This window comes from Gastrolobium bilobum, unplaced genomic scaffold (assembly GCF_033153095.1).
Source record: "Gastrolobium bilobum isolate Gb01-03AN ecotype WA unplaced genomic scaffold, APGP_CSIRO_Gbil_v1 utg4848, whole genome shotgun sequence".
Lineage (NCBI taxonomy): Eukaryota > Viridiplantae > Streptophyta > Magnoliopsida > Fabales > Fabaceae > Gastrolobium > Gastrolobium bilobum.
In genome coordinates, this window is record NW_026899359.1 from 98,696 (window position 1) to 170,784 (window position 72,089).

A 72,089-nucleotide genomic window follows, 5' to 3' on the forward strand; every position below is an offset into this window, starting at 1 on the left:
CCAAGTGTCTTATTTATCCAAATTTGATATAAAGTTTTACAATTGTTTTGAGGACAAAATTACCCTTGACAGATGGAAAGGTTACCTGCGAAATCCTATGGATCTTTGTTCTTCTCCGAACCAATGGACACACACTGTACTATTCTAACTCCAGAAACCACCTATAATCTCTCTGTTTTATGGGTTTCTTGGGTCTTTCGCGGAAGACCCACATAAGAAAGATTCATGTTTTTTCCTTTTGTTTTTTTGTTCTCTCCTCTGTTTCTTGGTTTTTTTGCTTTGGTATGTGCTTTGAGTTCCTGAAGAAAAATACTATCTTAGGCTTTGTCTTGAGTTGCGTGATTATTTTCTTTGTCACTCTCATTTTTTATGCTTTGCATGACATCTCTGCTGGAACCAAGATTGGCGTTTTTTTTTTTTTTTGTTAATCATGGAGGATTGTTCTAGAAATGGGGTTTCATGATTTCAACATGGCTTTAAGTAAAGTTGAAGAAGAGATTGTTGTCAATCGTTTGAGATTGTTAAAATTTGAATTTTTTTTTGGTCAATCGTTTTGAGATTGTTGTCAGTTGTCACTGTGGAGCAAGCTTAATGACGGTTGTTGAAATTTTTAATTTTTTTCGAATGATCAGATCGAAGAAAGAAGTGGGGGTCATTTTTCTAAAATCATCCAACATTTTCATTAATATTTTACCATCAATCAAACATAGTATCAGAAAAATTAATTTAATATTCTCGGAAATATTTTTTTTTACCAAACAATTTTTTTATAACATTATTGAGAAACTCATTTTTTTACCATATTCTCGAAATCATAATTTTTGGATAATTTTTTCTCTTTTACCAAGTATGCTCACGACAAGCATTCTGTTCCTTAACACTATTTCTGAAAAGAAACAATGTTTTTTTATATCTATACCTTGGAATAGTTTTTAAGAAAAAAAATGTGTTTAATAAACTGTTTTATTTTTAGTCCGAGAATGAGATTTGTATTTGATAACACAACAAATAATAGGAAAAAAAAATCATTGCTATTACACATAAATTTTTTTTTGAATTATCACTTTCCTTTTTATATAGTGTGGTGGTGGTGGTGGTGACGGCGGTGGTGACGACAGTGGTGGTGGTGGTGACAGCAATGACTGCAGCGATGGTGGTGATAAATGGTAATGTCATGATGGTGACAGCGGTGGCTGCGACGATGATAGTGGTTGCGGTGGCGTGGTGGTGGTCTGACGACAGCCGTGGTGGTATGACGACAGAGGCGATGGTGGCAGTGGTCGTTTCAGAATAGTGGTGGAAAGTGATTGAGAGAGACAAGTGTTTCTCATTTTGTGTCCGAAAACAAAATGTAGAATTTCTTTATTCTTTTTCTGTTCCCTAGCACAGAAATTGAACCTGTTCATTCTCAGGAACAAAAAAACAAACTGATTTTGTCAAACGCTATTTTTATCCACTTCTGTTCTCGCGAATAAAAATTTGAAAAAAAAATCTAATTCTGGAAAGGTTGTCATGTACACACTAAACACCCAGGTCAACTAAAAAAATATGCTTGGTATGGGTTTGTTTATAAGGGATATGATATTATTACTACCAAATAATATTACTATCAATATTTATTATGCTAAACTAAAATAAAAAGTTATTTTAAAATTAAAACTAAAATAAAAACAGAGAGAAAAAGATAAAAAAGGAAATCAAAAGTTTATTATGCTATTTTATTTAAATTTTTTAAAAAGCCGGGTCATACCCATCTTATATACAACATGGTTTGTGAAAAATATTTCTTGTGCACTTTTTTTTGGGGAGAAGGGGGGCGTAAACTTTCATGTGCAATTTTAATTCCCATTATTTTCAAATTTTCACAATAACTAATTATAAAATAATAGTTGTAAGAATCAGATTAGCTTTAGTTGGCCTAAAACATTTGTGTAATATCATCTTTGTTTTTGCATAATTAACCTTTATTCAATCAAGAAAAATAATAATAAAAAAAAAAACAAATATGACAATTTATCATTTTTATAGCAGGTATCTTAATATATATAATCTTAAACCCTTGGAAACTTTGTTGACGTGTCGCTCTATCCTTCATTCTCAGCTTTGTGTTCACACTTGAGAAGAGTTTGAAAAGTTACCTCTTTTGAAAATCTTTTACTTTTTGCAAAAAAAAAAAATGTAAAAAGGGTGGGATAATATTTGAAATTCAAATTTCGTTGGTGGCAGACAGCTGTATAACTTTTTCACTATTTCCTGCATCGGTAATGGTGAAGTGTATTATGCAAGCACTCAAAATTTTTAAAATAAATTACTAATTTGCCTATAAATAGGATATATTACGAAGTGTATAACTTTACCTTTTCTTCTCCGTGAAAAACCCTAGCCCCTTCTCTTCTATTCTCACCCTTCAATCAAATCACAAAAATGGTAACCTTTTCGTTATCCTCTCTTCCTTCTGAACGATTCATTGAATCTGACTTGAATGTTTTCTTGAAGTTTTCTTTCATTCAATCAAATCAACGACTCCCCCAACAAAAATGGTTACCTTTGGCCGATGCTCAACTCCCAATGACAATATTGTGTTTTTATCACTTAATTTGCTGCCAACTAAGAGCAGCTCAACTCAAAAAGGGTGCTGATGAAGGTATTATTATCACTACTTTCTTTCGCCTCTGCTTTCATTTCATTTCATTGGTTCTACCATTTTAAGTGTGTTATTGCGTTTTTTCTTTTCTTTTTTTGTTTTTGTTTCAGCGACCAAATCGATTTGCGTTTCGAATTATAACCTTCGGAACACCAAAAGATCCCTTTCTTCTTCGACCAAGTTTTACATATTGAGGTATCCCTTGATTGTGGTTCAAGGAGTTGTAAATCAACTTATATGGGTCAAAAACAATCAAACATACGTCAAAATATCTCTTGAATTTCAAAAACTTCTACTTTAGTTATATGGGTGAATCAACTTCTTCAAAACACTCCAAGAAGTCTAATCAGAGAAAGAGGATGCGCAAAGATATTGGGGGAAATAATACCCTCCAAAGTATGTCGAATGATATTTTAATTGAGATTTTTGCACGAGTTAGTTCTCAAACTGTCAGTGACATCTGCAATGTCCAACTAACCTGTAAGGAATTTCGTGATATCGCAACTGATTCTTATGTGTTTAAACGTTCGATTGAAATGATGCTTGGTGACGCAATGTACTAATCAATTGTTCGATTTTATTTAGTTGGTGTACGCTGTTTTCTCAGTTTCGCAATCCTTCTTTTGTATTATTCCTTCCGTGTTTTTCAAAGGATGCAAGGAATAGGATCAAATTTCTACTGTTGTCTCGAAGCAAGATAGAATAGTTCTTCAGCATTCCCTTGCTTAATATGTCAGATTAACTTTCGTGTACATTTTATATATTTAACCATCATTTATATATGAATATGTATTCTGAGATGATAAACTCATCCTTCGAAATAATTGTCTAAAAATTGTCACTAACATAATACACGAGAGCCTATGTTTTATATATTTAACCATCGTTTAACTAATCCTTATAAAAATTACAGAAGGATGTAAGTATTTCACAGTGCGCAGAGAAAACGATTCATCATTCATTATTATTGCACCTATACTGGATTAATGCGATTCTGATGCAATGGTTGAACTAAATCATCATTATTCAAAGATGGCTTTCTGCATTCCACCTCCCTGCACATTATTAATTATAGTCATGTTACTTCATCATTATCACGTTGAATTCGATGCAATTCAAAGGAAAATTGATGGAAGCAAAAATGAAGCGATGCATATATACGTTGGAATGGAACTGTCTATTAAAGAATCCTTTTCTGGATTACGATATTTGAGGGAAATAATAAGAAACATCGATTTACATTTCAAATTATAATATTTGGGACACCAAAAGTTTTTCATCTTCCAATGTTAATGTGTATTAATTACACTTATTGAACAGCATTGGGATGCTTCATCAAAATTATCAACAAGTAACGGAATATGAAATGACAAACCGAAGGATCACGTTGTTTGATGTTTGAAATCATAACTTAACAATCATAACATAACAACTGGTGCATCCCATTGATCAATCATCTTCTCTTCAACAATAAATACTAACATGGTTTCTTTGTGTTTTTCATTGTTTTTCTTTTTTGTTGTTTAACCATTGATCAATGGCAGACTCTCCCTCTACCAATTGTGCAATGCCTAAAAAACAACAAAATCCTTCCCTAGAATCTCTACCCACAGATTTACTATTGGATATATTTGCAAAGGTGGCTTTTTATTCCATTGAAGATATTTCCTACATCAAACTGACCTGCAAGGAGTTTCTTCGTGTCGCAGAACATGATTATGTGTATCATAATTCATCATTGGAAAAATTTGCATTGCAACCTTTGGAATGGATCAATTCAGAAAAACCATTTCGTCATTATGTACAGGTTCTTTCTCCTAATGAAGAAGGATCTTTGAATGTGATAAAGGTATTCGAGTGGAAATTAACACCGGAACAAAGGTTCAACAAAGAACGACAGGCATATTTCTTAAGGCGTTGCAAGGAAAGTAACAACCCTAAAATTATGTACCGTGAAGGAATGCTTGAATATTTCAGAGAAACATCAAGTTCAAGTTCCATCGCCTTGGCTTTTGAAAACTTGAAGACTGCTGCTCTGAATGGTCAGGATGATGCCATGTACGTGTATAACATGCTCTTGATGTGAGCAGAAAATGCAGATCAAAGAACCCTTGGATTTGATCAATTTCTTTCACTCAATGCTTCTGGAAAATTAAAAACGTGCAGAAACCATGTCAAATCTATGATACGATCTATGTGGGTGCGTAGAAAAGTTGTTGCAAAACATAACCTATCCTTCTACCATTCCAGCAGATGCAAACTGCTCAAAAGTTTTAATTCAACGGTCGCCGTGGATATTGGACGAAGATATCGATGATTATGGAATTGACTGTGAAAATTGCAAAGCAGATGTTGAACTAAAAGCTTTCTGTAGGATGATAATGGTTTAAGTTTTTCGTAGAGAGTTATAAGCTATTCGTCTATGTCATCGTTTACTACCGCATTTCTTTTTGATTTTATATTGTTATATTTGTTTCTGATTTATGTTTTCTGTGAAATCTATGTATTACAAGTTTAGTATTAAGATGTATTACATGGTCCTATCTCAAGATTTCCTCATATAACCTCAAAAATACGTTTCTTTCGATTTCAAAAACAAGTTTTATATATAGGTGAAACAATTTCAATATACAAAACAAAAGAAATTGTAAAATTGTGTGTAATTACAAAAGAAATCTGGCAGATCAAATCCGTGACATATGCAGCATTGAACAAAGCTGTAAGGATTTTCTCTGTATTGGAAGGGACAATTTTTTGCTGGTGCGCGCAACAGATATTCTCCTTGGTATAGAGTGGTATGATAGAAACTTCTACGGTGGAGAAAAAACAAAATGCACATTGAGTGATGAAGTTGAATAATGAATTTGTCTTTTTGCTGTTGTTGAAGTATGCTTTGCACCAACAAAAATTTAATATTCCTTTGACTTGAGAAAATATGGAAGTAAAAGTATTTAAAATTGTCTATTATGTACTTATTATTTAATCAAAATTTGTGTAGTTTTGATTTAACAAATTTTGTGTGAATGTTATAGGTTTTTAATAATTCACGTGACAAGTGTGTTTTTTGTTTTTTGTTCCTTCATGTTTATACCACCATCACAGTGTCGTTTAGAATTTGATGGCAAAAGGTATGCACTAATTCACCAATGCAACGATTAACCACGACAGCGACAAAGATTTTGTTCTTTTCCCTCGGGTATCGTACAGGTAATTCACCGGTAACATGATAAACTTGCACGTGCGTCAACTGTTGCAAACTGGACACGTGTAAGGAGTTGACGAGGGAGGGGTCGTTGCTGTTGAAACACAACGTCACCTTTAAATTGCAACCTCTCCCCTTCCTTTCCTTCTCGAGTTTTCTCGCTTCGGTGTTCGCTGCTCTGCGTTTTCGAAAACCCTAATCAATCCTTTTTCTCATTCTCAGGTGATACTCTGAGTCAACACACTTCATCTTCCATTCCCCCTTTTTTGTTCTTCTTTCTCTCTCTCTTTTTTTTGTTTTTTCATTTTCTAAAATTCCAATATTGAAATTAGAATTATATGTTTTCCTCTTGTTTTCATGGATCCCTGCGATTAAATGCTTATATATTTTGATTTTTCTGCCAAATTCTTATGCAGATTGGGATTTTGTTAAGGATACTGATTTTTCGGCGGCGGAATTCTTTTTGGTAAAACTCGAATACTCAAAAGAAGGTTTTGTTGTTTAAAGTAAAGTTTGGAGGTTTGGGTCTGATGAGAATTGTTAGGGGAATGCAGAGATCGTTTTGCGAGGAGCTGAAGGCGCTGTGCTGGAAGGACTCGTTCAGCAAAGGGATTGGCATCACTGCCCCAAAGGCTAGAACCCGCAACAAACCTATGAATTCTACAAGGGTTTACGCTCTCTAAAACTCTTAACTCGAGCTAGTTTTCACTGCGAAAGTGCCAAAGTTTTTGGCCTTACGATGACTCGTATCTTGGTTCAAAGGGGTTCATCTGGCGGTTCTTCTTCGAACCCTAACTCGGGCCGTTCTTCTGGGCCTTCTTCATCTGCGCGGGCTGAGCCGCAGGTTTTGGCTCCACCGGCTTTGAGAGATGAGGAGAGTGCAGAGGAGGTGCTGGGAGTGGTTGTTGGGGATGAACTTTTGGAGAGTGGTGAGTGTAATAAGGTAAAGAGTGAGGACCTTTTGATGGTTGGTGGTCGTCATTTTGAGCAGCAGAACGATGGTTCGTGTGATGATGAGGTAGCTGTTGTGGAGAATGATATTAAGGAGGAGTTTGGGTGTCCGCGGGAGTTAGTGAAAGGATTGAGTGGAGTGAGAGTTTCTGAAAGATTTGTTTCAGAAAATGAGGGCTCAAGTGGGTTTCCTTCTTCTCTCCCTGGTAGTGGTGGTAGTTCATGTCCGCCTCCTCCTCCTGTTCCGCCTCCAAAGCCTTCTGCTGCTAACCTGAATTTGAGGAGGAATGTGTCAGGGACTTCGTATTCTGGATCTGTAGGATCATCTGGGAGAGCATCTGCATGGCCTGCTGTTTCGACTAGGACCTCGCCTGCTGGGTCTCGGCCTTCTTCTCCCAGGTCTCATAATGAAAGTGAGGGGTACAATAGTGCTGATGAACAGAAGCCATGCTATGTTTCCTCATACGATGAATTTGTAAGTTGATGATTGCACAAGTGTTAATAAGTAGATAAATATTGTCTGTTCTTTTGGATTTCAATATTGCTACTAATCTTCCTACATGGTTCTTTTAGGCCGTGATGTTTGAGTTGATAATAAGAAGAGGTTGGTTAGGAATATGGTAGATAATTTGGTTCATTCCTCTATGTTATAATAGAATAGCCACGGTAATGAAGCAATTATTTAATTATCCCTCTAGAATTTCTTCCGAGTTATGGACACAAAATAATTGACATATCATGTTGATATAATTGTCAACTAGGTTTTCATATTTTTAGAGCATAGACATACTATTAATCTATTATCTTGTAGTTAGTTTATTAAGTTGCATAGAATTTGTATAAAACACTTGTCATTATTGATCATTCATACTTAGGTTTCTTAGAGATATTATCTTGATGCCTTGCTTACAGATGTTAGAATGTATTCTTGTATAATCTTGCATGTTATGTTTCTCTATTTGAAGTTGAAGGTCAACCTTTGTAATGCAATTCTGTTGCTTGACAACCTTTACTGAGATCTTTATCATATCATATATTTTAAAAATTTGAAGTGATATTGACATCTGTTCCAGGAAAGAGAGCGGCAGTTTGAAACTGATATCAGAAGGGCAAAAGGTTATGAAGTAAAAAGAATGATGGGGGATGGAAATTGTCTTTTCCGTGCTGTTGCAGATCAGGTGTATGGGGATTCTGAATTGTATGATTTGGTCAGACAAATGTGCATAGATTATATGGTATGATAACTTTGTATTTATTTTATTCTTATTTCTGGGATATATCCATACTGTATCTGCTTCAATTTACCATGCTGAAAATAATGTCTCATTTTTTTTTTTGGGTACATAAGAGGCTAAACCCCAAAAATAATGTCTCATTAGCTTCTCTGATTATTCATTTTATCAGAAGCTGATTTGATGTCTTTGGGTTTTAATGACCTTAACAAAGAAATACTGTTGATTCTGAAAGGTTTTAATTCTCTTTAGCATTTGTAGTTCGCAATGAATTATTAATATTTTACATATTTAGGTAAGCTTCAACCATATGTTTTTAAGGCTTTCAAAGTTGTAGTTTTAGAATATCATATTTCAGAATACTTGTTTTAGGGTGTATGAATTAATTGAGGGTTATAGAAGGTTCTGAAGGTGTCTATACTTTATTATGTGCATGCTGGAATCTCTAGGCAGTATTAAATGATAGAATTAGGCTTTTAAGGAGGAAAACAAAGAAAATAAAGAAAAATTTAAGGTTTTGGAAATAGGTTCAACAGGATTGGCTTTTATTGTTATTATTATTATTATTATTTTGGATCTAACAATGCAAGAGAGGACTGCCTTATGATTGTGAAAAGTAACATGGGAAATGGTAAAATGAACACTAGTGGAGAAAATGAGGAGATGAAAGCCTAAGCTAACAATTCTATTGAACATTTTACTGTAGAAGAAGCATATTGATCCTAATCCAGTAAACTGATTCAGGAAAGTCCTTTTTTTCCATTAATTTTTGTTTGCCAGTAACTAATACGTGAAGATTTGCTCATACTTGTAGTACTTCCTTAAATTATTGTACCACTTCCTGATTTCTTGCTTTTAATTTGGTTGGACAGTTTTTTTTCTCTCTCGTTTTGCTTTTGATTACAATATGCTGATTTATTCTCTCTGATTCTATTAAAATATTGTCAGCAATTTGAATTAACTTCTTAATATAACTCTTTTGGTGGGTCGTCAGTATTTTGTGACTCTGTCCAGTGTTGAGTATGTATTATAGCGGCATGATGACACTTCCTGGATGTTTCTCTTGCTCCCAAATTTTGCAGTTTTATCGAACTTTGGCGGATTAATTATTACTGGTTTTATATCTTCAGGAGCAAGAAAGAGATCACTTTTCTCAATTTATAACTGAAGGCTTCACATCATACTGTAAGAGAAAAAGAAGAGATAAGGTATGTGACGGTATAGTTTGGGCAGCTATTGTTTCTTGGTTTATTAAAAACCAGCAGTTGTTGGTATTTTAGGTTTTTGCATTTGGATATGATTGCTTTATTTTTCTCCCTTTTAATTTGCTATTGATTGTTGAACTCTGCTCAGGAAATAAATCAATCTATCTTGTCTATAAATTTATTGCAAATTACTTCTATAACAGTTTAGAATGGTAAATTGTCAAAGCTGCAGGTGAGGGGTGTGATTAATGTAATGGGGAGTTGAAATGCTTATAGGCTTTTAACAAACCTATTAATCCAAATGTGGGTCATCAATCATGGTTGTTCACTTGTATAAACCCTTCTAATTTTTTTGTACCACATTAGTTTTGGAAGAGTTATCTATATTGTAAAGTGGTTATGGGGGCAACCTAATTCTTCGAGAGCATATTCTCAAAGGAATATACCCAAGAAGCTGCTAGGTTAGTTACAGATATATTTAGGAGGCCAGAACAGTTAGCAATTGCTATATGAGACAATTATGCCGTGAGTGATCTAGGAAGGAAGCACAGATATTGTATATATGGGAGATAACCCCTATTGATAGTTACTTTTGGAGATATGGTTGTAAATCTCACTATGAAGGGAGAATTCCTTTGTCAAGAGCTCTGCCCTTGTATTCTTGTATTCTTTCATCAATAAACTTCATTATTTCCTACAAAGTTGTTGAGTTGCTCGTTAATTGTTCGACTGCTTTTTTGTATCGTGAATCATGTTGAATCATAAGATTCAGAAGAGAAAGAAAGAATTAAGAAGAATAAAAAAATGAATGCTCCTTGGTTAAGAGGAGAAAGGAAAATTGGAATCTTTTTAATTGGAATTTGGTTGGGAATTGATATTTTGGGAAATCCCTAATTGTAAACAACTATCCAGATTCTCGATTATTTGAATCTCCCGCTTCGTGGTCGTTTCTCTTTCCAAAATCTTATTGGATTTTGAATCGCAAATCTTGATACTATGTGCGATACAAAATTGAATTGTAGGATTCCGCGATTCAAAGAGTTGTTCATGGTTTGTTCCTGTTCACACGTTCGATCTGTATTGTTTTTGTTTTGTATTGAATCATATCAAGCAATACGCATCGCCATTCTGTGATGCTAGGTTGTCAGTAGCGGCCCGTAGCGTCGCTACATTAGCGGGTAGCTGCCGCTGGTTGTTACAATCGCGACGCGACGCTGGCCGGGAGCGGAAGGAAGCAACATGTATATTTGTGCAACGCGATGCTACCCGCTATTTGACATTGATTATGGAATTATGTGTTTGATTTGTGGAATTCATTGTTCATTTATGTTTAATTTTAGATCCTTCCTTTATCTTCCTTGTATTTGACATTGATTGTGGAATTACGTTTTTGATTTTTGTGACTTCTTATGTTTGAGCATTTATATTTGTGTAGTATTAGACTGTTAGTATAATATATGTGGAATTAATACTTCAACGTAGCGGCAATACCGCTATCCGTTACACCGCTATACCATTTTCGGGGTCATAAAAGACCATAAAAGATCTTTGATGGTTTTTCTGGTTTTTCTGTTTTTAAGACAAATATGGTATCAGTGTCTATGATCAAATGGTTTAATGTTCAATCCTTGCCATTCCAATTTTCTAATAACAAAAAGTTAAATTTTAGCTCAAGGTAAATTGATAAATGAGCCTATGCATTATCCACACTTTAAAGTCCAAAATTGGGTTCACGGCTTCACTCATGAGGAATCGTGCTGAGAGATATATCAAAACCATTGCCGTTACCCAACAACTTAATCTTTTAGGGCAGTTAGTTCTTGACATTTGTCATGGGTGTTTGTGATTCAAATCCTAAACAGGACACTGAGATGGAACCAAAGCATGATGTGGTGGTAGAGATGATTGAGGCCGTAAAGCTAGTGGAGAAGATCGTAGTGGAAGCAGAAGATGGAGAAGCAACTGTGTCGTTTGAACCTTTATCGCTGAAAGTGGATGTATGTTTGAGCGGTAGCATCATGGGGAAGCAAAGAAAGAAGTTCGAGACAACATCCCGTGGGAATGCGAGTGATGCACAATCCACTAAGGGCCCTACCTCCACCAAAGTTGTCAAAATTGAGCCCTTAAATGGTTGACGGCAGGTTGCTCCCAACTGAGCTATCATGGGTGTTCACCATACATCGTAAGGGAAATGAGTGGGTTCCAGAGAAGAAGAAAGGAAGGGCACAATTGGAATTTTGCAAAATGGGTATGCATTTTGACCTAATGGGCCATGTCCTAGCTTATTTTAGGAACGGGCAAAGGAATAAGGACGAGTATATGACAAATCTATTGTGCTTGGGTATCACAATTGTTATCATATCATCGTCCCTAAAAGAACACTTGTACAACATTCTTATCGTCAGACAGACTAAAGGACTTTGTGTTGCCCGCTTTGGATGCTTTATTGACTCATGAAATTGATGGTGGCTTGGTTGTTGAGTACTCGCATTGTGTCATAGGAGATCATGTGAATGAGGTTCCCAAGTGCCAATTGGATGAACTTAGGGTGTTAGGTTTGGTTTCGCCAACTCTGAGCATTTCCTATCTCTCTGCCAGCACGAAGAAAGTCATCGTAGAGGCAAGCTTGCGAAAGTGTCAAACATTCAACAATACAGGCGCAACAAGACTGTGTTGAAGCGATCAAAGAAATACATAGAGAAACCACCGTACTTCAAGCTCTTCAAAAGATGGTGGTTCCCAATTCATCACGTCAACTACTTCATCTAGAGTGAAAGAGGAATATGAACAAGACCCTCTCAAGAAGTTTTGCTTCCACAAGCTCTATCACCCTGTTCTCAAGCTATCAAAATTCATGGCTAAGAGGAACAAGAACAGAACCATCATTGTTCTTGCTATACATCTTGTTCTGCTTGCGAAGGCTCTAGGTATTGATGCTACCGGAAATTATTTTGTTTATATCCCTAAATTTGCAAAATTTCATCTATGTCGTGGGGCCCTTCTCATTTGTTGCTGCAAGGAATTGATGACTGAAAAAGCAAGTCTCATAAAAAAGATAAAATACCTTAGCCTTCCATTAAGTTTCATGTCTTCTAACAGCCTCATGGTTCTATATACAAAAATAGGACAACCAGAAAAGACTCCTTCCATCATACAAGAAACGAAGTCTACCAATATCGTGCTAGATTCTTACACATGATTGCTTGATGAGAGCCCTTGCTGCTGTTAATGATATTTCTTATGCTGAAAGGGTTATTAACAAGATAAGGAGGGATGGTCTGAGTCACGGGAGATTGAACAACATATAGCAACTCAGCATCCCTTCTCGTTGATGCTGGCTTGTTTGAGAAGACCGAAGTGGCACTTAAGGAATTAGAGTAGAAAAATGCTTGCAAAGATCTTTCTACTTTCCAAAGACTTGAGACTGTGGAGAAAGGGAATTTTGTTCTTAAACTTGAGCCACAATTTTGGCTTGCAGAACTAGAGTTCAGGATGGTGGAGAGGAATTTGAGTACCCAAATTGTGGCTTGCAGAACTAGAGTTCACGATGGTGGAGAGGAATTTGAGTACCTAAGCTGCTGAAACAGCAAACAAGCAACATTTGGAGTTTAGGATGGTGGAGAGGAATTTGAGTACCTAAGCTGCTGAAACAGCAAACAAGCAACATTTGGAGTGTGTCAAGAAGACGAGTGATGTCCTTGCAATAGAGCTATTACAAAAGGACGCACAACTTGCTGTTATTGGGGAGCTGGGAAGAGTTTGTCCTGGTGGACTTTGCGGGTGGCTCCATTATGTGAAACTGTGACAAACCAAAGAGGAGCTTGTTCAGTTATATGAAAGCTTTTATCCATGGACCAGTACCGTGAACACATCATTTAGAATTATAATGGGCATCAAGAGCTCATGGTTGGATATTCTGATTCTAGCAAAGAGGCTGGCTACTTTACTGCTTCAAGCTCAAGTGGATGTTGTAGCTGCTTGCAATGAGTGTGGGTTAAAGGTTCCATGGCTATAGAGGCAGTATTGCTCATGAACTAAGAAGTGGACCGGGTTATAGCTGACCTGACAAGTTTGTCCTGGTGATTAGCGGACATTAGAAACTTCAGCAGAATAATAGGAGTTTGAGGAGGCTGATTGAGAATAGGCTTCTCTTTCTCACTCTCGTGAACATGGCTTGCTTTACCGGTGGTATAGAGTAAATCTTCCATTAGAGGAAATCTAGAAATCTGATAGAACCGTAATCTGTTTTCGTTTGCCTCCCTTGACATCGATATGATTACAAAGTCTCTTATTTTGTTATGCCTCTCTTCTAAATGTTTCCAATTAAGACACGATTTTTTCTGTCCGAAAGTTAGATTGTCTCAGAACTTCATTGCTTTATTTCGAAAGATGTTCATGTGAACCCCGAACCCCAATTCAACTTTAGGCTTTCTAATTCTTCTTTTTTTCTTTTCTTTTTTTTGGAGTTAACTCAACCCTAAATATCTCTTTGAGGCGAGTTGGCTCCCCCCAATATCCCTACATTCTTCGACTCTTTGAAACTGGTTATGGGACTAATGCGAAGTGCACGGCGAGTTAGGAATGAAGATATTTGAACCCCTCCCAAAGGTGGCATGTGGGGATCGAACAAAGGCCCTTTCTTTTCCATTTACTCAGCTCCCTTGCTACCAAGCAAGCTACAACCATTTGGTGGCTTTCTAATTATTTCAGCAATGTCAGTAATGTGTATGTCTTCTGTAAAGAACCAATTTAACCCAAAAGCTTAAGCTGGTGAGTAAGGCTACATTAATGGTTTTTATATATCTGTAACACGCTCCCTCACAAGAAAGCCGATTGGGGTTGAAAGGTGGATAATGCATCAAGCCCAGCCTACCAATGCTAAGAAATTCCATAAGAGAAAGTGGGGGGTGGTGAAGATCGAATCCGGGACACAAGTCCCTAATATGTAAAGAACCAATTCAGCCCAATAACTTAAGCTAGTGGATGAAGGCTTTTTAATGGTTTATACTATTTTCTAACACATTCCCTCACGCGAGAGTCCACTTGGCTACTAAGCGCGCCTTGAGATGGTCAATATGGTCATCAGGCCCAACCTTGACAACCAATAATAGACTTCTCCAGAGGAGCAGGAACAAGATCCCAAGTGTCATTGGAATGAAGTGAAGTCATCTAATCAAGCATCGCTTGGCATCACCCTGGATGCGATAGTGTTTCACCTGTGGTCTTAAGAATAGAAATTGAAGAAAGACTAGAAACAAAGGTGAAATGAGGAGTAGAAAGATAATCATAGCTCAAAAAAGTTTAAAGAGGATAAGGGTTACGAGTAGTACGTATACCTTTCTTTTCTTTGGGCAATGGGAAGAGCCTCTGGTGAAGGAGCCGAAGCGGAAGAATCAACAAGAGAGGGCGGTGAGTCAGCCAGAGTCAAGTCCACAGGAGGCATAGTCTTACGACACTAATAGGTGAGAAAAGGACGGTCCTTAGGTATAGAAGCAATAGGTCGCTCCTCTGGGATAGAACATGATCAACCTGTGACAACTGAGTAGGGATAGAATGAAAGAGTTGTTGATCAAGAAAAGTGACATAAGCGGAAACAAGATAACGCTTAAGATCAGGAGAATAACGATAACCCTTTTGAAGACGAGAGTAACCAAGAAAAATATACTTAAGGCTTTGGATGTTAACTTGTCCTTACCAGGAGTGAGATCATGAACAAAACAAGTACAACTAAAAACGTATAGGGATAGAGGATAGAGAGGAGCATCTGGAAGCAACAAGTTATAGGGAATGTCACTGTTAAGTAGAGATGAAGGGATGCAGTTGATGAAAAAACATGATGCAAGTATTGCATCGGCCCAGAAGTGAAGAGGAACATCCATGTGAATAAGAGAAGTCCGTGTAGTTTCAATGAGATGTCTATTTTTACATTTGGCCACTCCATTTTGTTGCGGAGTGTGAGGACATGTAGTCTGGTGTAAAGTACCCTCTGTGGCTAAGATATTAGAAAAATCAATAGAAACATATTCTTTAGCATTATCACTACATAAAATACGAATAGAAACACCAAATTGAGTATGAATCTCGGCAATTTTTTTTTATCAATAGTGAATATCTCTGAACGATTCTTCATTAAATAAATCCAGGTACAACGGGAATAATCATTAATAAAAGTAACAAAATACCGAAACCCTAATACAGACAAACTACGACATGGACCCCAAATATCTGAATGAATAATTGAAAAAGAAGTTTCAGCTTGTTTATTGATTCGACTGGCAAAGAAGGAGCGTATGTACTTCCCTTGCTGACATGACAGACAATCTAAACATTGAAGACTGGATAAAGGAGGAACCATCTTCTGCATTTTTGAAAGACTGGGATGAGTTATGGAGATTCTGTGAAAGAACAAGCCATTGAAGGACGAGGCACAACCGGGTAGAACAGACACTGTGACTTATGGCATGGCCCTCTCCAATCGTCTTTCCCGTACCTGGATCCTGCAAAGAAACAGAATGGTTTGAGAAGGTAACAATGCAAGTAAGAGAGTTGATTAATTTACTAACAGAAATTAAGTTATAAGGGATATCAAGAATGTAATAGACAGATGTCAAGGTCAAAGAAGAGGTTGGACAAACTTGTCCAATCCCATGAATAGGGGCTTTAGTGCCATCAACAAGAGTGAAAGAAGATAAATGATCAGAATAAATAAGAGATGTAAAGAGTTCCTTTATAGAGGTGATCAGTAGCACTTGAGTCAAATATTCAAGGACTAAGTGATGTAGCATGAGAACCACAAGCAACAGGATTACCAGTATCTGGAGCAAAAGGCTGAGACTGAGAAGCCTTCCTGAGAAGAGTCTGGAGCGCTGCATAAACTGCAGAAGAGAGAGACTGTTCTAGATGAAGCAGTATCTGACTGAGCTATATTCGCAGCATGAGAGGGTCGCATGTGAGAATACTTTGAGTAACACGCTCCTTATAATGACCAAGTTGCTGACAATAATGATGAGGTTGCTGACCACGTCTGCCCTGGCCCTTACCATGACCACCTCCACTGTTCCCGCGAAAGTCAGTACGGGAAACAAGAGTAGTGAAATCTACAACAGAAGATGATGCAGGATCAAATTTCTTGTTGAGGTTCAGAAGGCGCTGATAAGTCAGTGATAAATCAGGATCCCCACTAGTCAAAATAGTATCACAGACATTATCATACTCCTTGGAAAGACCAAAAAGTGTGGCAACCATAAAAAGACGTTCCATCTGTTTCCTATATGCAGAAGCATCAGTAGGGTAGGGCAACATATCTAAGTATGCCTGCATCAAAGATCGACTGTTGCCAACATACATCTCCATCTGAGTGTCAGATGATTTGTGCAAATCCTTAAGTTAAGACATGACTCGAGAGGGCGACTTGTGCTGAACATCATTAGTGTAGAGGTGTTATGCTTCCTCCCACACTGCATTGCATGTCTGAAAAGAATAGAAAATATCCAAAATGATTGGACCAGTAGACTGCCAAAGAATACTCAGAAGCTGGCTTCAATCATTTCCCAATCAGATTTTTCTTCCTTAAGAATAGCAGTAGATTTAACTGTGAGATGTCGCTCATACCCCTGTCCAAAAAAACCAGACTCGAACAGAGGTGGCCCAATTCTTGTAATTAACAGAACCTTTCAGTTTGGAGGAGGTAATGGGTCCAACATTAGTGGAGATGATACCCGTGGAGCTTTTGACAGGAAGAGGAGGAAAATTAACCTCTTAGTGAACAGGAGAAGTTTCTGCCATTAAAATAAATTAAAAAAGTACATAACCAAGAGAATAGAAACAAACCAATGGCCAATCAAGAAGAGAGACACGCCGAAAGTGAGACCCACGAAGAACCATGGGCAGATCTGGATAGGAGAGAAGAAATCAAGTTGTTCTGTCCTGGAATGGCCGAAAAAGGACACCGGAACAGTGCACACGCGTCGGTGAAAGGTGGCGCGTGATGCTCACGCGCAAAGAGAAGAAGCCATGTGTGGGGGCGCGTGGAGGCTCTAACGGTGATGGGTCTTCCACATAACAAGTAGCCGGAGAGAGGAGGTTCTGATCGCAGGTGTTCTGGTTGAAACGTTGCCAGAAAAGTTCTCCGGTGACCATTAACAGTGACGAACGGCGATTCTGGTGGCTAATGCAGGTGCTGACAGGTATACGAAGCGATTTGAAGGGGCACATGACTTAGATGACTTGCCGGAAGGACAAACGGCAAGGAAAAGAGAACACCTAAGCAGTGAGCTTACTGTTTTTTTTTTTAGCGGAAGCGAGGGTCCCCCATAACAAAAGAGCTTTGGTACCAACTTGAGAATATGGAAAATATGAAATAATAAAATGTTGTGTATTAAACTGATACAAAGAGATACATAATATATAGAGACCCTAATGCGCTTAAGTGAGAAGCCCAGATCTAACCCAAATTCTAAATAAGGGAAAGAATATTTATAGATAAGAACGTAATCGATACAAATCTATAAATATTATATTTCCTATTCTAACATCTTATAAAAGAAATTGGACATTAGAAATTACATCTGGCCCTTTTCGGAAAATACATTTGTAGTTGTTAATAGCTATTTAAACTTTCCATTTTAGTTTAAACATGCGTTCATCCTTCTTGGCAGGTCTATGGAAACAATGTTGAGATCCAAGCCATGTGTGAAATGTATAATCGCCCCATTCATATGTACTCCTACACTACAGGTGCAGCTGCTGTCTCAAATTTTGATGGCTTTAATTGTGAGCGAGTTATGTACTATTCAATAACATCAACTATTGATGCAGAACCTATCAATATCTTTCACGGAAGCTACAACACTGACACACCACCAATTCGACTGAGTTATCATGATGGGAATCATTACAACTCCCTTGTGGACCCACGGCGCTTGACAATTGGTGCTGGACTTGGGTTCAGCACTCTTCGTGGAGTGAGTACTGTGCCCCGATCATTCCTCTTGCTATGTTTTTTATATTCTGTATTCTAGTGAGACGTTAAGAGTTCCAGTTTATCTGTTAATTGAATTATATTGTATTCTGTATTAAATTTTTATAGAAAACCTCATAAGGATTTTGGGAGGCTCAAGGAAGGGACCATATAACTTGGGAGTTGTCACATTGATCAGTTGGTTGGCTAATGGTTGATGGTCCATTTGTGTTTATGATGCAGACAAATGTTGACAAAGATCAAGTCAAGGCTGCTATTAAAGCTCAACAAGACCAGCTGATCAATAATGCAAGTATTTTAAATTGTAATAGTGTGAGCAACAGGTTTTTAAATTTGATGATGACAACATTAATTTTTCATCTACTTTCTTTCAACAGGCACTTTTAGCTGAGGGACGATTTTACTCTGATCTTGAGCTTACAGAGAAGGAAATTGAACGCATGGTGATGGAAGTTTCTCGAGCTGAGTATGTTGCAGATGGTACATTTAAGCAGCAGCTTGGCCATAGAGAGTCCTCTACCTCAAATGCTGAACCATCATCTTCTGGAGCAAGTGAGTGTCTCGCTCTCATACTCGGGCTATTTGCTTAAAAAAATTGTATATTACATCAGTGTCAAGACCTGAAAGTATGAAATTGAGTAAAACTTGATCATTCTGATATTTGTCTAGCCTGTTTTATTCCAAGTTTTTCCCAAGGTGGCGTTTGGCACAAGGAAAAATTTTGGATTACCAGAAAACTAAGATTGGTAATCTTATTTATCCACGTTTAGTACAAGGATTGTGAATTTTTTTTCGAGAATCTGATTTTCCATTATTTTAATTTCTGAACAATTTTTAAGCCAGAATGCTATCCAAGAATATCACGCTTGGATTCCCACTATTTTTGACCTCCGCGCTAGTGGCGCGGCGATGTCGCCACTAGCGCCAAGTCCATATTCCTGCCTTCTTCCCACGCTAGTGGCGTGGTGGTGGGGAGGCTAGCGCCAAGTCCATTTTGTTGTTTTTTTGTTCCCTTCTTCCCGCGCTAGTGGCATGCCAGCAATGCAGTTGGGGTAATTCACTTTTCCAGCATTCCTGGTAATATTTTGCTCTATTAAACAGTTTTTTTTTTCACATTCTCATGAAATTCACTTTCCCAACATATTTTTGGTAATCGTGATTTTCAGGCATAAAAGAATTTCTCCTTTACGTAATGCCCCGTGAGAGAAAAAAAATCATCCGTGACTATATTTGTGTATTCTGCAATATATAGCTAACTATGTATTAATAAGAGCAGCAGGATCATCTGGCACAGCTGGCAAGAAGGAGCATGGGAAAGAGCATGGTTCTGATCTTAGCAGCAGTATGCAGATGCTACTATCAATGGGATTTAGTTACATCCAAGCGATTGAGGCATACAGCATATTTGGGGATGATGATGTTGATTCTATGGTTTGTTACTTGTTGGAAACTGGCAGTAGCAGCAGACGTAAAGGCAAGGCCACTGAATGACAAGCGATCAAGTCTAATAAATATCTTACAACTTTAGTTTTTAAATGTTAGCCAAATCGGTTAAATAAATATCTTGTCTAATCTTTTACTCTAGTTGATTCTCGTGTCTAGCATATCGATGATGCCCATAGGAAAAAAAACTGAAAAACAATGAATTTATTTGGCTATTGAAAGCAGTACCCAGAGCGGGATTCATATTTCTTTTTTTCTTTTTTTTTCCCCTACTTTCACTCCATATTCTTTGTGGTTGGTCACTTATGGATATATAGAAAATTTTATATAATTAGATCATCTTTAAAATAGGATTAAGTGACCGCGTTATTCGTCTTTAAAACTTGAATTAATGTATGCCTTCTTTCTCTAAAAATTGGCAATGTTCATACCCAACTGTCAGTTACTGAAACATTCCTTTTACTTGCCGAGCATTTTTTAATTAAATAAATAACACCGATTATAGAGAGAAAAAAGGCTAGCATTTATATGGAAAACATACTCTTTCGCACTTTTTATTTTAGTAAAAAAAATTATTCTGAATTAACAAATAGTAGATTCAGATTACTTAAAAAAGATTTATGTGAAATTTTACCTAATTATATAAAGAATCTTTAAAAGCATTAAAGTGTTACTAAAGTTTTCTTTAAATAATTGTAACTAAGAATTTGTACCACTTAATAAAAGAGATTGTTCCATTGAACGCGTTAGTAAATAAAAAATTGTTACATTAACTTTTTTTATAGAAACTGTTTTTCTTTTTTACAACTTTCAAATCTATTTTCACATTTATTATAACTAAAAATAAAAGATTTATGTTCATATAAATGAAAAATCTGGATAGGAAAAAAGAAATTTATACGAGTGTAAAAATGATTATATTCATTATTAACTGTTAATTGTGTTTATATTTAACATTTCTTATTTATTAAAGATGAGAATCCTATTTTTATATTGGTAAGTTAATTTCATTCTCTCCGATTATAAGATTTAACACAAATATCTATTCATCACATTTTTAATTGTATATACTCATATTTGTGTTAAAACATGACCAATCAACATAAAATATCACCATTAAGTGTAAAATAAAAAAATTTACAGTTAAACTTATCCACTTGTATGTAATGATTCATAAGATGCAAAAAATCAACACTTATACTATAGTATAACACTTACTATTTGTGTGTGTGTGGGTTTTTTTAAAATCACAATATAATCCAAATTAAAATGAATATAAAATTAAACTCATTTTAACTATCAAAAAAAAAAAAAAAAATTCATTTTTAAGAAACTTTTTCCTGCCCCAAACTGTATATATATGCGTCCTGCGCGGACGAAGAAACAAACTTACTTGTAAATAAGCTCTACTCAGTTGCAATATTGTGCAAAGTCAATATAAATAACTAAGCAGCAAATTTATATTTGATAAATTTACCAAATCAATCTTTTCTTGGTTCAAATGCAAGTAACGTGGATAACCACTAGCTATAACTTGCGGTGAGCCGTGGGTTCACAGCACATCCATTAATAACCATTCTTTCCTCTGCAAAAATGCACCAAATAAGAAGGACGAAGAATAAAAATATCAAAATTTTGGCGTCCTCAACATAGCACAGCGAAAAATAAACATCTTGCAGTTTTTAACCACTAAACCAACCAACTTTAACAAATGACGAACGAAAATCTCTACGGGGCTTTTCATTAGAAACTATAATCCTAAAATACTATTTAATTAAAACTTCAGAACTATGTAGGCAAAACCTCGGAGCAAAATTCTGCCTGGTCACTATGCAGTTTTCACTTTTCGAGAGGGAGGCCGCCGAAATAAACTGATTAAATCATCAAGACCCTGTCAAACGCATCACTAAGATTGAGTGCACACAAAATAGTTATCTAAAGGTTTGCAAGGGATGTTAGATAATAAAAACATACCCTAGTTGTGATGACCAAGAAACTGAAGAGCACAATCAAATATGATCCCAATACTAGAAGCAACAGCAAGTCAAATGTGACACTGGCAACCTGTAAAGACACAAGACAATTAAATTTCGAGGCAAATGGATTACATTTAATTAGAAACCTAAAAGTAAAATGCTTATTTGGAAAATAAAAACATTTTGATTGTTGTAAAAAAACCCTCTTGATCATGGAAAACAGGTCAGTCAAATGACCAAAAAAATTGTTTCACCCAGGAGAAATTGAAGAACACGTAAACTTCAAACAGGGTCAGGACTGAAGATCGTCAATGCAAAACTCTATCAAATAAAAATCCATTTAAGGTTGTACACATAATAACTTCAAATACCTGATATATGTTCAACTTTGCTCTAGTTGAATCATAGAAAGTGAAAATCCCATCTAGCACTTCTCGTTGCAGATTGACCTCATCAGTATGATCTTCTAATTCCTACAAACATGTAGAACACTTGGGTAAGTAAACAAGAGTGATGACAATGGATAAGCTTCAAGTTCACCTCCGGGTATCAAGAAAATTGAGTGAGCACCCTCAAGTACTCAACCCTAATCCTACTTGTTTTGTTATAATTTACAACTACTAAAATAGTATATGCAGTAAATTTGTGGCATTTTATGTTACGAACACAATAAATAAAATCGAAAATTTGACTTTATTGAGGAAGCCTGACCTCTTGCACAATGTTTTTTTTCAAATAATTCTTCTAATGATCTTTATTCAAATATTTCAAGTTTTAAATAGATAATACAAGCCAACAAAGTAACTACCCAGTAACACTAGATAGGCTCCACTAATAGTTAAAGCCTAAAGTTAAAATTCAAATAACAAAACAAAATAACTACCCACAACCCACTATTTAAACAAATCAACAATTCATAAAATAATAAAAAAAAACTGTAACATTCCCTCGCCCTAAAAATTACTCGTCCTCAAGAGTAAAATCAAGATCAAGTAATTGAATCATCTTCAATATCCATGTCTGCCTCTCCTTTGCTGTTGATTGGAAAACATCCTCTCGTCACAACTCTTTCTTCTTCTCAAAGAATTTTAGAATTGAATTTCTCATTAGATATCCCATGTCTAAATGAAAGTGCGGTCTTGGTTGAGGGGCATTATTTGATTGAGATACTTTGACCGTATTTAAATTTTTAATGGTAATGTTGAGGGGAGTTGCTCATTTGGTGATTGGTGCTAGAGCATCTAGCCGATTGGAGAGTTTGGTAAGCATCTCCTTGAATTGTTCCACCAAAGATAGAATCGCGTCTTCCAGTCTTTCCAATCGTTTCTCCATGCGTGGTGTTTGTGCCTGGCTCTGATACCAATTGTTACGAACACAATAAATAAAATTGGGAATTTGGCTTTATTGAGGAAGCCTGACCTCAAATGGCTTTACCGAGAAAGCATGACCTCTTGCACAGAGTATTTTTTTTCAAATAATTCTTCTGATGATCTTTATTCAAATATTTCAAGGTTTAAATAGATAATACAAGCCAACAAAGTAACTACCCACTAACACTAGATAGGTTCCACTAATAATTAATGCCTAAAGTTGATATTCAAATAACAAAACAAACAAAATAACTACCCACAACCCACTATTTAAACAAACCAACAATTCATAAAATAGTAATAAAATCATAAAAATAAAAAACTGTAACAGTTTACTCCAGAAACATTACACAATATCATCATGTAGAACATAGCCCAAAGCACACATAATCCCTTATCAACCAAAAATCAAACTCTGGAAATTCGAATTTGATACAAAATACAACCAAAAAAATTGTTCCAGCAAGCAACAATATTAATACCTTTTTCAGTGCCATGACAAAAGGATCATCTTTTGAGAAAAATGGTGCCACTCGAGGTGTTTGGGACAAAACATCTAACCATGATCGAACATAAGAAGGATTTACAGCCAAGTTACTGTTGTCCGCAAAGATCTGGATGTTTTTCCCTTGATGTCCATAAATATGCCTCTACAGAAAGTAGATAAGACTGTTAAAACCAAGGAACTTGGCTTCGCACAAAAAATATAAGAAGATTGTTGATGCCAAGTCAGGTCAAAAGATACTGGACATCCAATATATATCTCTTAAATACTTTTTCTTTCTGGGAAATTCTTTAAAAACAGATGACACTCAATAAGTAAGAGTGTAACAGGTCATGAACATCTATTCAACTATATTAGTAATCCCTTCCCAAATAAGCCAGTTTGAAATAGCCGACAAAGAATAGGAACACATGAAATCAAGGATTATCTTCATTAAGGCATACCCAGAATGTCAATGACACGAGCACTTCAAATATAAAATAAAAAATTTATAATACTAAATACCATTAGCCATATCTACAACTACATATGTTGCAGCAATTCACATAATTAAATCAAATCAGATATCAATATTAAGAATTTCAAACACCATGCTTTTACTTAAAAGATGTATAATGGAAGATAAGGTGGAACACAAGAATCCAAGATGCAAAGAGAAGGAAGCAAATTCTGTTATGACTGGTATTCAGAATGGAGGTCAGCCTTCAATGTGGAGAGCATATTTGAGAAGGAATATATATCCAACAACTTCAACAGGGAGTTAGTTACAATTGGGTTAGGAAGTTGGCTGTGATAAAGGAGTGGAGACGTATCAATAGGAGGGGACAAGTTGTGAAAGGGGAGTCTTTGTTATTTCTTTTTGAGACTGAGGTGAGGCTCAGCCACGGGGATTCATCCCTGGGAGAGGAGATTGTCCTCTTGAATACACCTATTTTCCAATATCAACAAAAGAACATTTGTTCCTTGCCAATTGTTTTCTCTCTGATCGTTCTGAAAACTCCAAGTCTGGATAATTAGAATTCAGAGCCTAACAAATTCCGTGCAAAGAGTAACCTGTTTTGTGTATGTTTGTACGAATCAAAATACACAGTTGAAATAAACAGCATGTCATAAATGAATCAGTAGTGTTACACACGCAGTAACAATTAGCCAAAATTTAGCTTGATTCAAGGGTGTTTGTTGGATAATACAAAGTGGTAGGGACCACTCATCCATCCAAGAGTAAATAAGCAAGCTAACTCACTGGATTTTATTTTTTATCTGAAATTTTGAATCTGATAAAGGGTAAAATCGAATAAAGAAGACAAGAAAATGTAAAATAGAAAGAAAGATCACAAATAGCGCCATTGCAACACCCATCAAAGGAGTAGTCCCCCACCCCGGAGCGACTTTACCGTATTCTGAATTCAAAGGTTTTAATAAATCTCCTACAACAGTTCATTCAGGCTCCCTTTCTATCAAACAAATTCCAGCCGAGTAGCATTTTCCTTAATCATAATGGAGCAATCTAAAGCCACCATGGTGTCTGCAGTTAAATGCCCGCCCCTAGTAGAAACATCAGAAAGATGCATACCACCTACTACATATATCAAAAAGCATCTACTTTACATTGAATATGATAAACATGAAAGCACTAGTTTTGTCATTACTAGAGAAATATATATACTCACACAACCTTTTAACAAAATATTGTGAAAAATAATAAATTTTAAAAGCAAAATTAAGAATCAGTGTCCAGGACAAACATCAAAACATTCCTTCATAACCTCTTCATAGTTCATATGTCAAGTCATAGAAAAAAAATTACAAGGACAGCATGTTAGATTCTCAATCTTTCTTTCCTTTAACCCCAACCCCCCTTTTTGTGCAAACTTACTACCTTATTTTGAGGTAAAATTATTCTTACCGCAAGACTCTCAGCAATTAATTTCACACTTTTTACAATCGCCGCTTCATCAACAAAATGCCTGCAGAATGAAACTCTCAGCAAAAAAGTATATAGAAAAGAATAAAATTTTGGCTTTTAGGTCAAAAGATGAACCTGCTGTCAACCAGACCACCAGTGCTTTCTAGCAATTCAGGTGCAGTAGAGAGTTCAGAGAGGGTGGCAGCAGTAACTCTCAGCCTTGAAAACTGTTCATGCTCCCAAGCTACCTACAACAGATGACTAGTTTTAATACCCAACTTTAGAAGTCGCGTTTAGACAGAAAATGTGGAAAGTACATGCTTGCTATCAGAAAATATAAAGACACAAAGCACAAGCCAGTAGACGAGGAAGTGGTAACCAACAGGCATCTGTAGATTCAATAGTAAGTCATTAAAATATTTCTTTCAACAACCAAGTCTGAAGGATCTCATGAATGAAGCAACATGGAAAAGAAATAAAAGAAAATGATTTGACAACAGATTAAAATGAATATTAGAACAACAAAACCATCATAGCTCCAAACTATTTCGATAATCATATGTAAACCATATATGATGAAGTGTTCATAGTTCATAGTAATAAAATGAGTGGGAGGGGGTTGGCAATTGTCTGAAAATACAACCACATAGCATGAAAACGAAATATAAACTGCTAAAGAGCTATCCAAGAGAAACAGAACAGTAAGAATTTATCACTTACTCGAGGATTGGAAATGTTTATTTTCTTATGTTTCAGATTCACTTTAAAGCCTAGCTCTTCTGCAACACTTGAAAAATCCTACACCAATATTCACCATTAAAAGTCATTAAGACAAAATTCAAGTCTATGCATTTTAGTAAATTCCACGCCAGTGTAAAAGCTCACTTCCATAATTTGCTTAATATATGCATTTTCTGGAGGCTTAGAAACATGAATCCACAATTCATTTTCCCAGGAGCCAATACTATCTAAGCAAATAGCATAGTCAATGCTCTCACGCAGACGTTGATCAAAGCTCCGAAGCCACTGGAAAATACAGATATACATGTTACAGAAATCATAACAAATAGGGAAGGAAAAAATGTTATAGACCTATCAGCAGATAAATGATTCCAAACAGAAAATATCACCTTACGGGTTCCATTGTAGTTGTAAGGCCCACCAGACGTTAGCCCAAACAGAAGATTGTATTGTCCTCTTGTCTTTGGATTAGAATATAAAAGAGAAAATAACCTAGCTACTTCAAGAAGAGCCACAATGCCGCTTCCATTACTATCGCTTCCCACTGATAATGCCTACAATTACAGATATTTAACACATCATACATTTCATACAGTTTGGTTTTATTGGTGGAATTAATAAATAACATACAGGAGCAGCCCCAAAGGTGTCATATGATGCCACTATCGCAATGGTGGGTAATTGACGAGAATCATCATCTGTCTTCAGTCCTGCCAACCATCCCTGCAACCATATAAAAGATACATCCAATATCCACACAAGTTCTATCCAAAAAATCATTTTAAAAATGCAAATCATGAAATTGAAGCCAGATTGTACACTTTTTCTGTGTAATACAGTAGTATATGCAGAAGGAGTGAAATCATGAAATGAAATTGAAGCCAGATTGTACATGTTTTCTGTGTAATACAGTAGTATATGCAGAATGACTGAAATCATTTGTACATAAATATTACAAGTTGTGATTACCATGATATTTGTGACACGTCTTCAACTGTTTTATTTTATCAAGCAGAAGCTGTATGTTTTCCTAACTTATAATATAAATCATTACGTTCAAATTTCAACATCTATTATTAATATGCAACTTGCACAAACTTTAGAAGATGATGATATGAAAGAAGACAGATATAAAGAACCAATTCAACCCAAAATCTTAAGGCGTTGGGTGAAGGCATTTTTAATGGTTTATATTATTCTCTAACACACCTCCTCATGTAAGAGCCCTTTGGGCTTGAAATGTGGATATTGCATAGGCCCAAATTTTTTTTGTTTTACCTTATGCTTATTTAATTCCATAAGTGGGGGGCGGTGAGAATCGAACTCGTGACCTTGAGATCACTGAAGCTCTGATACCATATAAATAACCAATTCAACCCAAAACCTTAAGGCGTTGGGTGAAAGCCTTTTTAATGGTTTATATTATTCTCTAACAACAGAGAAGCATTTAAGCAATTACAAAAAGTAGGCCTATTATGAAGAAATTTAAGTGTTCCAAGAAAAAAAAAAAAAGATGAAGAGGAAGAAATTATGAAGTGAAAAATTCGGACAATAAGGGAAACTAACACAGCAGTAAGGAACAGAGGAATTCATAATCCTATAGTTGAAAATTTAAACAGGTTATTGCACCTCTACAACATTATACTTTGGGAAGTGGTAAGTAAAATACCAGAAAAAATTATAATCACTATCCTGGGAAAAGAAGATGGACAAGAAGCTGTTTTCAATACTAATACATGAATTCCTCTTCTACCGTCTCCTACTATTTAAGCTAATTCCTGACACCTGACACCTATCAACTTTAACCGCACAACCACTTCACTTCTATAACTATTCTAACTAATAACTACTCTTCGGGCTGTATCATACTTTGATGAGATAGAGATGATAGGGATATGACAAGGTGGCAAGAAGGACTCAGGGCAAGTAGGGAATGTAACAGTATGGGTGGTTACCAAGGAACAGTGCTTCAACACTGTAGCATCCAGTCTACTTGAGGTGCAGGGGACTGTGTAGCAAGTGAGATGGTATCCTATCTGTTAGAAATAATATTAATTTATTATTATTAGAATAGTCTAGAATAGTCTAGATTGTGGACTTGGCCCATTAGGTCATCCCATTAGGTCTTTTAGTCTCTATAAATAGAGAGCTTTCTTGTACAGACTTACACACTTGAATATACAATAATATTTCAGATTCAATTTGGTATCAGAGCTCTCGATCTGAGGGCTCTGCTTCCGCATATATATCTTTTCCTTTCTTTTTACTGCCGTGCATCATACCGGCAACCATCCTTTCACACCTAACCCTTATTTAGTCACAAATTTCTTGTCCTCAACCTCGTATCATCAGGAAAAAGATCGTCAGCCTCCGTTCATCGCCGGAAACCGCCACAAAACCACCGTCCGCCACTGTTCACCGCCGTCAGACTGCTTTTCCGGCGACTTTTTCGACCAACCACCACGCGATCAGGAGCGGCTCAGGGAGGCGACCCTGTCTGTCCAAGCCGCGTGTTGATCAGAGCATCCACGCGCCGCCACGCGCCGGTGGAAGTCTCCGGCGGCCGAACCACTGTTCCGGCGTGTGAGCCACCGTCCGGCCACCGTTCCAGGCCGGACCACCACCATCTTGCTCGCCTCCTCACCCTCTTTCCAGATCTGGTCTCCGTTCGTTGTGGATCCCATCCGTTTGAAAGATATCAGTTAAAAACTCGCTGTTTGGACACTTTTGTGCAACGTTTTTGCGCGATTTCTTGCTTTCTTGTAGTTCTTTGCTATTTTCTGGTCATCTTCTTTTATTTTGTGATGGAGGGCTCAAATAATGCGTCCAAAAACACGACTGGCATCATCTCCGGTACTACCCCATCTCCATTCTTTTCTCGGGCCAGTGATTCCAATTGGAACAGTGGACGCGGTCGCAGACGTGGCCGCAGACAGAGGCCTCGTTGCAATTATTGCCAGAATCTTGGGCATTTTGAAGAACGCTGCTATAGGAAGTACCCTCATTTGAAGCCACCGTCTGCCAAATTTGCTCAAACTGATGTTACGCCACCTTCAACTGGATTAGTAACTCTTTCAAGTGCCGACTATGAGGCACTTCTCAAGAAGGTTTCTTCTCAGCATCCTACTCAAGACACTGGTAATCATGTTGCTTGTTTTTATCAATCATCTCTTGGACCCTGGATAATAGACTCAGGTGCTACTCATCATCTTTGTGGTAATAAAGATCTCTTCACTTCACTTTCTTATTCTAATAACCTACCCCCCGTCACTCTTGCTGATGGCACTAAGGCTCCTGCTCGTGGAATTGGGGAAGCCAACCCAACTCCCCTTTTAACTTTGAGTTCTGTTTATTATATACCTGGCATTCCTTTTAATTTAATCTCTGTTAGCCAGTTGATTCATTCTCTTTCATGTACTATTCTCTAAACAATCCTTTTCTATGCAGAATTCGGGTACGGGGAAGACGATTGGAGCAGGCGTTGAGTCACGAGGTCTCTACTATCTGATTGCACCACCTTCTCCAGTAGCCTGTTCTCTCACAGAGTCTCCTGAGCTAATTCACAGCTGTTTGGGTCATCCAAACCTCTCCAAGCTTCAGCATATGGTTCCCTTTTTATCCAATCTTAAGTCTTTAAACTGTCATTCTTGTCAGCAAGGAAAACACACTCGCTCCTCCTTTGCTAATAGAGTCAATAAAAGAGCTGATGCTCCTTTTTCTATTGTTCATTCTGATATTTGGGGTCCGAGTCGAACAACGTCTGTTTTGGGTTTTCAGTATTTTGTCACCTTTATTGATGATTTCTCCCGTTGCACTTGGGTTTATTTAATGAAAAATCGTTCTGAGTTATTTTCAATTTATCAAAAGTTTTATGCAGAAATAAAAACTCAATTTGGTGCTACTATTCAAATCTTGTGCTACTATTCAAATCTTGCGCAGTGATAATGCAAAAGAGTATGTGTCTCTTGAATTTTCTAAATTTCTGGATACACAAGGGACGATACACCAGACTACCTGTCCCCACACTCCACAACAAAATGGAGTCGCTGAATGTAAAAATAGACATCTAGTTGAAACTGCACGTACCCTTCTCATTCATATGAACGTCCCACTCCGTTTTTGGGCAGATGCTATTATCACCTCATGTTTCCTTATCAACCGCATGCCCTCTTCTGTGCTAAATAATGATGTTCCCCACAATATTTTGTTTTCCGGAGCACCTTCTTATCCTCTGCCTTTACATATTTTTGGTTGTACTTGTTTTGTTCATGATCTTACTCCAGGTAAAGACAAGTTGACATCCAAGGCCTTCAAATGTATTTTCCTTGGGTATACACGTTTTCAAAAAGGGTATCGTTGCTATTCTCCTGATCTCAAGCGTTATATCGTTTCTGCTGATGTCACTTTCCTTGATCAGCAGCCTTTTCACTCTACTCCGTCTCCAGTGTCCCAAGTTGATCAGGTCCTTCCTGTTCCTTTTCTTGACTTGTCTTTACCAGCTGCAGGTGACCCTATTCCAGAGGAGCAACCAATTACCTCCATACCTGCAGATCGTCCTCTCCTCACATACCAGCGTCGTCAGCCTGCACCTCCTCCGACTTTGCCTCTTGATGACTCATCGCCCTTTCCCGTCGGCTCTTCTCCTCCGGATCCTCCATCAGAGACTCCTCCCATTGCCCTTCGGAAAGGTATTCGATCCACTCGAAATCCTCATCCCCTTTATTCTTTCTTGAGTTATGACAGACTTTCTTCACAACATTTTACTTTTGTTTCTAGTCTCTCTTCTGTTTCCATCCCTAAAACCACAGGTGAAGCACTATCTCATCCAGGTGGCGCCAGGCGATGCTTGATGAAATGCAGGCACTTCACTCCAATGGCACTTGGGATCTTGTTCGTGCTCCTCCCGGGAAGTCTGTTGTTGGTTGTCGATGGGTGTTCACAGTTAAAGTTGGTCCTGATGGCACTGTTGATCGCCTTAAAGCTCGCTTAGTGGCCAAGGGATACACACAGATCTTTGGTCTTGATTATGGGGATACCTTTTCTCCTGTTGCTAAGATGGCTTCTGTTCGCCTGTTTCTTGCCCTTGCCGCCATTCATCACTGGCCCCTTCTCCAACTTGATATTAAGAATGCTTTTCTACATGGTGACTTGCAGGAGGAAGTTTATATGGAGCAACCACCAGGTTTTGTTGCTCAGGGGGAGAGTTCTGGAATGATATGTAAACTTCGAAAATCTTTATATGGCCTGAAGCAATCTCCTCGGGCCTGGTTTAGCCGCTTTAGTTCAGTTGTTGAATCCTTTTACCGGCATAGCTCTTCTGGCCAGTGCGTTTATCTCCTGGTCTATGTTGATGACATTATCATTACAGGCAGTGATCAGACCGGGATTGATCAGTTGAAAGAGCATTTATTCAATCAATTTCAGACCAAAGATCTTGGCAGACTTCGATATTTCTTGGGGATCGAAGTTGCACAGTCTAGGCGGGGCATTTCCATCTGTCAGAGGAAGTATGCACTGGATATCCTAGATGAGACTGGCATGTTAGGCTGTAAACCCATTGATACACCTATGGACCCCAATGTTAAGTTATTACCAGGACAGGGGGAGCCACTGCCGGTCCTAGTAGCTACCGCCGACTAGTTGGAAAATTGAATTATCTTACTGTGACAAGGCCAGATATCTCCTTCGCAGTGAGTGTTGCAAGTTAATTTCTTGATTCTCCCTGTGACTCCCATTGGGATGCAGTTATTAGAATTCTCCGATATATTAAAAAGGCGCTAGGAAGAGGTTTATTATATACAAATAAAGGGAGTTCAGAGATCTCTAGTTATTCAGATGCTGACTGGGCAGGTTCTCCTTTAGATAGACGATCCACCTCAGGGTATTGTGTTCTCTTCGGAGGAAATTTGATCTCTTGGAAGAGTAAGAAGCAAACTGTGGTCGCCAGATCCAGTGCGGAGGCAGAATATCGGGCAATGGCAAATGCAACCTGTGAGCTCATCTGGCTGAGTCAATTGCTGAAGGAACTCCATCTCTGTGAACAAAGGCCTATGAAGCTCATTTGTGACAACCAAGCCGCTTTGCATATATCCTCTAACCCAGTCTTTCATGAGAGGACCAAGCATATAGAAATTGACTGTCATTTTGTTAGAGAAAAGATCCAGTCAAGGGAGATCGAGACAGCATTTGTCAATTCCAATGATCAACTTGCGGATGTATTCACTAAAGCTCTTAGAGGTCCCCGAATAGATCATATTTGTAACAAGCTGGGAGCTTTTGATATATACGCACCAGCTTGAGGGGGAGTGTTAGAAATAATATTAATTTATTATTATTAGAATAGTCTAGAATAGTCTAGATTGTGGGCTTGGCCCATTAGGTCATCCCATTAGGTCTTTTAGTCTCTATAAATAGAGAGCTTTCTTGTACAGACTTACACACTTGAATATACAATAATATTTCAGATTCAATTCTATCAAATCTTCCTAGTCCACAACTATAACTTTCTCCCAAACTTCCAAAGTGAGGGCGTTGCTTCTCCGGTTGATTATTGAGTCATGCTAGAACCCAAGACTCTTCCAAATCTTCTGGATCTTCCAATAAGTCTTCCTAGACTGATGATGGAAGCACAAAATTTGGTATTTGTTCATACAATGTCGCAAATGGCATCAGTATTTAGAGAATTTAAACACCAAAACACAACAGAAAAATAGAAAAACGAAAGAAATGCATGGCATATTCATACAACACCATTAGGTCGATTATACACAACTTAGCAATAAGCAAAACCTGATGAACTACCATGCCTCTCAACTTATATATTCATTTATAAAACCAGATCAAGAAATTAAACATATTAGTTTGATTTCAAATAGCTAAAAATGATGTCTAAAAGCTTCAAATTTCAAAGCTACTGTTAGTCTAAAAAAACTTGCGCACCCATCACCCATAGTATCAACCACAGTATTTCTCTAAAACAAAGGTTGAACAAACACCTGAATATTTGTAATAGGTGGAGATGAAACTTTCTTTGGTTCTGGGGCTGAAACTACAAATTTGTATCTGCAGTGTCACAAAAGAAAGAAAGATATAAATCATTAAAAATGTCACTTCCAAAAGAAAAGTAAACTTGATAATAGCACAAGATACATGTGAATTAATTTACTACAGAAAGAAAATCCAAGAAAGAAAACAAAAAACATAATAAAATTAAAACAGCAATTGTGAAATCAGTAGATAACTGAAACATAATCCAATAGAACATAAGGTATTCAACTGCGCAAGATAAACTAGCCAGAAGTTGGAGATATATAAGGTAATTTAGTATGTAATATCCAGTCAATCAATTCATGAAATTCCACATCTCTCGTCTTGACCATCTAGAGAATTTTGCAAAATTTAATTAAAACAATGAAGGGTTTGGTTTATTCACTAAATTGAGCTCACCCGCCAGTAGTTGCAGTAGCAGGCTGACCAGTGGCATCACTCTTCTTGATATCAGTTAACACGGCATCAATGTTGTCATTCTCAAAAGCAAAATAAACAGGATACTGCAACAAGATGCAGCATAATAAAAGTTACACTTCCATCAAAATGACAAAAACAAAAAATAATTGCAAGAAATATGTTCCTTTACATTACATGAAAAGGATGTCATATCACACACACTAAAAAGCACAAAAGTATTAATTATTAACATATTTTCCTTTGATAAAATGGAAAAAACATTAATTAGAGGAAGAATATTGCATCTTAGCATAGAAGTGTCCCTTTCCTTTCCAATACACACACACACACATGCCCACCCCACAGACAAAACCATCATCACAATTAGCAGCATCACAATACACACACACACACATGCCCACCCCACAGACAAAACCATCATCACAATTAGCAGCATGCTGATATAGGTCTTCTAAATAATCGAGAAGCCAATTTCAGTAGTTTATTACTTATGTCACGCATTGGTTATGAGAAATACTTTGGGAATGACTAATGGCCTATGCTATAAGCTAGAGAGATGATAATAGAGAACAAAAACTAGGATAGATAATAGAAATTGAGGAAAACAGGCCAATTTTGCAAGTATCTCTCTGCTCTAACTAATCAATCGAGGACCTAAGAAGATGCATACAAGCACATAAGACCAATTGGAGAAGCATACACATAGTGAAACACATCAAAAGAAGGTTTATAAATCATCTAACACAATTTTTATCAATAAATAAATCATGTACAGCAAGTAAATATGCAAGACCTGTAGACCACTACTGCATGTACATCATGACATTTGTAACCCAAAGAAGTTTGACATGCACATAAAGCGGCTATCCAAAGTCTTCATTTATCACCAAATTGTTGGGACACTTACAAGGCCAATTTTCCTAAGGCAAACAAATTGCTGATAGAAAGCAACAAGTTTATTTATGAAATCAGTTAGGTGTTTGGAGAATTGAGCCTAGTCAGTCAATACGCTGCATAAGTTACTTTGAAGGTATAATATAACTATAACTCGGTGACATAGAAGAAAGTTACAAAAAAAATATTCACCACAATGATAATGTAAAGGAATTCATAATTCATGAACAAATCAGTTAAGTTATTCTACTCCACTTCCACATGGAAAACATTTTATTTTATATGAAATTTTCCAAAAGAAAAAAGTAATGACAACAATCTGTATAAAGGAGAAGCTGTCTGAATTTACTCACAGGTAAGTTGGTGTGTATAAGTATTTGTTCTAGTTCAGCCAATACATTCTTCAGCAGCTCATTACTCCCATCTTGCTGATTACTTCCCGTACCACCTTTGTTTTCAAAACTGAACATCTGGGGCAGCAAAAATATTAAACCCCCCAGAGGCTTGCCTTCAGCAATATATTCTGCCATATTGTAGTCACACAAAATTTTAATCTTGTTAATTTATAAGTGAGACAAAATAGCATTCTTCGAATAACGATCAATAAAAAATGACAGGGACAATAAATGCTAAGCTTTCAACAAGAAAAATGTAGAAAACAGTACAATCTGTGAATGACAATTTTCAGAGTTTGACTGAAGGGATGATGTTGGGTTGAGGCAAACAGAGCAACCAACTTGTTAATTTATAAATGCATGAATATTTTTCCTCTCTTGCCTGGTGAACGAGACGTGCTTCAAGCCTGATGCCTGCAACATTTATGTCACTATGTTGTATTTACGGGTATATATTCAAAACGATTTCACATATATTTATTTCTCAGAATCTCACTAGCACTTTCTCATCACAAGCCCCATGATGGATTCCTCATATTCCTCCTTTGTATACTTTTCAAAGGTGTATAAAAAGATTCCTTTATAATATTAAATGAATTACACGATTTGAACAGGTAATTCTGTAATTTCCTTTTTTATCCTAAACTAAGGATTATCCAAATCCATCTTTTCCATAGGCAAATTGAGAAAGTAATATGTCACAATCAAGTTGTAAGGTATGGGACTCTAGACTTAGAGCCTCACATTGGAAACATAAGGTCCTATTGTAGGGTTTATATAGACTTTGGACTCTTCTACCTTACAAGTTAGCTTTTGGGTATTAGAGCTTCCATTATGTCTCCCACTTACAATTGAGCGACGCGACTAGTGAGGGCTGCTCATTGTAGTGGGATGTCACAATCCTGTTATAAGGTACAGAAATTGGAGTCCAACATCGGAAACATAAGATTCTGGTATATGATTATATATAGACTTTGAGCTCTCCTATCTTACATGCGAGACTCTCCCAGGGTTCGTCTCATAATATCAAAATCAACAATCTGAAACTCCATCTTACTGACCATAAAGATCTGTCTGCACTGAAAGCTGCGCTCATTAGTTGAGATTCACCGTTACTTACGAATCATTTAATACCATCGGAAGCTAAGAAATCCTCACTGCAATAACACTTTTGCTGTTTCGCAAACACCGTTCGTAACTTGCACAATTCCAAATTACGTTACACATAAACATCATTCGCAACAATTAAGCCTCAGCACAATCAACCAAAAGAAACAAAAAAAAAAAATTCAAGCAGATAAAAAAAAAAAAAAAAAAGCAAAAACAAGAAGAAGAACCTTTGACAAAGGACATGTTGAGTTCGCGAAGAGGTATGAGAAGGACAGTGCGAGAGAGATCGGCGTGCGGTGAGAAGTGAAGAGAAGCGGCATGGTGGTTGAGGCTGGCAAGTCGAGATCCGAATGGAACACCTGACATGTCGTACTGGATGAGGCGGTAGACGTCGACGACGGTGGCGCCGTCGCAGAGGTCAACGCAAGCGACGAGGACGAAGACGAGCGCGATGACGGAGTCGAACAGCATTTCACGGCCGCGAGATTTTCTTAGCGCCATGATCATGGAAGAAAGATGAGATCTGATCTACTAGGGTTTCCGAGTTTGCCAAAGCTAAATAGATACAACACGAAGCCTATAATATTTAAATATATATTTAACAATATAATAATAAATTGTTTTTCATTTTAGCAGAAGAGAGCCACAAAATGTTGAAGAGAAAGGGACGCTGATCCAAAATGGAGAATGGAAGAGGGAGAATGGAGGTTAGTTACGCTGAAATCAGAAAGCACCATACACCACAGTGAGTACTGAGTAGTAAGTGGTTTTACGATAATTAGATAAGTATAAAAGAACTAAAATTCAAAAATAAAAACAATTGATTATTTTCTTCAAAGATAAGAAGAATAATTTATAAAAATTAAAACATATATATCATAACAGTATTAAAAAAAAAAAAAAACTTTTTACAATAACGGAAGACACAAATATGGTGAACTAACTTTAGAAATCAACTCACGTCATAGGTCAGACGCAGACAACCATGAACTAAAATTTTTATTATGTTAAAAAGAAATATGGAATCATTTATTATTAGAATACATTTTTAGGGTAAAGAATAAATAAAATAAAAATAAAATGAGGATTCCAAAATTTGGTTTATATCTTACAAAAAATTCTTCCTGGGAGTTTTTAATTTTTACTTTTTTATAATAAAATTTTTAATAAAATTCTATTTGATTAAATTTTTATTTTTAAAGAAAAAATAAGCTAAAAATTAGATATTAAGACCTATTAAATACGCATTTAAAGAAGAACTCTATCAACCTAAAGTATTTATGAATAGATTTTAAAAATTGTTTCAAACTTACCACTCACAAAATTGACATTATCAAGAATACTTAGGGAAGACGAATAAATTTTTGGTACTATTGCTATACCAAGATTCAGTGTATCTCATCAATGAGAGCAATACACATCAGAGGAGAGAAAAAAAAATTGACAAAAAATAAAATTAACTGACATGTAATATTTTTATTGGTAGGATGCACTGAATCTTTGATACAGTAGTAACAAAGATTTATTCACAGAAGACATGGCGATTAAGCATGGAAGGGTTTGAAAGAAGAATATTTATAGCAAGAGGTAGATGATTTACCCAAATATGACTGTGGTGGTTGTGGCAATTAAGCTTCCATCATAACTGTTTGGCCAGATGATATAATATGCAGCGTAAACATTAATGTACCTTGAATAGAAGTTAATGTTCTATTGACGGCCCGAAATGTTACTATTATGGTTCTTTAGAAGTGGCCAATGGCGGAAGGGGTTAAATTACATGTATTTAAAATTTAAAATAATATATATATATATATATATATATATATATATATATATTTATACATATATAATTGAATAAAAATATTCTTAATATAGTAATCACAGTATATAAATCATAATATAATATAATAATATACATAAAAATACTTAAATCAATTAGATTGATTATAAAATAAAAAAATTATTTATTAGTATAATATTGATATTTAAGTAAGCATAAAATATATTTGAAATTCATCAGAAAATAAAATGAATTTTTTCATGTTTAAATTTATTTTGTATCCAACTTTCAAATCCTATTTTCATTTTTCTTATCTTACTTATTTATTATATATTGATATTTAGATATAAAATCTATTTAAGAATGATAAGAAAAAAATTAATTTTATTATGTTCAAATTTATATTTTATCCAATTTTTAAATCCTTATTCACTTTTTCTTATCTTATATTTTTTAATTGTCATATTTTGATATTTAAATAAATATAAAATATATTTGGTATTGACAATAAAACAAATTTAATTCAATTATATTTAAAAATCTAATATCAACCCAAGTTTACTTTTTTATATATTTTATATCTTTTAAATTAATTCAAATAATATTATCTTTTAATAAAATTAGAAAAAAAATATAACAAACAATTAACTATTAAATATGACTACTTAAACACTGTATAAGTAATATTGATCGTTTTTAAAGCAAAAATTATTTGATCTAATATCTTCGGTTTGCTCATTTAATCATCCATTAGGTTTGGATTTTTTTTTCAAATATGATCCAATCCAATTCAATTTGTATTAGATCGATTTTCGATTTTTCGAAAAGCTTAAAATTTAGACATACAAAGTTATAAACTACTAAAAAATTTAAGTCTTTAAACTAAAACAAATCTTAAAACTTATGAAGAGTTAAAATAGAGTAATAGGCAATAAAAAACTAAAATAAGGTAGTTTGTTATCAATGACATCTAAGATTTCAAGTCTATGAAACAACAAGATTTCAAGTTATCATCTTTCTCTTCCATAATTTACTCTTTTAGCTTGCTCAATTGTCACTTTGTGGTCTTCAAAACAACCAGCCAGACAACAATTTTCAAGAAAATAAGAGATTAAGAAAGGGTTCAAGTAACAACAAATTTAGGGACGACAGCAACGCACGGAGGAAGGAACCTCTGGATTCTGGAACGAAAGTGGGTTCTTCAGACAGAGGAGGCGCAACGCGGGTGGGACTAATATCAATAATAGTGTTTATTAGTGCCAAATCAAAAATGGTGTTAATTTAAGAATAGTCTACTCTGCGGTTCGAAGTTAAGGGAGTAACTGAGTAAGGGTTACTGAATTAGGGAAAACGGCATTAGCAGGATTTTAAAAATGATAAATACATAATATATTAGATCAGTTTGGATTGGATTGATTTTTACCAACCAAATTGAAAATTGATCCAACTAATTAAAATATGTGGGTTTTTTTCGATTTTCAATTTTTTAATTTTAGATTAATTCGGTTATCTATTTTTCGGTTCGGTCACCGCGATTTTTGTAACACCCCGTGTATACCCGGTTTGTTATCATGTCATCGTATTAAGCCACGCTTAATTAAATATGCAAAATATCTTTTTCTTTTCAGTTATGACGTCATTATCAATTACCAAGATGATTACTTAATTCTTTTTTCAAACATTGCCTGTATGTAATTGCAAATAAACAGCTATCTACTCTGAATAACCTCATAATATAAATATGTGAGTATCTAAATTGCGGAACTACAACACGTAGTCCGGACCATAATCCTGATACATTATACAACGCGAATCTAAATCAACATAGTCAAATCAATGTGGCATGGACAACCCCCATGCTCGCCAAATAAGGCAACAAGCCCACCAAGTCTCAGCTCAAAAATTCACAAAATGAAGCTAATAGCATAATAGCAACAGACATAATCCAGCATCCAAGCATAATCAACATAAGCAGATAAACATCAATCAACTAAGCTCCGGCCTCCTGCCGCCCGAGGTCTCAACCCCTGGGTTACCTGAACCTGAAATAAGCGCCCCAAACGTGGGGTGAGATCTCTAAACAGAAATCTCAGTAAGGCAAGGGCTTCTCAATAATTTCTCCACCCCAAGCTCACTTACATGTGCAATATAAGTTCAAAAGCAGTTTAACAATATAAGTTCCAAATCAGTGCAATGCAGCAGATAATCATGTCATGTGAGTTAACTATTCTACTGGGCAGAGGAATGCAGGATGTACGTACGTCTACAACCCACAATAGTACACGCCCATGCCGTACCTGCTCACATGATCATTATCCCGTCTAGGCGAAACATCACATACACATAAGGCATTTGCACTTAACAACTCAAAAGCATTTCAATAAAGCAATACATGAAAACACATCATGCATATAAATCATTCCCCCATGGGGTATGGTGGAACCAACAATGGCTAAACCGAGGACACGAAAGCTTACCTTGCAAGCTAACTATCCAAGCCAAGAGTTCACACAAGCTCAAAGTCCACAAACAGCAGAATCACAATCTGTTTTAGACCAGCAATCATATCAACAATCATACTTTACCAGCATACAACATAAAGACACGCTTTCCTCTTACGTTTCATGTCTTTAGGCTTCTCACAAAGCCATAAGCCCTCAATCACTTAGATTCTGACTTAGTTAATTATTACAGAAGTCCCCAATAGCCCATCATGGGTCCACAAACCCAAAATGCTATTCTGCATGAACAGTACAGCTACTGTCTCGGAATTCCCAGAATATCTGGATATTTGTCGGGGACATATCCGGATATCCATACGGATATCCATATCCGGATATCATATCTGGATATGCATATCCGGATATCATATCTGGATATCACAAGACCCCATATCCGGATATCAATATCCGGATGCCATATCCGGATATTTCGCGACAGAATGCAGTTTCTGCATTTCGCGAGATATCACTCCCAAGGTTTGGTTTTTAATCCATTAAAACGTTCAAGCATGCATTTTTATTCACTTTTAGGTTTATGTTCAGGTTGGTTACTTATTTAACCCATTAACATGCCAAGACCCAACCTTTAAGCAACTAAAACTCATGATCAAGGTTCAACAACTTACCCCAAGCTCCAAAACAGAGATGAATGATGCTCTTGGAGCTCACAAGTCAGTTCCACAGTGCTGACTTTAAGGGTACACGAAAATGGCTAACAAAACTTGATCTTTGCTTCACAAAGTAGCTTCTTGCACCATCAAAAGCCAAGAGAATGGCTCACACCAAGGAGTTCAAGAACTCAGCCCCTAACCAACACTCACAGAGGCCCAACACAGAAAATGAAGTACTCTCACACCCTCACAATGCCCACTCACACAAGGCTTTAGTGTTTAGATGAAGAAAGAGTGGAGAAAGATGATCACTTGGGCTTGTTCTTGAAGGAAAATGGTGGTGGCAAGAGGAGAAACCAAAGGTTTAGAAATGGAGGCACACACAAGACACGTAGAGCTGATCAAATCAGCCTAGGGTTGTGTGTAACTTCCTATTTCAATTAAAATAAAACACACAGTATTAGCACTAATTGCTACGCTTAGAATTTTAATCTCAAACTTAGGATTCTGAATCTACTCATTTTTCTAAGATTTGTCATATTTTTATATTATTTTTTTGCAGTCCTTTTTCGATACACACTTTTACATAGCTAGTATCAGTTCTGGCACCAGTTCTCATTATTTCGACCTGAAACTTGTTTTACCAATCCTTTATATTATTCTAGGAATATTTCCATACTTATTATAATTTCCTGGGATACTTCATCAGTACGCATATATACCGAGGAGCATAACCAGAATCTGCACTTTTCGTCAGAAAAGTGACTTTCAGCATACTTAACCACTTACAAAAATTATTTAAGCCTTCTCACAATTATTAGGGTTAATTATGAAATTATTTCCTAATCTCATATTTAATTAATTTAATTTCCTAAATTAACGGTGCGGGTTCTTACAATTTTAATCGGTTGATGAACACCACTAGTGAAGAGATATGATTGTCCTTTCTCATTAATGGCCAGTCTAATCGTTGCAGTGGTGCGCTTCTAAGGGTTACATGAATTGATTCGACTAGACGGAGTGGTTCGTGTAGCATGAAATATTTTTTTTATACAAGTGAGAATTGAACATATAACCTAATACAAACTACCCAAGCCCCTCACCACTAGATCAAATATAATGGCTTTGTAGCACGCAATACTATTTACTATAATTTTTTTTTTAATTTTTACACAAGATATACTATAATTCTTTTAAAATTATTAGGTAGGTATAACTAATTAATATTTTCCTTGATCTTTAATCAAAGGACTATGGTTTATGTAGTGGTTTCGATGGGTTCGATCCCTCACAGCCTTTCCCCAACATCATGCCTTAGGTTCCATACGACCTCTCCTGGAAAAAGTAAAATAAAATGAAATTCTTTTGAATTACGTATGCATTTATTTTTATCACATCATCATTTAATAGTACCGTGTAAGCTTTTTCTTTGAACAAACATGAGTTAGTGATGCACTTATAATTAACTCATTGCACATGGGGTCAATCGTTGATTCAAGAAGTTTGGAGTCAACCAGAATTATGGCCCAATAAATATGGCTCACATGTTCAAAGAAACAGTCATTTAAAATATAACAATTTACGATCAAATCCAAGTCCAAATAAAGTAACAAATATGATTGTGATTTGTTTGGAAAAAGAAAAAGAAAATAACAAATTTGGTATGATTTGAGATCTAAGATTTGTGTCGTGTTTTGAATGATTTAATTGTAATTATTTATTTATTTAAAGAAGGTAATTGCCGTTATATTTATTTTTAGGATTTAGATATTTTTAGGATTTTAATTGAATTGATTTGTAACTAGTTTATAAAAGGGTGCTTAAGACCCTTGTCTTAAAAGTTGAATTTTGTTATTTTGATAATTATAATTGAGAATCAGAGGGTCATTCTTTTATGAAGCTCTAACTTTCTGTTTAGCCACTTTCTCTATATGCTTTCAACATCATTTAGTATCAGAGCACTAGGTTGCCTTTAACCAATGGCTAAACAGAATCGTGGAGGTCGTGGATGGCAGAGTCGTAAGGGTAGGGGACATGGATTTGTTCCTGAAAAAAATAGACAATCGTGTCAGATAGACCCACGGGACATAGAAAATGAAGAGCTCGAAAGGCGGATCCAAGATTTTAAGGGAAAAATTAAGCATTTGGACAAGAAAATCCAAGTTTTGGAGTGACTACTTATGTTGCACAGAGCAAGAAATCAAAGATTTGGAGCGACGACTCATGCGAGCACATAGCAAGAAAACCCAAGTTTTGGAGCAACAACTTGTGGAGGCGTAGAGCATAAAAACTCAAGATTTAGAGCGATGAGCATTCAATTTGAAGAAGGAATAGAATTAGAGGGCACATCTGATAATGAAGATGAGGACATCAATTCTTTGGGGATTCTAAACCAGAGTTGGAATTAGGGAGTATGACCTGAAAATTAATCCACCTTTTCAAGATATTAAGATGCAAATTAACATTCCTGACTTTGAAGTCTATGATCATTATCCAGTTTATGATGGTTATCTAATCTATGATGATAATTGTATTTATAATTATTATCCAACTTACGATGACAATTCAATTTATGATGATTATCAAATCTACGATGATAATCCAGTCTATGATGATCATTCGGTTTATGATCAATCTGACAGAGAATCAGATGATGAAGATATAATAACCGAAGAATTATCATTTGAATTTCTACTTAAAGATATTAATATTAGTGTAGATGAAGTATATTCGAGGACGAATATTTTCCTAACATGGAAGAATGATACACTTACAATTGACCCATTGCACATGGCTCAATCATTGATTCAAGAAGTTTGGAGTCAACTACAACTAGAATTATGACCCAATAAATATGGTCCGCATGTTCAAAGAAATAACCATTTGAAATATAACAAATTACGATCAAATCCAAATCCAAATCCAAATAAAGCACCATATATGATTGTGATTTGTTTGTTAAAAAAGAAAAGCAACAAATTTGGACGTGTTTTGAATGATTTAATTGTAATTATTTATTTATTTATTTTATAAGGTAATTACCGTTATATTTAATTTTATTTTTATTTTATTTTTAGGATTTTAGATTTTGAATAAAAGGGTGTTTAAGACCTGATTTGGATAATACGAGGCCCATATTAACATGAGGCCCATATTCAAAGCCTTCTCCTTTAAGGAATGACTAAGTCAACAAAGGCTGCATCTCAGCAATATTAAATGCTACATGACAACAAGTTACTTCTTCCACAAGTCACTTGGGTAGAAGCTACACCAAATCATTTGGGGTGTAGAGGAAGATCATATGGTCAATCCAGATGTAAATGGTTCTGATCATTGGCGTCTTCTGTGGGAAAAGATAAAATTCTACTCCTACCTAACCATGTTCAAAGCCAAAAAAACGCGCAAGAAAGGGAAAAGCACATTCAGCATATAGGAAACAGCCATCTACGCCAGTATGAAAAGCGCGCTCTAAATTCCTTGCTTTATTCTCACATGGTTTCGCGACATCACCTAATAGGAAAGATCTTTTTACTTTATTCTCATTTTTGCAATTATTATTTTGTGGGTCACACATCCCTGACGTACACCAAACTGTATCTCGCTAAAATACATTTTTCATCTTGCTAATATAATTTTCATCCTACAAAGGAAGTGAAAATTATTATTGTAATATAATAAATCTTTTCAAAAGCTTTTGGCCAAACAATATGCGAGATGCTGCCAAAGGAAGTGAACATTATTATTATTATATATGAAGACTTTTCATCTTTTTATATACGAAACTTTTGTATGTCGCTAAATTATTTTGAACCAAAGAACTTGAGTTATTTTCAAAAGCATCATCATAATTAGAAAATTCTCATACAAGTCGCAAGTGCCATTCACATGTCGCTAGAAAAAGACAAAATCTTTCACATATGGCAAGTATAGTACAACATATAAGTCACCACCGTTGGATATGAATACCACCGTTGATAAACCTAAGGCTCCTCTTAAGTGTTATATTGACTTAAGGCTTTGAGACAATTCACATAATCTTGCCTCCATAATAAATTTTCAGTATTCATGAGTACCTTTTTAGACAGCTTAGGTGTGGTTTTGACATGTTGAAATATTTATATCTCGCGCAATGAACAGTGCTTGAAAATTTCATGAACAGTGTTGTTAGGTGTGAACTTGTTGGTTGCTTAGATGTTCTTTTAAAGACATTTCCTTTACTTAGTCCATCAAGAGAAAACACATTCGTTCTCTTGATATCAACCCAGTTGTGCAAGTGCATGCATCAAGTAATAAATGGGATTATTAATGCCCAGATTATCGTTCCCATGAGGATAAAACTCTAAATAATACCTTAAACTGTTTTACAAAGAATTATTATGAAAAGAAAAGACAGTATTTGAACTGTTTGGTCATTCATTCCCTACTATCTTAAAAATGTTCCTCAAAGATAGTAAGTTTAGTTTGACTCCAAACAACTCCTCGCGTCGTTATATACCAAATCCTTCTTGATGTGAGAAGGAACGAAAAAATTCATTGGAGTTTTGATTTTATAATCACAAGATTTATGAAAGTAAATAAATACAAGATAATACTATTTAAGAGACAACAAGATGGATGGATAAAAACAGTTTTTAACACAAGGAACGCATCCACTGTTCCATTCTTAAATGGCTATTTCTCAACTCAAGACTTAATCCTTCTGAATTTGTTCAGGTCTTTTCACTACCAACTCTGATTCCTCAGCTCATGGACTTTAATGGCTCACAAGTTTCCATATTCCTAACCAGTAGTGTTGTGAAAACAACACTACCTTCCTCCTCTGACTAAGTTGTCTGAAATCCCTTCCTTATGGAAGTTTCTTTCTTAGTTTGAGTTCAATTTCCATTGATATACAAAGAGTATAGCCCACTTAAATCACAGAAATGCAAAAGCTTCAGTGAAAAAGTTTTAAATATAGTTCTTTAAGAACTTCACAGCTTTTCCGTTCCACAAATAACTTAGCTCATGGCTATAACTATAAACATAATTATTCCAAATTGAAGTCACACAGACCCAAGGTTCAGTTCAAAGATAACGACTGGAAGAGAAGAAAAATAACAACATATATTAATAAGAAACAAGATTAGGTTATAAGAAAATAAAATGGAGAAGTATGGTAGTTGTTCGTGAGGAGTCTTAAATCGAAGATATAGAATTGAGGAAGGGTTACAGTCACTTAACTATTGCTAAAAACTATACAACTGAAAAGTAGAAACTGAAACTATCCTAAGTGATCTCTTCTTAAGGAATTCGATGCTTTCTTCGTGTTGGAACGTCCTATTTATAGGTCAGAAGAGTGGATGGCAAAACTTGTAATTCTGCTTGAGTTGTTTCTTGAATTCATGAGGAGGCGGTGTGAACAGTGCTCTTTTGGGAAGCAAGTTGCTGGATGAGACACTTATTGTTGAGATTTGTCTTTTCTTTTGCACTTCCCATGCTTGCTTTTCCTCTTACCCAATGGTAACTCTTTATTCTCTACTATACACGTTTCTTCCTGCTTGATTGTTGTACCTCTTTCTGCTTTTTGGAAGCTTATTTTCAACGTTTCTTGCAAAGTGATCAGAGAGATTGAGTTAGTGGAGCAGGTGTATTTAATGAATCAATATGTTCCTCTTTTCTCGTATTTTCAACGGATTACATCATCATTCGTTCCCTTCTGGTGCCTTTGTTCCTAAGTTCTAAAACTGTGCTTTTAAAGCCAAAATTGGTCACCAGATGAAGGAACTGAAGGAATTTTACCATCAAAATGAGCTTAGATGGAAACAAATTTTCGTCCCATCAAGTGCCATAAATGTTCAAGGCACATCTTGCACACTTTGAAATACACTTTTCATCTCGCTAATACACTTGTTATCCTGCAAAAAAATATGGGAAATTATTTGATATGTAGTTTTCTGGATTTCTGAAAGGAAGTGCAAATTATTATAATATAATAGAACTTCTCAAAAGCTTTTGACCAGCTATAGTATTTGAAATGAATAGTGCGAGATGGATAATAAATGTTGAAGCCGGTGAATAGTGCGAGATGTTGCCAATATTGTGAAAATGAATTATTTGAAATTATTTCTCTGGCTACTGTCATACTTTTCATCTCGAAGTTGTTGTCCAGCACTTCCTAATCAGTGTGTGAGACAACCAAAGAAGTTGTGTGCAAAGTCAAAAGCACAAATTTTGATGGGAGAAGAAAAAGAGGCTAAGGTCCATACATTAAAGTGACCAACTAAAAAGAACATGTGGAACCATGCAGCGTAAGAAAAACATCCAAATGAGGCGGGATGATTCAAAATCTCATCGGTGACAGGTTATAAATTTTTTTACTATTATGTTCATATATTATTCTCTCTCTGAAAGTCTTTAAACCCTAGCAAGTACACCTTTTAAGCGCAAGGCAAGGGTACATCCCGCATAATTCATTTATAGAAAATTTATAATTTCAATTTTGGAATGAATACTACATTTTATAGATGTCGCATATATTACATGAATATTGAATTCTTCATGTGAGGTATACTGTTATAAGAAAAACTGCCAGATGGTTTATTGAAAAAGAACAACCAAAGGTTTCTTGAAAGAATACTTTATGGAGCTTGAAGGCCCCACATGTCGCAATATATTGAAAGAATTTAGCGAGATGAATATTTTTAGGCTTATGATGACAATATGACACAAAAGTTGCATTAAGGGTTTATAGTTCTCTAAGGCAACATGCCCAATCACATGGATTAGTATAGCCTTAAGATAAGTGAACATAATATCATGACCAATTATGAGGCATTAGTTGATTGTAGCCAATCTTCGCGAGATATTGGAGACTTTCACCAAAGTGAATAATGCTTTAAGGGAGTGTTTGGTAGGAGAGTTTTATATTTTTGCCTGGGAAAGTTCACATGGGTTTCCTAGTTGACCATATTTGATAAGGGTTTCTAAATAATTTGCATAGCATTCTCATTTGCATAGGCATATAATTTTATGTGTAAAATTGGAGCAGAAACATTATCTAGGAATACCACCTAGAAGGTGGTATTTTTGGCCAGCAAAATGCAAAAAGAAGCTTACCCTTAAACTAATTTTTTCGGTAATATTTTGGCCTACCAAACAACTTTTTTTAACTTTCCTAGAAAACCCACTTTCCCAACATATTCCAAGTAATTGTATTTCCTCAATAAATTTTTTTTCTCCTCTACAAAACACTCCCTAAGTGAAAAATTATTGAATGCTTGAGGAATGAATACTTGTTGCGACTTCGGAAAATGCACCGGTCGTACAAGTAATAAAATGGTAAAAATAAGGTTGTCGATTCCACAAGGAATGATTTATCAAGCAATAATTTATTTATATAACCAAAGTTGGATTGACTGTAAATGGTTTTTGAGAATATGATTTGAATTAATAAAAATAATATTTAAAAATAATATTTTTTATTTTCAAATTTTAAGATTTAATAACTAATATGCAAGAACGCAAACAAGAACAGAATAACAATGAGTTGAATTCAAATATGCAAAAGCATAGTTAGGGATTCGATTTCTCCAACGTTTTCCTAATGAGTTTACCTTTTCTTGCATTAACATTCAAGATTAAGTTATCAATAATTCTTTTTAAACTAATTAAACTCTCAATCTCTTGGTGATTTAGTTCTTTACTTTATCCAAAGCCCTAATCCCTTAGAGCCTTTTTCTAAAGCAAGCATTAAGAGCAAGAATCATAAGTCGTAGAATTATAAGCTTATGCCTAAATCATACAAACCCTGGAAAATAATCAATCAGAATCAAGACAGCAACATTCCTATTGCCATGCAGGATTCATATGTTCAACTATGAGTGATCAATTCATAAAAAAAAACTAGTCGTGAGGAAACCAATTAATTGCGTAACTCAAATCTTAAATATTAATTACAATAAAGACTAAACAACATTCAAGAACCCATTGGTTCCATTTCACCCTAACAACATAAAAAACTAGCCTGACATAGTCTGGAAAACTAAAGAAAGAGATGAAAAGAAACTAAAATTCATAAAAGAAACATAAAACCCGGTCTCCACGGTGAAGCTTTGGCCGTTTCTCCGCTCCTCAGGTTCGAAACGTAGCTTCTCTGCCTCCTAAGTCATCTGTGGCTGCCTCCTAGCCTTTCTCTGTCGCGTCCAATAATGAATAGAAAATCCTAAAGTGTGTCTTTTATAAGTGAAGGTCCATGGGCTTTTAATTTGGACCAGGCTTGGAACTTTTCTTCTTCTTGGTCTTTTTGGAGTGTTGGCTTGATTCTTGACTTCTTCAACTTCATAGATCCATCAAAACTTTAATTTAACACTTTAAACCTGCAAACAATACAAAACAAATCATAATCATATCCAAACATTAAAACCCTCAATTCTTTAGCATTTAATTAATTTTCTCTATGCTCTTGACCGTATTCATCGTCCTTTAATCTATTTTTAATCCTAAAAACATAGTGTCTTTGATACTTATGAAATCATTCTCAGATTTACTCATTGTTGTCCCCAGCAATGGACTAATTTAAAGACATGGAAAAAATGCAAAAGTATGGAAATCATGCTCAATGAATCATTAATAAAGAATCAGACAGTTAATCAACCCATCATTGATAAGACTTTTAAAAAAAAATAACAAGCTCATAGAACAAGCACCTAATCAAGCAGTTTTTGAAAATAACAAGTCATTAAATTACAGCAAGAGATCAATCTACAGAGTAAACACACCCCTCACTGGAATTATTGATTCACTCATCACTCAGGTGTCTAAGGGGTGAGTATTTCACTCAAACCTTTACTGAATCAATACTACCATAGGCTTGGTCAGATTCTCACTCTCCATAGTTAATTAACATGCACAAAAGATTAAAAGGTCTTTATTTGGGTTGTAATGGGGTTAGGCTAAAAGAAGGATAAATAAGAATAATATGGCTAAAGAATTGAAATCATAGTGATTATGGTATACGTGTAAGCAATTTAAAACAAACAATCTTTTTTCTCCTTCTTTCCTCTTTTTCTTTTTTAGCATTTTTATTTTTCAACCTTAATATTGTTCTTTTTCATTTTTATTTTCTATATTTTTTTCAACACTTTTATTTGCAAAGAATTTAAAGGAGTAACATAAACTAATATTTTATTTATTTATTTTTCATCATTTTCCAACCTTTGCTTTTGCTCAACTCACATAACCTCTTTTTTCACAACTAAGCATCATAAAGTATATTGCCCATGCTCACATTTTACCATGAAAATTCTACGATCCAATTCTATTTAGGGTAGATGTGTATATGGAGTGGCTAACTGTAACATCAGGTTATTCAAGAATAAAATAAGTCTAGGCTCAACGGGCTAAGCAAAGGATATCAAAATGGGTGACTATTTGGCTAAGTAGCTAAAACAAAAATAAAATACCTCAATCATATCAAAAGTGCATGCAATCAACCATCTTAAGGAGAAATAGAACAAGTTCTATAGTATTTTCAACAGAGAAGTGCACACCGAAAAGAAAATTTTCTATTTAGGTTTAAAACCTTACGGCTATGGGTGTGCAATTCAATTAACTAAACTCTCTCTCAATCACTCATACTGCAATCATAATATTCCTGCTAATTTCAGACCTACTCAATCAGAACTCATTCACAAAATCAAACAAAATATAAGTCATCACACTTAGGATTAATTTCACTGGCCAATCCCCTATTAACTTTCCATTTGCATAATTCTAAATTTTCAACAGTAAATAAATCTACAGAAAGGAAATAATAATAAAAATGAGGAGAAAATAAGAGAAAAATGAAAAGAAAATTCCCTAAAAAAAAAAATTAACTGACACACGACAAAGATTTGGCTGCTACTGTATATGGGGTGCTCTTCATTCCCAGATTTAGAATTTTGTTGTCCTCAGCAATCATTGCACATCAGAAATAAAGAGCATATAATAACAATAAAAATAAGCAGTAGCATCAAAAAACCATCAGATATATCATAATGAAGATCAAAAAAAAAAACATAAAGATAAAGAAAGCAAGAAAATCTATTGCCTGCCTTCCAATGAGCGCTTGTTTAACGTTATTAGCTCAACTTTACAGATGATCAAGGTGGCTTGTAGCAAAGACCCAAAGATGACTTTGTTCCCTTGGTCATGGTCATCTTTTTGGATTTCTTTATTTTAACTTTGGGTTTGCTTTTAGTTCTTAATAGATGAGGATTCTTGAGTCTTGTTCTTCCACCTTCTTTATCTCCAAAAAATTGTGCATGTAAATCTGAGAGGAAGAATATAAGTGATGGAGAATTAATTACGAAAGCAAAAATACTTGTCTGGTCTCCATCCACCTCGGGAATCACTTCATCCTTCAGCTCAACTACCATTGCATCTGTAATGGCTAAGAATGGTTCTTCCATAAAGTGAGAAATAGCAGGGTCCTCGTCCATATCAATGACTGCAAAATCTTCAATGTATTCAAAATTGCCCGCCCTAATCAACACATTTTTAGCAATACAAATTGACACTTGAATAGCGCGATCGGCTAATAGCAGAGTCGTCTTTGCGGACTTTACATGCTTTATTCCCATTTTCTCCAATAAGGTCATTGGCCTTTGATTCACAGTGGTCTCAACATTATATAAAGTTTGCTCAACATGCATGTCTTCAATGGGATCAAGAGTGTCAATGATTTTTTCACTGTATTCCTTTATTGAAATCAAAAGATCAGCTTCTTTGCATTCTTGCTCATGTGAGGATCTTATCTCTAGCTCCTTATAGTATGCATCCTCTTCAGTTCCATACTCCTTTATTTCTAGTATTTCACCAAGACACTATAGAAGGGTAATCTCCTTTGGAGAGAGGGTTTCTTCCGTATAAAATTCATCCACTTGCTCTTCACCCGCTTCAGAATATTCCTCAACTTCGGATTCTTCTTCTGTAGCAGGTTCCTCCTCAGTTTCAGATTCTTCAGTAGCTTTCTCCAAATATTTATCCTTCAAGTGTGAATTTCCTTCAGCATATTCAGCGAGTTGCTCAGGATCTCTGACGGACGTCTCTTGGGTTTTGAACAAGGATCTAATCTCTTCCTTAAACAATGTCTCCACTTCAGTCAGTCGTAAGAGTTCCTTTTCCCAATGGGAGAGAGTATTTTGTTGTTTTATACACTTTTATTGAGCTAGAACAGATGACTCATCCTCGACTCCTTGCTCAACTACTAGCTGGGCCTTGAGTGTCTGGTATTCATCGTAAACCATTTTTTTGATCCACGCTATAACTTCTTCAGGTCTCCTCAGATAAAGTGGTCTTCCAGCTGCTAGATCTAAATTTATTCTTGAAAGTGGGTGTTGTAACATCCCGAGCGCTGACGAGGGCGGGGAGTGATCGACGGTGCAAAGAGAAACGGACAAGGAGCTACTCTTGTCAGGCTTCCAAGTGGAGGTCACATGCATGAATGAATCGAATCGACACCCGAAATAGAGTGATTCCAAAGATTGTGCAGGTATGTGACTGCACAGTTTAGGATAACTTATAAGAATTAATTGGTACTACCTATACTAACAAGATGCATCTTCTTTTCGGTAGTCCGGAACGGAAGAACTCCATAGTTAAGCGTGCTTGACTTGGAGCAATTCTGGGATGGGTGACCTCCTGCGAAGTTTTCCCAGGAAGTGTGCGAGTGAGGAAAAAGGACACTGAAAAGTCTCATGTTAGTATGTGGGGATAGTCATTGATTCTTTGAAGCGACCGGGCGTTACAAGTGGTATCAGAGCAGGGCCTCTCTTCTAGTACGGTGTGGTTCGAGGACAAACCAGGCGAAAGCTGGTGGGCATGTAACATCCCGAGCGCTGAAGAGGGCGGGGAGTGATCGCCGATCTAAAGAGGCACGGACAAGGAATGGCTCATGTCAGGCTTCCAAGTGGGGGTCACATGCATGAATGAATCGAATTGACACCCGAAAGAGAGTGATTCCAAAGACTGTGCAGTATATGACTACACAGTTTGGGATAACTTATAAGAATTAATTGGTATTACCTATATTAACAAGATGCATCTTTTTTTTGGTAGCCCGAAACGGAAGAACTCCATAGTTAAGCGTGCTTGACTTGGAGTAATTCTGGGATGGGTGACCTCCTGGGAAGTTTTCCCAGGAAGTGTGCGAGTGAGGAAAAAGCACACTGAAAAGTCTCGTGTTAGTATGTGGGGATAGTCATTGATTCTTTGAAGCGGCCGGGCGTTACGGGTTTTGTGCAATTTTGCAATCAATTTTATTAATCACATAAGTACGCAAGTGCACGTGTCAACAAGTAATAAAGTTGATGTGTGAGTCCAGATATCGTTCCCATAGAGATTAAGTAAAACTACAGCTCTAAGTGAAGTAATTGAGGTAACAATAATGGTTTTTAATTAACTAATGACTAATTTAAGAATAATAAATAAAATAATCTAAAAATAATGAGTAACTAAGAGAATGCAGTAACAATATAAATTTCCACGTATTCAAAGGCAGATTGGGATCAATTTCTCCATTAATGCAGTTTCACCAGAATGCAGTCATAATGCTACCTCAATCATCCATTCAGTAATCAGAACACTAATGCATGCAAGGGCTCTCACCAACAATATATGTATACTAGTTCCCATGTCTCTATGGCCAACATAGTTATGAATCATTAAGTTCGGGTTCTATGTGATTTTATGGTGTGAATGATCTTTCTACCCACAATTAACCAATTTCACTTAGCTAAACCACAATGTTTAATAATTTTCAGAATTTACCTATATCTCTATAGCCCAAATCCTAAATACCTTGCAACTCTCTCTCGATGAATCAACAAGATTAGAGACAAATTAAGCACTTTATTAAACAACTAAAAGGATAATCATGCAACAAAGTTTAGGCAAACTGATTACATCACAATAAGGGTACTCTATTACCCAATCCTAACAATTTAGCTCATACTTGGGTGGAAAGAAATAACAAAGAAAGAATAAGATTCCAGAGATCTAAAATAAGAAAAACAGGGACGTTGTTGTAGCTTTGCTCTCGCAGCAACCATGAGCTCCACCACCATCCACCTTGTCTCAGCCGCCGGAACAGTGCAGGAAGTCACCGGATTCAATGATCTCTCTATTGATCCCTAGCTCCTTCTTTTGATTCGCTGGATCTCTCTCAATGAACCCTCAAATTCTCTCTAAGTGTTTCCCCCACTTTCTCTCACTAACAACATTGAAATATGCCTTCCAATTCGTGTCAAGAACCTCCCTAGCTTGCTTGATGTGTGTAGGTTTCCTTTCTTTATAGACTCTGATGTATTGGGCTTCAGTCAGCTCTTCAAATCCATTGCAAATCACATTCAAATTTGCTCTAGGATTGATTGAAGACACTACTTTGTTTTTTCTGCAACTCTGATTCATGGACAGAGCATAATGCTGCGCATATCTTCTCCAAATCTTTCCAAATATACAATTTAGATTTGAATTGAATTTGTGGACGCTGATTTGTTGGAGATTTGATTAGGATTTCTTGAAGATATATAAGTGAGTATTCAGATCAGAATATCTGTTTGCGCGCTCAGCATCTTCCCTCCATTGAGTTGGGCTTGGGTCCATAGCCTTCTGGTGATGATGTCAACCAACCATGCTTCTGACCTCATCTTCAATGCTACAACACTGTTTTTCGATTCTATACTTGTAATAAAATAGCAAATGCAATAAATGGTTATAACACTCAAATTATCTTTAAATATTCACAATTAACATATTTCTCATTCAAATCATGAAAATATAGAAGTCATGCATTAATCATATAAAATCAAGAGAATTATGCATATTCATGGCATCAGAACATCACAAATAAGCTTAAAAATAACTCTCCATCAGATAGTTATCAGTGGGCACAAACGATTGTGGAAAGTTCGAACCACTTGCCAATCTTCAGGAAGGTAATCTGGGAATTTTTTGCATAATCCTTTAAGTCCAGCCCAAGCTTGATGTAAATATTCTCCTTCCTTTTGTGCAAATGAGTCAATCTTCTCTTTAGCCGAAAACAACCCAACATTGATATGGCCAAAAATACACAGGGCTGAAAATGGGGCAGGATGGGATGTCCCACAGGCCTTAACCAGTTTTGACAGGTCTAACCTTAATGGAGTCTTCAGTGGCTCCTTCTATCCTTATGCCATTGCAGAAATTCAGAAACTGATCTATTAGATTATGAAGATCCTCCGCATGTTCACCCCCAAAAAGTTTTTTGTAACAACCCGTTGTACACCGGTATTGTTAACATTAATTATGATATTAAGCGCAGTTACAATCACAACAATTCATTTATAAAAATGCGAGTAATCTTTTTCCTTTTTATTACGCGAGCATTTAAAACAATAATAAAGCGTAATAAATAAAAGCTGTGACCGTAACTGTAAACTCTTTGCGGAATGATTATTTAAACTATCTATATATCATAAAATACTTCTCTCAAGTCACTAAGGGGTTCCCATAAACCCACTTAGCCTAAATCTCACTTTTACGTTTTCTACCTATCCGAACATGGTTCGGTAAATAAATTACTGCAGATAAACCGTATGCCGCGAACCTCTCATCTTTTAGTATGTTATTATAAACTTAATTATCTTTCTAACGAGCTATCACACGAGTCATAAAGTTCTCGTTTGCTCTGGATATCGTCGTTTGAAATTGGACAAGCAAATCTGTCAGTCAACCTCAAACCGGCTCCAAACAGTCTTCACTCTATCATTTATTTTGGAAACTCCACTCAACCAATTACACTCAAATTTTTATACAGTAAACTAGAAATCTCAAGCTTCAATTTGAAATATCATGCACCTAATTTGACCAAGAAACGAAGCAGGAATAAATTTCCCAAACTGTAACCAGAACAGCCACAAGTGCAGTGGCAATATGAGAAGTCCATGCTCTCTGCCTTCTACAAGCCGAAGTGAAACCCAGAAAATTCTCAAATTTTAACACAAGCGAGAGGACATGTCAAGCTTTAAAACGGCATATGACACGTTCCCATTGAACTTCTGTGGAGAGAGATATGCTCTCCCAAAGTTCACCTAAATTCTGCCAATTTCTAAAAATTTTGCCAGAGTCTCCTTTGTTTTTCTAATAAATCCCACCTTTGAAGGTGTGTTATCTAACCTTAATTTTGTACCTAAAATCATGGGTGGCACACAAGGACCAGCAATACCTTGGTGCTCTTAAAACCCATCACTATTTATATACAATTTGCTCACTTTACATTTCATTTCTCACATTGCCAAAACTTAAACTATCTCATTCTCTTTGATCCGTTTGCATGCATTCTTTAAACATACACATAATTATAATCCTAAAATATGTCTATTGCTCTTTCATCATATAATATGCTTCAAAATTACACAAGATCCAAATATTACAATTACAATTCTCCAATGTAAATCATAATGCCATAAATTCTCTAATTACAACATAATGGATTAGACCTCTAACTGAAGCATAACGAATATACAACTAGACTTAGGCAAAAAGATGGCATGAACAAATATGACATTATACATAAATCTCAACCCATATACAATGTTCATGCCCTAAGTCTAGCCTAGGCCCAATGGTCACCAAAATGCAAAATAAGTAAAAGTTCTCATGCTCAACTTACGGGCTTCTTGCCCGCCGCCCCAACACCACTGCTACCACCTGAAATAAAGTCCCCAAAGCGGGGTGAGATATACGGATATATCTCAGTAATCCAGAGGTTCTGGAGAATACTTCACCTCATGGCTCACTTCGATGCATATAAACAATATAACATAACATTTAAAACGGGATAAAGCAAGGGATTTAGTGAAGTAGGGAAGCATAGGGAACAAAATACGATGAAGCTGGAATGGTCAATGCCAAAACCACGCAACTTCTAGCCTATTGGCCTCGGCATATAGCCTACGGGTTTCAAACCAAGGAGTGTTCCCAGAACATCAACCAAGACACCCTCCATCCATAACCACCCGAGACTTCCTAGTGTGCTCCTCTACGGATCACACACCGCAACCCCAGGTCAACTGGAACTCCCTCACGGAGACCTATCCAGTGGAAGTCCGTAACGCCCGAAGGCAAACAGTCTACTGGCCAGAGACACGGTACATCCTATGTACCACAACACATACCATATGCATGAGCATGTTATCATATATTATTCACATACATTTCCTACCATTACCCTCAACGGGCATGGTGGAGCACACACGGGAATTAAACCCCAGTACCAAGGGATCACCTGTATAATCTCCTCTTCCACAGCTCCAATGCAATACGTCCCGAGCTAAGTACAAACAGAAATGCCTACACATAGGACATTCCCAATTCAATTTCCATTCACCAAACACATGCAAGTTATCAACATACAAGCATGGTTCAAGATTACTTACCACAATCCCTTTGGTCCGGGACCAAGGGCAACCCACCGAGCTCACGGTTCAGGGTTCAAATTCGCGGGAGGCAACCTACAATGATCACATGAGAATCATCAGTACAAGGTGAATCCACCAAAATCACAAAACGTCAAATTCCTCCCCCCACCAATGTGAGGTTCAGCCAAACAAGGCAAAAATCCCAAATTATTTTTCTTTATTTTCTTATCATTTTTATTTATTATCCTTTGGTTACTACAACACCATTTTAGGTCCTACTTTCCATCCTATACCATCATAACACCCTTTTTCCATTTATTCTACTCTAGGTTCAATTTCCATTTCCACACAATCCCACCATTTTTCCTTTGATTTTTAAAGCATCCAATCATCACACAACCCTTCTAATTACCATTTAACAACACAACATATCAACCACACAATTTCACAACATCAAACCCCAATTTTCCTCCCTATTGTCGAATTCTCCATAGCCTCACACCAAGGGTTATTCCATTTAATTCAACTACTCCACACATCTTACAATCCTATAATTAACTCATACAAACATCCAACAACTCGATTACAAAATCACATAACCCATCAACTTCACAAAGTCATGGCATTTCAACACAAAAATCCACTAAGTTATCATCCAATTCCTCAATAATTTTTATGGCATTTATCACTCTAAAACATCATTCTAAGCCACTTTTATCTAATACACAATTTCTATTTGAGCTCTCTAACTACATCAATCACACAAAATGACTCTAGGGTTCATGAAATTGAATCAACCAATTCAACCAATTAAAAGTGTGGAAACTTACCCATAATCAAGGCCTAAGACTCTTCAAAGACATATCCAAGCATTGGAGAACAAAACAACTCCATAAGTGCAAATCTACACCAAAAGGCCGCGGGTTTGGGGGGGTAGATTTTCTCAAAATCTAGGGAGTTTCATGGCTCAAGACTACCATGGTTGTGTTTGGATTGTGATTTCCAACAAGTTTCATGACAAGCTTTTCTTGATTTGATGATGTTTTGATTGAGTTAGAGGAGAAAGAAAATCAAAGTGATATGGCCATGGTGGAGGGGGTTGGGCGCGGGTTTGAGAGAGGGAGAGGGTGTGATGGTGATGATGAATAGTAATATCAAATGTGGACTTAAGTGAGGTGGGCCCCACTGCCACCTCACACGATTTCAAACTAATTCAAAACTCTCTCTGATTCCACTAAACATCCATAATTTCATAACCTATTTAGAAACTCTAATTTTTAACATTAACCATTTTCCTTTAATTACCTTTGATCAGATGAATCCGGAGTTTTCCGGTCGTTCGGAGAAATTGCAGTTTTAAGCTGTTATGCGCACCGTGGGCACGCTTCCCCAAACTTACTAATTTTCATCAATTTCCATCAGAAATCATATTTCTTAGTCCTATAAACCATTTATAACTTGTATCCAAACCTAGAGCTCAAAATTCAATCGGCACGCTTTACGATGCAACTGTACCGCGATATTTTTACCCGGTAAAAGCACTATTCACCGAATTTTTCGAAACTTGTCTAACCACTCAATTTTTCGTTCTTAATCCATTTCCAGGGTTATTTTTATCATTTGAGACCTCCTACTCAATTTTACCTTCCTTGGGTTACGTGTTTGGCTAATTACTGTTTTACCCTTCCTTTGTATTTTGACCTAATCTTCAGGATTTTCGCTAATCCTTCCCTTTAATCCTTATTTAATATATTAATGGGTAAAGTGTGTGTCATTTTAAAGGATGTAAAGTTGTGTCATTTTAAGAGAGAGAAAGAGATAGATAAAGGAGGAGAGAAAGTTGACAAAAAAAATAAAGGTGTGAGTCCCACCTCTTTGTGAGAGTGAAATGATATAAGTTGTGTCATTTAAAAGGATAAACACTTTTCCCTATATTAATATATGTTTTAGAACTGGGAGGTGTTATATTTTTCATATTCAATGTTGAGTAATTCTTCTTCCAAATCTAGTATAATTTCAAACTGATAATCCATAATATTGACAATATCTCTTAAAAAACCAAATCTTTTTGATTTTATCTTTTTTTTAACTCTCCCTAACTCTGGTTCATACTGTAAGGCATTGGTGTCAGTAGTGTCTCGTAGTTGCCTATACCAAAGAAACTAAGACACAGTGGATCCAACTAACGGATGCCACTAAACTTATAGAAAATAATTAAAAAAAGATTAAAAATAAAATAAGCAAAATAAAAACAAGTGACACAAAATAAAAATTAAAACAAAGCAAACTAAAATAAAATAGTGATAATGAAAACTAAACTAATAAAAATAAAATAAAAAAGATCCAATCTATGGTTTAATAAATAAAATTAAATGTTGATACAAATCAATCCTCGGCAATGGAGCCAAAAACTTGTTGCGTCTTTGGTAAGTGTACCAGTCATACAAGTAATAAAGTGGTAAAAATAAGATTGTCGATCCCATGAGAATTGATTTATCAAGAAATAGTTTATTTATATAACCAAAGTTGGATTGAGCGTAAATGATTTTTGAAAATATGATTTGAATTAATAAAAATAGAAATTTCAAATAATATTTTTATTTTTAATTTTCAAGATTTAATAACTAATATGCAGGAACACAAACAAGAACATAACAACTATGAGTTGAATTCAAATATGCAAATTGTAGTTAGGGATTCGATTTTCTCAACATTTTCCTAATGAGTTTATCCTTTCTTGAAATTAACATTCAAGATTAAGTTATCAATATTTCTTTCTAAACTAATTAAACTCTCAGTCCCTTGGTGATTTTAGTTCTTTACTTTATCCAAAACCCTAGTCTTCAGAGCTTTTTTCTAAAGCAAGCATTAAGAGCAAGAATCATAAGTCGTAGAAATCATAAGCCTATGCCTAGATCATACAAACCTTAACAATTAATCAATCAGAATCAAGACACCAATATTCCTATTTCCATGCAAGATTCATATGTTCATCTATGAGCGATCAATTCATAAACAAAACTAGTCGTGAGGAAACTGATTAATTGCATAACTATAATCTTAAATATTAATTACAATAAAGATTAAACAACGTTCAAGAATCCATTTGTTTCATCTCACCCTAGTCACGAAAGCTAAAGAAAGAGATGAAAAGAATCTAAAATTCATAAAAGAAACATAAAACTCGATCTCCACGCTGAAGCTTTGATCGTTCCTCCGCTCCTCAAGTTCGGAACAAAGCTTCTTTGCCTCAAAAGTCATCTCTGGCCGCCTCCTAGCCTTTCTCTGTCGCGTCCAAGAAGGAATATAAAATCCTAAAGCGTGTCTTTTATAAGTGAAGGTCCATGGGATTTTAATTTGGACCAGGCTTGGAACTCTCTTCTTCCTGGTCTTTCTTAAGTCTTGGCTTGATTCTTGACTTCTTCAACGTCATCGATCCATCAAAACTTTAATTCAATACTTTAAACCTGAAAACAATATAAAAAAATCATAATCATATCCAAATATTAAAACCCTCAATTCTTTAGCATTTAATTAATTTTCACTATGTTCTTGACCATATTCATCATCATTTATTCTACTTTTGTTCCTAGAAATATAGTGTCTTTGATACTTGATAACGCATATTTTGTTACACTTATTTATTACTTTTGATAAGTATTTTTAGCATTTATTTGAGTTAAATAAAGGTCTTTTGGGTCAAATCAGAATTCTAGATTTTAATTGGGTTTAATTGATTTTCATCAGAATTTTCCAAATTTACACTACTTTCGTATTTTGGCCATATCTCACTCTACAGATGTCCGATGGACTCTTTTCTTGTTTTGTTTTTCAGATAACAGAAAGGTCTACAATCTGTATTTCACCCCTTGAAGCACAATTCGGACGATAAGATGGTCGAAATCTGAGCTCAAGATGAACATTTTTTGTTGGAAATTTATTTTGACGCTTGGACTTGTAAATTAAATTAGAACCCAATGTGTTTAAGGCCCAAAGCCATTGTTTTAGTTTTGATTTTGTTTATTTTATTATTATGGGCCAAAATTAGTTGAACCCTAACCCGATTGTGATGTGGGTTAAAAGGGTTCGTTTAGGAAACTTGTCGGCATTCTTCATTTTAGAGTTTGTACGTTTGACGGCTTTTCTCTTAAGGATCAATCTACATTTTTCTGTTCTTCATCTCTTCTTCTTCTTCTTTTTAATTTTTAATTATGTTTACCTTAGCCATGCGAGGCTAAGAACCTTTAATAAACCTAAGGATAATGGATTTCATGGAAGAGTCTAGAGGATCTGAACCTTTCCTTTAAATCAGATTCGTTTCTCTTCCAAACTCAGATTGATATCATGCGATTGTGGATATTCAATTTGAGATTCGCGATTGCGATCATGGAAAGAGATTAATCATCAAATTTGATGATTAGATTGATTAACCCTATGACCTTAAGTCAAACGGGCTAATACTCTATGATTGTATGAGTAGAAGCATCATATTTGATCAAACACTAAGCGATCGCTTAGAGAGGGTTCTCAATTGAAAACAAGGATTCTGATTCAATTGAGATCAATCACGATTCTGGTATCTTTTTATCCGAGAAAAGACGTCCTAGGAATCCTAACCTTAGTTTGGTTATTTTAATTACGAATTTCAATTTTAATTTTCACGTTTTGTTTTAATTCTTATTCAAAGCGAACAAAACCCCCCCCTTTATTTTCTGTTTAATCTGTGATTTTAATCCTTGCAATTTCCTCGAGAGACGACTCAGGTTGATGCTCTACTACAGATTTTCAGAAACATAATTTTATTAATTTGCGTGAGTTCAACAGCTCGTGTCAATACTTATCAATACTTCTTGAGGAAACCTTTAAATGAATGAAATGATTATTGAGGAAGCTTTAGATTATTGAATAATTATTCCTCTATGTTGAAAATGATGTCGGTGAAATGATATAGCGCAAGGTACCCCAAATGGGAGAACCAAAGTACCTCGCAAGAATGAAATTTGATCATCAGTGAGATATTATATGACTTGAGAGGGGTGTACCAGAAAAGTCACAGAAAACAGTTCTCCCACCTCAAAGTGGGATTGACATAATGAAATGACCACGAACCTCCTTAGACAAAATTCTCAAGAGATTAACATTGATTTTAAGGTTTCTTTATGGTTAATATTAAATTTCCTGAAAGAAAAGAATATCAGTGAATGTCGCGTGAAAATGAGGCTTACCATAAAAAACATCAGGTTGATGCATATGGAAATAACGTTTTGAAATTGACAAAGTCTAGTATGAGCATATCCTTGGCTTATGAATCATCCCACTCTATTACAAAGGGTGAATTATGACAAACATGATATAATGCTTGACAAGATATCATATATTGAATCTCTCTGTGAATTTTACAATATGAAAGCAGCAAGATATCATATTGACAAAAGTTATTATGACTGCTTAAATCATAATTATGATCATACTTCTTACGAGATTACGTAACTTACAGGATGACCACGTGAAAAATACCTTGATATATATCACTTATTTTGGCTATCTTGTATCTCTGCTATAAAACCATGAAAGTTATAGGGATCCATTAGTGATGAAAGGCGAAGATATGAATATCGCCTACAGGGATCCATGAATGATGAACAGTGAAGATATGAATCTCACTGGGAATGCAGATAGACTTAGAAAGTTTTATCTGCTTTATTATGACTTATCTTGAATTTTTCTGACTTATTATGACTTATCTTGAATTATCCTGAATGTATCTAATGTGAAATCCATAAAAGATTGTATGGATCCATGAAGGATGAAAGGCGAAGACATAAATCTCGTCTGGAATGCAGAAAAACTCAAAATATTATATAGTTGATATCTGCAAAGTTATTATGAATTATCTTGAACTGATTTGAACTAATATAATTGAAGCTATCATTCTTAAGTGATATGACTTTATTCTTTGAGATCCGTACAGATTGCAGGTTCTAATGCATCAACGAGATACATAAACCTTGTTTGAACCTGCCAACAGTGCCTAAAGCTCTTAAGCTTAGATTTGAAGACACTTGAGGGTAACACCTAAAGGATAAAAACTCAAGTTGAAGGAAATCTGGTATGCATGCACATGAAACCCCATATCAGTACTTGAGGGTAAAGCCTAAAAAGGGGTTAAAAACTCAAGTTGGAAGAAGTTTTGAGGGTAAAGCCCCAAAAAGGGTTAAAAGTTCAAGGTGGAAGAAATCTAGAGGGTAAAGCACAAAAAAGGTTAAAAACTCGAGTTGACACTTGAGGGTAAAGCCTAAAGGGTTAAAAACTCAAGTAAGTGCTTTAGGATAAAACCTTAACTGGTTAAAACCTTAAGTTTGCAGAAGACATCAAGTACCAGCCAAGCGACATCAAATATGCAACATCAAAACAAGCGACATCAAAACGACATCACATTCAAAGTGACGTCACACTCAAAGCCTTCAAGACATTTCGCGGATCGACATCAAACAAAAAGGTACGCAACTATATGAATTATGAAATGTATATCTAAAGTGCAGGGTACAAATATTGTTGTGAAACTCTGAAGCACCAGCAAAGTACAGGCCACAGTGCAAAATAATAGCATAGTGAAATGAATTTGTCGGGTTGACACATAGACAAATCATCCCGCGGACTTATACATCTCGTTACTCATGCTCTCAGCATAAGCAACAAGTTGGGGGCTTCTATTCTGGATAAATATAATATAAATACAAGGCCCATTTTAACATGAGGTCCAGAGTTAAAGCCTTCTCCCTTAAGGAAGGACCAAGTCAACAAAGGCTGCATCTCAACAATATTAAATGCTACATGACAGCAAGCTACTTCTTCCACAAACTTCTCAAGCCAACTTCACCTCCAAGTATACTTTAGCATCAAGATACTTTTGCAAACCATATCACATAGCTTCCCACAAGGACCAATGAAGATAACTTACCGCCTCACAACTTGCAACCAACTTGGGAGCATCTCTCTACAAAGCTGCTTATCTCCCCACCAAGCTGGACATCTCCCTACTATAAATACATAGTGTTAATCCAAAGATACACATCTTCTTCTACATAATAAACTTGCTTGAACCAAACCTGACTTGAACGTCAGAGTGTCTTGCAGGTACACCCCCCACCTTGTTCCAGTAAAGACCCACAGTTTGAAGCTGTACCAAATCACTTAGGCACATTTGCGTAGAGGAAGATCACATGGTTTGTCCATATGTAAATGGTTGTGATCAAGACCCTTATCGTAGAAGTTAAATTTTATTATTTTGATAATTATAATTAAGACCAGGAGGATTACTCTTTTATAAAATCTTAACGTTCTGTTTAACTTCCTTCTCTTTGCGCTTTCGGCATCAGTTAAGGAAAAAAGAACATGTCTAGAACAATAATTCCCTCCATGGCAAGGGGGAAGAAGTAAAAATTAAGACCGATCATAATTTTAATACCTTCTGTTCAGCCTTCGATTTGAACAGTCAACAAATAATGACTTTGAGAAATTATTTAGCACATATTTATAATTTACATTTACACAATTAATTAATTGGGTTATGTTAGTTGTACTAATATACAATTCATATACAATTCATGTGACTTATATAAAGTGAAATGAGTCATTGATTTTGATAAAGAAAAAGGAGAGTAATAAGAGATAAGAATGGAAAAAGTAATCATTGATGTCTTGATAATATGTGAGGAAAAATATCATTATCTTTCCATAATTAACCAGACGGCTAACATCGACGCATGTTCGGCAATGTCATGTATTGGACCCGCAAGTGTACCGGCACGCCATACCTAGGCATTCGGTCGCACACATGCTACATGGAATGGGACGGTAACCTTCTCTCCCAATTAAAATACATATATACTCCTAAAGTAAAAGAAAGAAAATTTTGTCACACTGCATTAGATGGCTTTTCATGAATAATGATCACATGATCATTGAACTACAATACGGGGCCTTAAATGTTTAACAACGAGCAAGCTAAAAATATTGACTATCAACATTAATTAGTTAGGAATTAGACGCATAAGGGTGACATTAACATTGACCTTTTATCATTTCAAATTGTCTTCTATTCTCTCAACATCGTCATTTTTTTGGGTACAAAACGTAAGGGGGGAGTTATGCTACCCTTTCATTTATGTCATGTTTTGAATTCAACGTAAAGATAAATATAGTGAAGAGTTGCAAGCATTGTTCAGTTCTGGATGCAGCTCGGCATTTCAAATATTCAAGGATGTAGGGAGTAGTGTACCCAACCGAGTATAACAAAATAAATATTTCAGTATGCATTTTAATTAGTTTATTTTGAGGTCAAAAGATTAAAAACAAATTATAGCTTTCTGGAAAAGCTTAAAAAAATTATTAGTTTGTCACGAAACATGCACTCAGTCACTTGAGCCATCTTCATTTTCTGGAAATACAAACTATAAGTCTTCATTGTCCCTATAAACTTGCCTTAAAACAGCAGCCCTGTAGACAAACATCCCAAACATGGCCTCCACAAGCTAGGGTGAACAAGAGACAGTAAAATAAATGAACATTGTGTTTTACCTGAGTTGAATTATAAAGCTTTGTGGGTTAATTTTTATTTTATTTTATTTTATACGCATGCTACCATGGTTTACCTGAAAATCAAAGAAGTCATAGGTAAAAGACTGATGAGACAAAACCCAAAGTCCAAAAATTGCAGCTGGAATTATAAGCCTTGGAGATAAAAGTGATATACTGCTACCCTTGATTGACCTCTCCAATAAATCTTTCAGGTCCTCACTTCTTATGCCAACTCTGATAAAAAAAATATTGTTTGAATAAAACAAGGGATGAGAGAATATCAAGAATATAGATTGCTAACTGGCATCATTAGATCAAATTAAGTTCTCATATGTACTTTTTTGACTTCTTTTTCGTGAATATTTGAGGAACAGATTCTCTGGATAGGTTGTCCGCATGTTGATACAAGAGCCGAAGGTACAAGCAACTGCATTGAAAAGTGATATATCAGTTAAGTGCCATACTAAGCAATGAAAAGCAGCTGCATCTTTTCTTTTCATTCTATCCACAAAGAGCAACAGTCATGAACAAAAATCAACTGGCATAATTATCACATGAGTGCTAATCATCATGTCTTGAAGCACTAAAAGGCTCACTAGAGACCCTCAAGCTCATTAACAACAACTTCAACCAGACCAACATAATAAAATGCAAAAGCAAACCTGAAAAATGCACCAATCGCATAACTTGAAGCATCCTGCACATTTAAAAGACAGACACAAATATCAGTTCAACAGAAACGCCCCCAAAAAATATTGTTATAGCATTATAAAACGGGGCAGGATATTCTTACACCGGTGTAAGAGTTAGAAGTTTTACACTCAATCTTGACCATTGATCCACTTGTATCCAATGGCTCATATTACTAAAAAATTTGAGCCCTCAGATATAAGTGGGATTAACGGACAAGATTAAGAGTGTAACTTACACTGGTGTAAAATGATCCTAACCCTTATAAAACGTGTTCCTGTACCCAGAAAAAAAAAACAATATGCTCCAAACTGTTGTTTTAAGATGAAGAAAATAATTTGGAACTTACACCATGGTAGTGTTTAAAGTTAAATCATTATGGTAAGACGTTGGCATCCATCTAAAGTTAATCTTGTACTATTGTCATGAAGAAAGAAAACATAATTGAGTTGTAAGAAGCAGCAAATTGACCTAGTTCTAAACTATAATTGCAAGTAATCAGACATTTTTTTTAAATAAAGCATGCAAATGTAATCTTTACCTGTACTGAAAAAGTTATCAAGCAATATCCAGTGCAAGCAAATCCAATACCCACAGATAGAAGTAGTATTTCCCTCTTGAGCTACAATTGAAAATAACAATGACATATCAGCATCGTACACAACATATGAACAATTATAATTTATTAAAGCCTACATGCCTTGAGGTAAGAAAACAGTTATGTCACTAACTTGAGCTAACAAGGAATATACTGAGCTCAAGAGAGGTATTATACAGATTCATATTTGAGCACATTCAATTTCTTGCGTCTTGCACTTGCAACATCTGTTGATATATGAAGTGAGGCATCAAATATTGTTGGATGATTGAATTCTTTATTTATCAAAGAATGAAGCTGAACTTGAAAAATATTTAACAAAATAAAGCATGCATTGCAAAATATCAAATTCATACCCAATTCCCCACTTTCTGCCGAGGGATAATGACATAAACAAGAAAATGAAAGTTCCCAAGATCTAAAACAAAAACAACTCAAAGCATACCTTAGCAGTCATCTTTTTGTTTATTGGTGTAGAATTGTCACCTAATATCCATTCTTGGGTTCTTGAAAGTTTCAAAAAACAACTATCACTGTCAGTCTCTGTGATCTACAAATATTAGAAGAATCAAATTTGAATGAACTGCCTTATCAACACAGAATTCGCAACTGGATCAGTACAAGGCTAAGAATTGTTAGAACTGGCACACTTGATAGAATTTATATAATTGCATCAGAATGGTTTGAAATTAGATACAATAAGTCTGCTGCACCTGCTCTGTTTGTTCAGAAGTATTGTTGGTGAGCTTCCTATTATCATAATAAACAGAATTTCTGAAATTTTGTTGCCATAATAAATCAGAAGCTCTTGATATAAAATCCCCATTTAATTCTCTCTCCTTAAAAAATATTTGCAAGCGATCATCTTCTCAGAGTACTACCGCCGGCTGACAAGACGAGAGAATATAAATTGAGGTGGTTTGGGCACGTAATGAGAAAGTTACTGGATGCTTCCGTAAGAACAAAAGTTTGTTACCAAGAGCTCAACACAAGAAAAGATAGAGGTAAACCAAAACTTACTTGGGGAAAGTAGTAAAACAAGATTTAATGGAGTGGAATATAGATTGGCGGACGGTATGCCTTAGAACGGAATGGAGAAAAGCTGTAAGCATGATGAAGGGTTAGACCCGTTGTTATTTCTATGTTCTAGATGGTCTCTTTTTAGTCATTTTTTCCTTCATTTTCCCTCTTCTTCTTTTCCCTTTCTTTTTTTCTTTATATATATATATATATATATATATATATATATATATATATTATTACTATTCTATTTATTTATTTTTATTTTTACTTCTATGTTTCTTTTTTTAACTTTTTTGTATCTTTCATTTGGGTTCACCTACTACTGACCCCAATTAATTTAGGATAAAAGTGTTGTTAATGTTGATGTATCATCTTCTGCATCATCCACTAAAAATTAAGAGTTTCAAGCAATTAGCTTTCAGAAAAAACAAGGACTTGAGTAATAGGAAAAAGAAGATGTTGCATCAAGGAATAACTATTACTTATTTTAGGGCTAAAAGGATAGTAACAATAATGGCAGAATAGGTACTTCAATAAATGTAGAAATTACAAGAGTGAAGTATTTGTCAATGACCAATTCTCCCAAAAGCTACAATTATTAAATGAAGGCCGATGAATGGTTGTTAAATGTAATATGCCCCAATATGCAAAACCTTTCTTTAGACTTGAGACATGGACAATGCACATGCTTGGCTACTTTGTGTTGAAATTTAAATTTTATTTAGAAGTATGGGGCGGCAAGGATAACTATTATCCACTTACTCAAAGAGGCTCCAATACCATGCCAATACCAATTCTATCAAAAACTTAGCAGGTAATGAAAACTCATGAATGGTTTTTATATTAATGGTATTACCGGTGGAAAAAGGCCTAAAGAAAGTCGTTATTAAAATGTCAAACTCATGGTTATTATTATTATTATTATTATTTTATACATATATGTTATTTTATTTTATTACTTTATTATTTTTATTTTATTACTTTATTATTTTTATATTATTACTTTGATTATTATTATTCTTTTATTTGAATATTACACATTGCAAAATAAAAATCATTCATGGCAGGGATGAAAATAAAAGAGTGTATAAGAGAGAAGAAAATACCTTGAGATTTGACTCGATCACACAAATATAAATATCACAAATCTCATGAAATACAATCACATTGTCAGTGCAGATAAAATAAGAACATGGAGCTTGACAAAATGAGGAAATGTGGCTGAAGCAAAGTAAGAAGAAAGACTCAATCTAACGATGGGGTTAATAATAAACCATTTTTTTTAGAATATACACACACATATATAAAATTGTAGTGGTTGTTAAATAACTTTTAGAAAATATTTAAAATTATAAAAGTATTATATAAATGTTTTGGCGGTAAAAATTTGCTGCAAAATTACATAATTTGACTAAAATAAAAGATACAATGTGGAGTTCCCTAAAAATGTCACAATCTGTATATATATATTTTTGGAGATTTTAATAAGCTCCAATAAATAACCTTCACGAATGACACATTTTTTATAGTGACATATATGTATATAGTAACATATATGTGAATAATGCAATATATGTGATAAATAAGTAAATGTATATATAATTGTTGATTTACAATTCTGCATGTGCATTATATTGATATACAGTGTCTTGATTTTTATCTAAATATTCTCGGTAAATTTTGTATGATAAATTTTGGTACAGTAAAAATTCATATAACTTATATTTTTCAATATTTACCATAGTGACGTGATTGATTTTTTTTTTTTGTGACGTCAAACTTAATTAATGGCATGTTATGAATTATATATATTTTTTAAATATTGTGAGATCCTTTTGGAGGTATTTGCATGTTTTGTGCCTAATAAGTTTATGGGATTTCTCGTATAGAAAATAATCTGTGTATAGTAAAGAAACTAAGTTTCTTGAGTCAAGAAAAAAAGACACCTTAGACACGATGAGTTAAGAGGACACATTTACAAAGTACATAGCCCTGTCATATAGAAAAATCCCTGCTTAAGAGAATGTATTGGAAAAATATCACATATTTGTAGGGGTGTTCATCAACCGTTCCAAACCGATTCAAATCGCGGTAACCGAACTGAAAAATCGATAACCGAACAAATTGAAAACTAAAAAATCAAAAATCAAAAAAACCGCAACTTTTAATTGGATTGGATTAGTTTTCGGATTGCTTAATGAAAATCGATCCAATCCAAACCGATCCAATGTATTAATTTTTCTCTACCTACTTGGGTCTTTCCTCAATCATAACCCAAAAATTTTTAAACCCAAAATCCATTAACCCATCAACTAAACCCAAGAAAAAACCTAGTCACATCATTTCATCTGCGTATAGCTTCATATCTCATTGTCCCAAAAAAAAACTATATTATCATTTACTGATACTTTTGTATTTCAATTTTTTTTACAAAGACAATATATATACAAAAGATGTTATTTGTATGAAACAAATTTTAGGATTTTCAAAAAACCGAAAACTGATCTAATCCAAACTGAAAAAAATTGGATTGGATCGGATCGGATTTAAAAAAAAATCCAAACCGAATGGATGATTACATGGTCAAACCGAAGGGATTAGATCAGATGATTTTTGCTTTCAAAACCGATCCAATCCAAACGGCAAACACCCTTACATATTTGTGATGTTTTACAACTTTTGTTGTTGTTGGTAAACTGATGTTTTACAACTTTAAATATTGTAATTTTAACATTATTTATTTATAACCATGAATGATTTTCCATACTAAATTTTAATATTTTAACTGTAGTAATTAAGAATTAAAGATAATTAATTAATCACTAGAATCTGGTGATATATAAGGCAAAATTTGGGTTTTTTTAACCTTTTACCTCTTATTAAATTAAAAATAACCATTTTACCCTTATACCAAAACTTTACACTAATATACCTTTATTTAATCGATTACATAGTTATTTAATCGATTATTTTGTTGGAAAAATAAAATAATCAATTAGTTTAATCGATTATACTATGCAGTGTTGAAAAAAACGCTTGCTCTCTTTCTTACTTTTTCATCTAAGGGTTACAGCACTTTGTCTCTTACTTTACTCTATATATTTTTTTGGTACACTACTACATCTATTATTCACTTGGCTTGCACTTAGATAGTGAAGTTTGTTCATTCCCTGGTTGGATATGCCAACCAAAGTGATGCTCACCACTTGATTTGCTGGGGCACTTGAGTATGAACTAGGGGTGGGATGTGACGCTTCCTCTGCTTATAACGTATATTATTATGATCTTCCATGGCCTATTGGAAAGGTCCTTTTTTGGAAGAAAGCTCACTGGGTAAAGCATAAACATGGGATAAGTAAGGACAATGGTGAAGTAAAGGAAGAAGATAATTATGGTAGAGCAAAATCTGCATATGATGCTTAATTAGTCAATTTGGTTAGGGGAAGGAAACTACTTATTTGAAAATAGGCCATCAAGCCCGGATGCTATTTTTCTTGCACATGCATTAGTCGTTCTTCAAGCTTTGCCTGAGTCGTCAATGCTTCGGATCAATCTTTTGGAACATGCTAATGGTTCGAGGACAACCTAAACCATTTTGCATGAAAAAACTATGACATATTATAAGGAACGGAAGGGCTTGAGTACAAACAAGAAGGGGGAAGAGAATGAGGCCTCTTTCAAACTTAAATGCTTCTAGAATGCATTTCTTTTCTGAACCAAAGAAATGTTTATCAATAAACATTCTGTCTTCAGGAGTGAAAAAATGTATGGAGTGAATCATGTGATCAAGGTTTCTATCTGTAATTAATATCTCTATATTGGCAGTGGTATTCTATGAAGTAATGACTTACTAGGTTGCTTGAA

General features: G+C 35.4%; 3 protein-coding genes and 1 pseudogene across 5 annotated transcripts; 2 read left to right on the top strand and 2 right to left on the bottom strand.

The window, feature by feature from the left end:
- Nucleotides 1-4,181: 4,181 nt before the first annotated feature.
- LOC133289824 (putative F-box protein At1g67623) lies at nucleotides 4,182-4,730 on the top strand. Its single transcript, XM_061487829.1, has one exon. It carries the CDS (start codon nucleotides 4,182-4,184, stop codon nucleotides 4,728-4,730), a length of 549 nt encoding a protein of 182 aa, XP_061343813.1.
- Nucleotides 4,731-5,985: 1,255 nt separating this feature from the next.
- LOC133289843 (OVARIAN TUMOR DOMAIN-containing deubiquitinating enzyme 6-like) lies at nucleotides 5,986-19,976 on the top strand. Of its 3 annotated transcripts, XM_061487846.1 has the most exons (10): nucleotides 5,986-6,068; nucleotides 6,263-6,312; nucleotides 6,401-7,272; nucleotides 7,871-8,032; nucleotides 9,160-9,237; nucleotides 17,892-17,970; nucleotides 18,052-18,197; nucleotides 18,437-18,502; nucleotides 18,592-18,766; nucleotides 19,491-19,976. In XM_061487846.1, exons 3-10 carry the CDS (start codon nucleotides 6,586-6,588, stop codon nucleotides 19,703-19,705), a joined length of 1,608 nt encoding a protein of 535 aa, XP_061343830.1. In that variant the 5' UTR covers nucleotides 5,986-6,068; nucleotides 6,263-6,312; nucleotides 6,401-6,585; the 3' UTR covers nucleotides 19,706-19,976. The 3 variants fall into 3 exon arrangements, 2 of the variants coding, with proteins under 2 accessions (XP_061343830.1, XP_061343831.1); XR_009748538.1 differs by having other exon boundaries at nucleotides 5,995-6,068; nucleotides 6,263-7,272; nucleotides 18,592-19,291; nucleotides 19,381-19,631; XM_061487847.1 differs by having other exon boundaries at nucleotides 5,995-6,068; nucleotides 6,263-7,272; nucleotides 19,494-19,976.
- A 1,049-nt stretch (nucleotides 19,977-21,025) lies between these two features.
- Nucleotides 21,026-36,749, bottom strand: LOC133289851 (uncharacterized). The gene is made up of 14 exons (XM_061487861.1): nucleotides 36,249-36,749; nucleotides 34,870-35,039; nucleotides 33,602-33,705; nucleotides 33,151-33,217; nucleotides 26,786-26,878; nucleotides 26,545-26,709; nucleotides 26,300-26,440; nucleotides 26,135-26,212; nucleotides 25,550-25,662; nucleotides 25,415-25,475; nucleotides 23,486-23,653; nucleotides 22,005-22,106; nucleotides 21,632-21,721; nucleotides 21,026-21,548 (listed from the first exon to the last, which is right to left on the bottom strand). Exons 1-14 carry the CDS (start codon nucleotides 36,526-36,528, stop codon nucleotides 21,486-21,488), a joined length of 1,695 nt encoding a protein of 564 aa, XP_061343845.1. The 5' UTR covers nucleotides 36,529-36,749; the 3' UTR covers nucleotides 21,026-21,485.
- Nucleotides 36,750-65,748: 28,999 nt separating this feature from the next.
- The window catches only part of LOC133289825 (uncharacterized), an 8,292-nt pseudogene continuing 1,951 nt past the window's right edge, over nucleotides 65,749-72,089 (bottom strand).

What these genes read in the sequence shown, in the direction of transcription:
- LOC133289851 (XM_061487861.1), bottom strand. Translation starts at nt 36,528, where the DNA reads ATGATCATGGCGCTAAGAAAATCTCGCGGCCGTGAAATGCTGTTCGAC. An exon ending in CACCTATTACAAATATTCAG is followed by an intron (nt 26,879 to 33,150) that starts GTGTTTGTTCAA and finishes ATATGGTTGCAG; the next exon opens with GGATGGTTGGCAGGACTGAA. An exon ending in CAAAGTTGAACATATATCAG is followed by an intron (nt 21,722 to 22,004) that starts GTATTTGAAGTT and finishes GTGTCTTTACAG; the next exon opens with GTTGCCAGTGTCACATTTGA.
- LOC133289824 (XM_061487829.1), top strand. Translation starts at nt 4,182, where the DNA reads ATGGCAGACTCTCCCTCTACCAATTGTGCAATGCCTAAAAAACAACAA.
- LOC133289843 (XM_061487846.1), top strand. Translation starts at nt 6,586, where the DNA reads ATGACTCGTATCTTGGTTCAAAGGGGTTCATCTGGCGGTTCTTCTTCG. An exon ending in AGAGAAAAAGAAGAGATAAG is followed by an intron (nt 9,238 to 17,891) that starts GTATGTGACGGT and finishes CCTTCTTGGCAG; the next exon opens with GTCTATGGAAACAATGTTGA. An exon ending in GGTTCAGCACTCTTCGTGGA is followed by an intron (nt 18,198 to 18,436) that starts GTGAGTACTGTG and finishes TTTATGATGCAG; the next exon opens with ACAAATGTTGACAAAGATCA.